This window comes from Akebia trifoliata, chromosome 3, assembly GCF_017979445.1.
Source record: "Akebia trifoliata isolate Shusen 1 chromosome 3, ASM1797944v1, whole genome shotgun sequence".
Taxonomy (NCBI): Eukaryota; Viridiplantae; Streptophyta; class Magnoliopsida; order Ranunculales; family Lardizabalaceae; genus Akebia; species Akebia trifoliata.
Window position 1 is genome coordinate 32,963,179 of NC_141377.1, and position 61,822 is coordinate 33,025,000.

The 61,822-nt window shown below is 34.4% G+C and overlaps 3 protein-coding genes and 1 long non-coding RNA gene across 4 annotated transcripts; 2 read left to right on the forward strand and 2 right to left on the reverse strand.

The window, feature by feature from the left end:
- Window positions 1–7,170: 7,170 nt before the first annotated feature.
- On the forward strand, window positions 7,171–8,349 carry LOC147406450 (Integrase-type DNA-binding superfamily protein). Its single transcript, XM_086434492.1, has one exon. It carries the CDS (start codon window positions 7,343–7,345, stop codon window positions 8,021–8,023), a length of 681 nt encoding a protein of 226 aa, XP_086290618.1. The 5' UTR covers window positions 7,171–7,342; the 3' UTR covers window positions 8,024–8,349.
- Window positions 8,350–17,153: 8,804 nt separating this feature from the next.
- Window positions 17,154–36,041, forward strand: LOC147406451 (YbaK/aminoacyl-tRNA synthetase-associated domain-containing protein). The gene is made up of 12 exons (XM_086434493.1): window positions 17,154–17,280; window positions 17,887–17,946; window positions 18,027–18,080; window positions 18,215–18,275; window positions 18,452–18,528; window positions 27,843–27,892; window positions 29,583–29,665; window positions 32,497–32,567; window positions 32,657–32,813; window positions 34,699–34,850; window positions 34,930–35,028; window positions 35,679–36,041. Exons 1-12 carry the CDS (start codon window positions 17,242–17,244, stop codon window positions 35,757–35,759), a joined length of 984 nt encoding a protein of 327 aa, XP_086290619.1. The 5' UTR covers window positions 17,154–17,241; the 3' UTR covers window positions 35,760–36,041.
- A 9,992-nt stretch (window positions 36,042–46,033) lies between these two features.
- Window positions 46,034–49,109, reverse strand: LOC147406452 (uncharacterized). Its single transcript, XM_086434494.1, has 3 exons — window positions 48,085–49,109; window positions 47,145–47,373; window positions 46,034–46,408 (listed from the first exon to the last, which is right to left on the reverse strand). Exons 1-3 carry the CDS (start codon window positions 48,888–48,890, stop codon window positions 46,250–46,252), a joined length of 1,194 nt encoding a protein of 397 aa, XP_086290620.1. The 5' UTR covers window positions 48,891–49,109; the 3' UTR covers window positions 46,034–46,249.
- Window positions 49,110–56,605: 7,496 nt separating this feature from the next.
- LOC147406453 (uncharacterized) lies at window positions 56,606–58,795 on the reverse strand. Its single transcript, XR_015175792.1, has 2 exons — window positions 58,396–58,795; window positions 56,606–56,891 (listed from the first exon to the last, which is right to left on the reverse strand). It is a non-coding gene; the product is annotated as an uncharacterized LOC147406453 (long non-coding RNA).
- Between the last annotated feature and the right edge of the window lie 3,027 nt (window positions 58,796–61,822).

The following is a 61,822-nucleotide window of genomic DNA, read 5'->3' on the forward strand; positions in this document are numbered from 1 at the left end:
AGAAATAATGGATTTTGGTTAGAAGAATTATGGTGTAAATGGGTGGTTGTTGATATTTTAGAAGGAAATGAAGACATGTGTCAAAAATGTACGGGGGTGTCTGTTAGATAAGTTGATTAAAGAGAGGGGATGTGGTGATGAGGGTTTAGAAAAAGTGATGGGTGTAGGTTATGACACGGGATGTGGGTTGTGGTATGGGTTGTGTAGCTTTTAGGTATAATGATGATGTTGGGTAGAATGAGTTTAGGAGGTAAAGGGTGGTGACGATAAGTGTCCCCCTTGATGATCAAGGATTGCATGAATCTTGATTGGTATTGATTATGGGCATGGATACAGATAAGGGTATGGACTTTAAGTTTGGACTTTTGACTTGATGATGATTTAGGTCTTAGAATTGTCTTGAGTTTATGGTTTGGGTTAGAGTTAGATTGCATGGGATTAAGGTTAGGTTAGGTCAAGGTATTGATTAGGATTAGACTTGTTTTAGGATGAGGTTAAAATAATTTTTAGAGGATTGAACATTGGTAGGCCTTAGGTGGGCTTAGGAAGTTTCAAAATTTGTGATTAGAATGATGAAAAATTAAGAAGGTAGTAGGTTTAGAAAGTTTTATTATGGGTTCATAGGACTTTTAAGGGTCTTAGGACCTTTGATTTGAACAAAAATGTTAAAATTTCGAAGATTTGGACTTTTTAAATCCGTTGATGAATTTTGCTAGAAAATTTGATTTATTAGGTCCTTTCTAAGTTGGGTCCATTCAAATTGGGATATCTACACTTATTTTAGAAAAAAAGAATAAGAAAGAGAGAGCGAGAGATAAAATAGAAGGATTAGTAAGAATTTTATGTAGGATTTTAGAGTGAGGAGTGGCTTGATAGCATGAAAAATTTTGTGGGGGGGGGGGAAAGAGGGGTTTTATATATTTTGAGGGTTAGAAATGTCAAAAGTAGAAGATTAAAGAAAAATGACATGAGATTTACGTTTGAGGTGTTTGTCATTTTGATGTTGGGGAGGGGTAACTTGGTAAAAGATGGTGAATGGGTTGTTTTTGACCCAAAACCCATGGATAAAATCCAAATGGATTAGTTAGGCAACTCATTTTTAAGTTGGGTGTTGGTTAAGATTGAGATGTGCGGGTGTATGGTTAAGAGAATAGTTTTTGTAAGGGGTTAGGTGATTAGATTTTGGGAGGGTGAAAGATATTGTGACATGTTTCCCAAAGTGATAGACATGTGCAGCTTTATGGTAAGAGATGAAAAGGTTAAGGAGAGAGGTGTGAGGATTGCTTGTGTTGAATTTTTTGATAAAATGATAAGGGTAGGTTATGACATATGGTGTGAATTGATTAGCTTTTTAGGGTAATGATGATGTTGAGTATAATGGTTTTGGAAAATGGGTTGTGATGGTAACAAGTATCCACTTTGATGATCATGTGTTATATGGATTTTGATTGTTTACGATCATGGGTATAGATATGGATTTGGACTTGAGTGGGGATTTGATTTGGGGTAGACTTTTGCATGTTTAACTTAGGATTCAATTGTGACCTAGGTTAGAAATTACATTGGAATTGTCTTAGGTCTATGGTTAGGGTTGGTCATTAGTTTGAGTTTGATTTAAGATAGAGTTAAAATTGGGGTTTAGGGTGATTAGGGATTGGTGACTCCTAGGTGGGCTTAGAAATGGACTTGAGATATGTTCGTAGGTTCATGGTTAGAGTTATGAGGGTTTGAGAAGGTGGTGGGTTTTTAAAACAACTTGAGACCTTTAAAAACCTTAGGATCCTTTATTGGAACAAAAAGGTCAAGTTTTTGAAGATTTTGGCCATTAGGCTCATTGACGGGTTTTTGATAAAAATACAATTTTTAGGATCCTTTCTAGTGGGGGGTTCAAATTGGGGTGTTTACGTCATGCATATATTACAAGGCATTGGTGACAGTCCTGAAAATACACTCACACCAAAGATTATTTGAATTAACACTCCTCTATTTTGATGATTTGATTTATATTTGTGTTTCATACTTCATAGCACGCATCCCTCTTAATTATATTGGTCCTTTAATTCCCCCTCCCCCCTCTCTAAGTTTTTTGGGTGAATAGTTGGGATACCCCTACACCTTTGACTTTTGTACCTTTTCAACTTTTTGATAATTATTTGAGGTACTATTTGTTTTCAAACTGACGGCAACTTGGTCCCTTTGAACTTTTCACCCTCTCCCCTCAAAATTTGGATGATTTAGACACCCTTCATACATTTTGATAAATATTTGACATGCCCTTATGTTTTCAAAGTGATGACAAACTCCCTTGATCCCCCCCCCCCCTCCATTTTGTTATATAGTTTAAACATCTCTTTACATTTTTTTTTTAATATTTGAAATACCTTTGTGTTTTACAATCGATGACATGCTCCCTTTGACCATGCTCTTCTTGTACAAACTAGGAAATAAAAGAAATAAAAAAGGAAACTAAATACCTTCAATTTCAAAATATATCTGAAAACACTTAATTTTTATTCTAAAAACCAGTCATCTTCAAGTTCCTCAACTTCTACTGTAAATTAATTTTAATATATTCAACATCATCTTCAATTCATCATTTGAACGCCACCTTAATATCCTATAGAAATTCTTTGAATTTTATATATATATATATATATATATATATATAATAAAATAAAAAATTCATCATCTTCTACTTCAAAAATCTTATGTGTTCATTTGATTTGAAGATCACCGAAGTAGATATATCTTAAGGTTGAAGATTAGGATATACCACAAAGATTGATTAACTTGAAAAAAGTGTAATGAGATTATTTTGCATTAATCTACTATAGACGACCGATGTCAAGAAGGCATGCGGGTGTGTTTGGAAATATCTCACACCTATTTTTAAAATGGAGGACATTGCCCTTTGACTTAGTTCTTCTTTTATAGACTAACGAAAATTAAATGACCTAAATATTTTTCTCTTCAACCTCTAATAGAAAATCTTTGACTTTTCTCTCCAAACTAATCATCTTCGATACAAGAAAATCCATATGACAGGATGGAGCTTAATGGGGAGTTGAAATGTCTCATTAACAATAGGGTGATAATGTGTAGGGCTTAAAACGGGTTAGTTTCAGATCTAATATGAATATATTCTACTAGGGAAAATCATATCTGAACAATTTTATTCTTACCAAACTTATATCCAGATTCAACCCAATCGAATTAATTGATTCAAGTCAGATAATTTTGAATTGTTCAAGGTTATTTTTATAAAAAATCAATAAAGGTGTTATTTGAAGAGATGGATCCGCATTTGACGTGGGTCAAGGGACATCAACCTATACCCGACTCATTTTTTTATTCTGATATACTTTAAGAAATCAAACTCGTTAAATTCGAATTCAGGTAAAATCCGAACCAATCAGTTTTTATTAATATTGATTGGCTGCAATCTTTATGTGTTATTATGTTAATGAAATGTGCTTATTGTTCAGCAAATATAGAAAAAATATCTGACAATGTCACAATCCTTTATATCTTTTCAAAAGAAGATTCTTAGCAATTACAGCTTATGGTTGTCTAATTTATGTTTGATGAATGTGAAAGCAGCATGAGGCTGCTTGTACGGATTGACGACACTGTTCCCATTGCACATGTTTCAAAAGGAAAAAAAAAACTTAGCATTGTTGCTCATTTTATTAATAGAGGTGTTATTGCCGCACCAACTTTTGCTAACTCCACACAAATTCCACAAAGGCATTTTGCATGGTTGGTGTGGCAACAGTATCTCTCTTTAGAGTACACGTGGTGCACATCTAAGCTATGGGAGTTCAAAAACAAACCATCGACAATCATGTGGTAAGTGGTTAGGGAAAAAGTCATAGATTGGATGGCTACTATCATTTTTAATCTAAGAAATGTCATCAATGGAAGATCTCAACCGTCGTTCTCATCACCACCGTCAAGGTTCTATTTTAAAAAATTGGGATCATCAAATCACGTGAAAGATTAGATGGCTATTATCATTTCTTGATCTAAGAGATACTTCCAACGAGACACATCAAATGTTTGAGGTCTCCACCATCTTTATCAGTGGCAAATTTTTGTGGGGGCAATTATAGTGGAGGTTATGAGGGTGTTTGCTCCCACAAAATTTTTCAAAGTCTATAGATTAATGAGTTATTGGGATAGATATTAGCGATGAATAAAAAAAATATGTTGCTTTTGTCCCCACAAATTTTTTTTGACTCTTAGTTGCCCCCACATGGACAAAAACTTGACTCCTCCCTTGATCTTCATTATTAAAGTTTTAAACAGATGGGATGGGTTCATATATATCAACATTCAGTTGATGAACTCGTCAGAGAAAGAGAGAGAGAGTGAGAGAGAATGATTGGCCATTATTAGTATTGATCTAAATGATATAATATAAAAAAAATCGAGACCAATCAAATACTTCGAGTTTCGACCATCATCATCAAGGGCAAAAGCTAATAAGAAGCCTGTGGGGACAATTGCCCCCTACAAAACTTTGAGATAACCTTGTATTTTCAACTAACTTGCTCCTTATTTACCCTCACCCCCTCACCTCTCTCCAATTTTTGACCTCCCTTCATTTTTTTTTTTTTTAATATAATATTGTCTCTTGATTGGGGCTTCTCTTATTGACTAATTGAAAAAGACATAAATATCATTTTCCAACTATAGTTTGCCCCCACTACAATAAAATCTTGCCTCCACCCTAATCATCACAACCAAAATACTAACACTTCCACGAAACAAATGGTTGAAAAAAAACTATATATTTTCAATCACATTTCAGTTCTATAAATTTAAAAAGTCCCAAACATTTTGATTTTGACCAAATGTGTTTTACTTCCTCCACCAATCAAATCATATGAAGTCTAAACAATAATATGGTAATTTTGTTCAAAAGCAATGGTCAAGATCAAATCCTGACATAAAGAGATCTTCTAAGAAGGGATCCATTAGTATTTATTATTATTATAATTATTAGGTGTCAACCACCTTGCATGTGTTGTGTAAACTATCATTAAAAACTAAGAAGAGTGAAATTTGACACTAGAGAGCCTAAAGTCAAGTGATGAGCTAGAATGAAATGGATGGCTTGAAGTAGTCATATTCTTCTAAAAGCAAGAAAAATGCACTTGAAGATCTTGGTGTGCGTAGTTGTACAAATTAAAAAACTGTGCATGAAAACCGAAGTACTAAAAGAATCTCATCGACAGTCACAAAAGCTTCTGTTAAAATAATGGGACCTTTGCTTGAGGTACACATTAGTAATTAATATCTGATTCGATCAATTCGAGTCAAACTGATTCAAGGTGGCTCGGTTTTTAAACTCGTTAGAACTAATTTATCACATTAACTTGGCTAATAACCTAATTAGCTTGTAGAAGTTAGCTCGAGAATACATCAACTTAGATTAAAAAGGAATTCGAGTTGTTTGACTCTATATTACTATATGAATCGTTATAAATTAATGTTTTTTTTATACACTCTTTGACCTGATAGTTCACAGAATCATAAATCTGCAAAAAATCTACAATTCTGTGAAAGAAGTGTCCAAAGAACATCAAATTATCACAATTTTTACTATATGTGTTTATGATGCTAGGTTGAAATACAAATCAATCTAGAGTGAACCAATTTGTGGTTCAATTTGTACTTGTTTCGTAAAAATTCAATGATCCCATACTAATCAATTTGTAAATCCAATCAACGAATTTTTTGGAAAAATTCAATTATACTCTTAATCTTTCTTCTTCGTCCTGTACATATAAAATATAAGTAAATGTAGATTTTTTTCACAATTTAACTCTTAGAATTTTTTAACATTATACTTGAAGAACAAATGAAATAAAATATTTTATTATTTATTTAATTAAGAATTATCTTTTAAATATAATATATTTTTATTTGACTAATCTGAGTTGACTAACGAGGTGGAATCCGAGTCGAGTTGAATTATAAAATAATACTTTTATTCCTGAGTAAAATTAATTTTATTTATAATAAAATAATAAATTTATTCCTAAGTAAATTAATTTTGTTAATCCAGGTGTGTAAGAAAGTCAAGTCATGCAAACGTAAGCGATGGCCGAGACAGTTGAGAGGTCATATTAAAACATGTGTGGAGGCACGAGTCGTGACGCGGTTTTAGAGCGCTAGACAGTGATGAAACAGCTAAGACATGGCTCCTGTACGAGTGCGCGTGTTGGATGCTGTGAGCTCTGTGTATCCCAACAAATCTCTCTCTCTCTCTCTCTCGTGCAAGTCCTGGAAGTTGCCTAGAGAATCCGATGTCTCTATCTCTCTCTCTCTCTTCCAACCCCTCAAAAGTGTTCAAACTTATTTTACTCCACACCTATGACACAAAAGTGACACATTTGCCCCTGAACTTTGTGTTGTTGACCATTTTGTTTTTTCCTCTTTAGATGAAGGGTTCCTTGTTGTCTAAGTTACACACTCTAGACCTAAAACTTTATTTAACTTTTTTTTTCCTTTTGCCAGTCTCTTTGGTATAAAATGATAATGGGTTTCAGACTGCCATTTCATAACTTGAAAGTCACACTGTTAAAATTAAATTAAAAAAAAAAAACTACACTTCTTGACAATCTTAATTATTTAAATCAAAAGTTTTGAGTGCAGAACAAATGGGTGTTTTTTTATTTTTATATTTTAGAGAGAGATTTTATTGTCACACCAATTTTTGCTAATGCCACCACAATTCATATGCAAATCATCAAAGAATTAACACACATCTTGGGGTGGTATAAGTAAAAGTTGGTGCGGCAAAAGAAAATCTCTTCCCCTCCTCACTCAAATATATAGTTTTAGAGTTGTGTGCGGGAGTAACCTCATATCGCACATCCTGATATGAAAGTATGCGATATGAGGTATGACTTTAGCATTAGTCATAATTTTATGGAGTTACCTCTATTAATTTTGGAGTAGGGACATAATATTCATTTTAGAAAAAGTGAGGGGCATTTTATGGTGATCCATTAAAATATCTGTCATCAAATATCATGATCATGTGTTCATTTAGTGAAAGTGGGGTCTAGAGAGAGGAGTTCACTAGAAAGTTGTAGCCCCACACACCACTACATACCCCTCCCCATCTCCCTCCCTTATAAATATCCTTCTTTGTCTCTCTCCCTTCCTCACATTCACCTGTCTATCCCTTCCCCTTCTTCAAAGAAGAAGCACAAGAGATTAAAAAAACAAATAGACATCACCATCACCATAGAAGAAGCACAAGAGAGGAGAAGATCAACCATCACCATCTTCATCAAGCCATTCATCTATTTGAAGACATCCATCGTCAATGGTGAAGACTGAAGAGAAGATCCAATCAGATCCATCAAAACCCATTTCAACATCATCATCATCATCATCATCAACATGTAAAAAGAAGAAATACAAAGGTGTAAGGATGAGAAGTTGGGGGTCATGGGTATCTGAAATAAGAGCACCAAATCAAAAAACAAGAATATGGTTAGGTTCTTATTCAACACCTGAAGCAGCTGCAAGAGCCTATGATGCTGCACTCTTATGTCTCAAAGGTTCGTCAGCAAATCTAAACTTCCCAATCACATCTTCACCTATATACATCCCTGATAATACCCTCATGTCTCCTAAATCAATCCAAAGAGTAGCAGCTGCTGCTGCTGCTAACAATAATTACTATAATGCCACTAGCCCCACCACTCCTACCACCTCATCATCTCCCCTTATTATTCCTCCCATTATTCAAACCCCATCATCATCATCACCATCCATTTCATCTTCATCATCAAATCACAATGATGATCAAGATATATCCTTAAATATATCATCTTGGGCTAACTACACCACTTGTGGAACAGAAGAAGAATCCATTAGTCCTTCTTCTATAGATCCATGGATCGATCTTGGTGTCCTACATTCGCCCAAATACATGTTTGTACCTCCAACAATGGAAGATTTCTATGAAGAAAGTGATATTCGTCTATGGAGCTTCTGCTAGGACAATTTGCAATCATATATGGGTCATTTTGCTTTGGAGAGATTACTAACATTGACCACATTTATTCATATATATTAAATGGACATGAAGCTAGGCTAATTTTTTCTCACTCATGTGGGTTCCTATTATAGTATATGTGTCTACATATATACATATAGATTGTTCTTAGGATCGAATTGTTGAATTCTTGTTCTTTATTGTATTGGAAATAAAAGGGATATCAATTTAAATCCCTCAACATCCTTAAATTATTATTTTTTTCAATATTGTTTTGTGGAGTATGGATTACTACCTTTACATTACATTAGAAACTGTTTAAAATCTAATTGTCTTTGTTTATTATAATATATAGATTGTGTTGATGGTTTGTGAGAAGTAATTAATTTGCAACATAGGATGAGCAGTGCATTGGGTCTTGATTAGAATATATAATTATCCCATAATCATAATAATCAAATTCAGATTCGGCTATTATTCATCGTGGTCAGGTCAGTTAATTAAATTAGGGAAAATTTCAGACAAAAGTTAGACTGAAAATAAAAATAAAAATAAAAATGGGCTGAGTGATAAGCTCAAGCAATGGGCAGTTTTTTGAAATAATTGCCAAGTTTTTCGATTGACCCCTTTTTTTTATATAGTTTTTGAACTGGTTCGCAGCTTGGTTGGATCTCTATGGTTCTTATTTCACCATATTTCCAATATAATTTATTAGAAAATATAGTCTAAATTGGTAATCGATTGATTTGGCAAAAATTGGTGATTTGGGCATCTGATTTTCTTGTATTTTTTGATAAAGTTTTATATAATTATTGAAAAAGAATTGTCCCACCATACAAATCCATTAATATGAATAATCAAAAAGTAGCCCATTGGAAGATTTGAGACAAGATGTTCGCACATGGAATTAAAGAATGATCAGATGGATCTACCTACTCTAAGTAGTTGAAAGAGTAGGGTTTCTTTAATGAGTGCACTTGTTGTCTGAGTCAAATGAAATGGTTTCAACTGCACATATGTGCCAGAGGCCTAGACATGTTTATATGATGGAAAACGAAAAGAATCCCCCTGACCTTACTAAGGGTCTTTGGCCCATCTCTTGGCATCAAAAAACATGATCTTATGCTTCAGGATTGCAGGGGACGAAATTCTACTTATTTTGAAAAACAAATTTAAAAAATATATATATATTATTTTTCACTGTTGAATTTCATTTTTAAGTTTACAAGTTACGTGCAAATTAGGAAGCCATCCATTTCCAAAACTTTGGATCTATTTCAAAAGAAATTATTTTTTTATATGAGTTTTTCGATGAAACTTAGAGGGTTGTTTGGTAATCCATTTGAGTAAAATAATCCCTTATTAAGGCTCAAAAACTTACTATGTTAGTATGGAAGTCAAATGGATGGCATGTGGTTGGAAAAATTCATTAGCTGGACCAAAATTAAATTGTCTTTCGATTATTCTAGTAAGAAAATTGGAAGATTGAAAATATAGCATTTATTATAGAAATAAAATTAAGAAATAAATATATTTATAAAAATAAATAGACAATAAATTAAGTAAAAATCGATTGAGATGATTTGGACATGTTCAATGAAGACATGTTATGTTTATGCCTTATGTTTTGTTGGTAAAATGGATTGTACAATAAGAAGTGATTTTAGTGAGTCCAACTTTGTATTGAACTGGCTGTAGGTTGTAAGAGGGTAAGGGTGACTTTTTTACTCAATTTAGTAACTATATTCCATAGGGGCAACTATGATATTTTGATATGGAATATGAGTTCATTAGGATTTAGATAACCAAATGGGAGTGGGTTTCGTATTTAAATATCTACGGGATTTTAAGTAAGGAATATAATCATTCTTATGTATGGTGATACTCTTTCATCTATGGATGTAAGTATAGTCAAATCATACAAAATAAAATCTTGTGATTCTTAATTGCTTTCTTGTTTAATCTATAAATTCTATACGTCACTAGGTCTAAGAATCTATGCTTAGAAAAATGATTATAAAGGCCCGTAAAAAAGAATGTACGAGTCAAAAAATCTAAAAAATGTGGATCGATGTAGTGAAAGCGGATATGAACACAATTTACAACATAAATATTTAGGATAAGGTTTCGATAGTTTACAAGAAATAAAAAAGTTACAAGAAATCCCTCTTTAACTAGTTATATATATATAATATATATATATATATATATATATATATATATATATAGGGTCCCGTTCGCCACCCTTAGTTTTACCACACACTTTAACAAACGCGTTTTGTCTTACATGGGTTAGAAGTTTCGGAATGAGCTGATTTTTGGTGAGGATGATCTCTATGGTGAGGAGATCATCCTCACCAAAAATCAGCTCATTCCAAAACTTCTAACCCCATCAAAATTGATTTACAAAAAATGGACGGTCCACGATTTTTTTAACGTGTAAACATGGGGCTAAACATTCGGAATGGGCTGATTTTTGGGGAGGATGATCTTCTAATCATAGAGATCATCCTCACCAAAAATCAGCTCATTCCAAAACTTCTAACCCATGTAGGACAAAAAACATTGTTAAAATGTGTGGTAAAACTTAGGGTGCTGAACATTTCCCATATATATATATATATATTTGCAAAACCCAAGCTATCTGTATCCATAGTTTTTTTTTTTTAATTTAAATAATTTAATTTTTTTTTTTTTTTTTTTTGAAAGATATACCAAATCTATTCTATGATTTGACCAAGAAAAAAGAAAAAGAAAATATTTAGGTTGATTTTTGTAAAGGTTTTGGAGTCTCCTCATATGCATGGCATGTGTAGATATGGCCCCAACCCTAGTTGTATCTTTGACAAACATTGAATTTGGTCTCTTTAGGGCACCATATGGGCTATTTTGCTACCATTTTGGATATATTTGGAGAGTGGGGAGACCACTCACCTGCTCTGCTTGTGGGATATGGGGCCCAAACATCTACTATTGTCCCCATTTTAGTAGACTCTACATCATTGCACATTCCTACCACGATACTCCATGGAGTTGACTAACTACCCAACTCCAGGGTTACCTTTTCATGACATGTGGCACACTGTTTGGCACACTTTTTAAGGCACAAAAACCCATGAATGTCTGATACAGACAACACACCAAAATCAGTTCCATTGGTGATTTCAAGTAGTTGGATTTGAATCCTTGACTATGTGGGCTGAAGTGTCATTTGGGCCAACGTGGAGCCAACTCTATATCATATATCTGCTTGTGAACTCTAATCTAAATCATAAACCTGAATAAAAAAAGGATTGAAATGTTGTTTGGGCCAATGTGACAATCTATATGACCCAAATAAGGGCATCGTCGATTCGTATCCATTATTGCTTCAGAGCATTTTTCATCATGGACTTAAGCCCAGATGACACCATCAGCCCTACAGCGTTCATGACCACACAAGGGCCCAAATCACCAAAGTAATTCTGTACATAAAGAGTAAAGTAATGGAGAATCGGAGATAACTCCATAATATAAAACTATATATTACTTACAAGTAGTTTAAAACACAGACATCAAATCTAAGTATCATTTACATTTTCTCCCCTAAGGTTGAGAAACTCTCAGCAAACTTTTATTTTTCAACTCTGTTCGGTTCTCCCTTTATAAGACCATTTATTTTTAAATAACAAGATTACCCTTCATTTGCACCCTATTGAATATAAATTACAAATAATAATAATAATAATATCCGAGCCAATGCCAAACCCAAACCCAAACCTGCTACGTTGAACTTGACCGAAGATCAGGTTTGGCCATAGTTAGCTTCGGTTCGGCCTCTGATTCTGGCAACAACAAAAATACTTGACTCAAATCGGGTTGGGTCTGGACATAGGTATCGGGCAACCCTATTTGTCCGAACCCAAATATAATATAAGTATAATTTAAAAATATTTTTTATATTTTAGTTTCTTTCACACGCCCAATTCATATGTCAATATGCTTGCCTTTGTTTATCGTATATCATCTATCACAACTAATGTGAGATTGTTTTCATCATTAAAGAAATAATTATTTTATTATTAATGTTTTTATTTAAGTGTAATTTCATATTGTCATACAATGATTATATTACAAATTTAAATTGTATTTTTTTGGAAATTGCGATTAATATTAAATAAAGATAATTATTTTACTTAATCATCTTCATCTTCTGCTTTAAATTTATCTATAATTTTATCTATATAAAATTTTGAAACACATTTTTAGGACAAATAATTGTAAAATTTAAGATTTTTTTTACAGAATTTTGATAATATAACGCATTTTTTGCATAACGCCATTTTCTCTCTCCTACCTCTGGTGAAAAAAAAAAGAAAGATTTCTAATATGATCATTTTGTAAAATTCAAAAACATGATCTGATGCAATTGGAGTTGTAGCATGGTTTTTAAACTCAGTATCACGTCTCGTCTCATTCAGCTTCAATACCGAGTTGACTCGAACAATACGTGTCATCTCGTTCGACATTGAGACAATGGTTTTTAACCATTTAAAAAATCTAAAAAAAATCTAGAAATCGATTTGGGGGTGAAAGAATAGAGGGTTGAGGCTTTAACTCGTTTGTCTCGGTTAACTCGGATGAGATTTTGAAAATCTCATCCGATATATCCCGTTTAACTAGTGAGTTAATCATTTTCTGCATTGTCTTGTTTGTATCGCCCGAGATATTGAAAAATATTATTCGAGACGACTCACTTATCTCACGATACGCGGTCGTCTGAAAGTATTTCGTGAGTTGGTCTTATTCAACTTTGATATCGAGTTAACTCAGGCGATACGTCTCAGTCTTGGACGAGTTAAAAAATCATAAGTTGTAGAGGACAAAATTATATGAACTTTAAAAAAAATAGTTATTTTTCGTCGAAATTTTATTTTTAAATTTGGGTGCTCGTTGGCTGTCCATTTTCAACAACTTGGATCAAGCTTGAAATTTTTTTTTTTTTTAATATGAATATTTTCATGAAATCTAGAAGGCTCTGTGTTGTTGGATTGTACATGTGATAATCAATGTGGGCTCAAAGATTTGAAATTTAAAAATAAAAAATGCGGACAGCAAGCAAGAGAGAGAAACTTTCTATATTGTTGATTTCATTCGCACCACATGTCAAACGTTTGTTAGGTTGTGAGCAAACACATCAGTTAGCATCAATGGCGTGCACCAAAATTGCGTCATATTATCAGCATTCTTTTTTACATGCCACTTATCTTCGTATAAACCCTTATCAATGCTAAATTATCTAGTATTAATTAGGAATGAATCAACCTGACTTGGGTTGGGTTCGGGTTAAGCATTTCATGGCCAAGGCTGGGTTAGGCCCAGGCACGGGTTGGTGTTTGTCAAGTTTGGGTTGGATGTTGGTCGATTCTCAACACGGCCCAATCCACCCGAGTTGCAGCCCTACATCCAACATTACTAAATTATTATTTATATTTCGAAGATAAAAAATTCCCCTCAATTACAATAAAAGTATGTTTGATTGTGTGGAAAATCAAATTCCATGGAAAAATGAAAATGATGGAAAAGTTTAATCCATTGTTTAACACTACTTTGAAAAAAATAAGAGGAAAAAGAGGAAGAGGACGAAGAAGAAGATGAGGAGAAAGAAATAGGGGGGAGGATGTGGCAATGGTGGTGATATTGACGGAGGTAAGTGAGGAAGAAGATAAAAAGAAAGAAGAGGGGAAGACGGGGGGGGGGGGGGGTGGTGGCGACAGAGGTGAGGGAGGAGGAAGAAGAAGAAGAAGAGAGAGAGAAGGTGACAACATCAATGACGGTGAGGTTGAGTGTGGTAGTAGTGGTGGGAAATAAGAAGAAGATATTTTGGGAAGAAAAATTTACATAGATTTCACCTTCCCACCCATATGGACAGGAAAGTGAAATCTATGTTTTAGTGGATTTTTTGATTGGGGTGAAAATTGAATTTTCATGGAAAAATTCAATCAAACACATGAAAAATATAATTTTTCACCCTATTTTTCATGTGCAATCAAACATACCCTAAGTGAATTTCACTTATTTGTAAATATAACACAAAAGGGTAAGCATGATGACTAATGGTTTTAGAAATAAAAAATTATGTCATATGTAAATAAAAGTTCTAATTAAAATTTAGTTGGTTCCAAGTTTACAAATAGTCTAGTTTGCTACGTTGGTTATATGGACTGAAGGAGCATCCACCTATATGGACCGACATCCATGTGACACCTTAAAACATGATCGGATGTTACATGGACATAGAGTATAATATCTTAAATATTAGATCATTCACAATATGGGACTATTTGTATTTCAGCTTGGGCTGTGCATATGGATAATATTTTGGACAATCGAATTTAATTGTACAATAGATCATTCATAACATGAAGATCATCATTTATCACAAAAATCTATGAGCCCAAGCCTTTATATATAATAGATTCATGTACATGGGTAATATTTTCGACAATCAAAGTGTACATTTAGATCATTCACAACATTAATTATATATAATAAATAGATTATTGCTCTTATATTGTTGCCTCTTATAAACCTTTTGTGGTCATAACGTTTCCATGGGTGGCTTGAATGCCAAGGAGCATCAGAAACATGGCCAGTTTGTCCTTTTTTATGCCATGATCTCCATAAGAGGCAGTCCTTATTCTGTCAATTGTCTCACATTTTGGGCCAGTGATCCATGAACTCTTTAAGCATCAATTGCACCACACACACACACACACACACACACACACAAATAGGCAAATTGGTGATTCCATGATGTGCCTAGATATGATGTTTTTCATCTTTGGAGTTTTGTGGAACTCCAATGAAGGAGATGGAGGACAAAAAAAATACTCAAAATAAGTGTCCACCTGAGCTTGTCTTAGGGCCAAGTATATGCAATGCCGAGCCGAAGTGCCAAACTTTAGTTAAACATCATCATCGTGTAAAAAATATTATCCTGAAGATTTGGGGTTGGCTAATCAAATCTTATTCCTCCATTTAATTATTATGTCCATCTAATGTGCTTTTGACATTGAATGGTTTACTCAATGGCCCCACATCCCAAATTTAACAGTTCCATGTAGCTATATTAGTGAACTTTGGTATGTTTGGAAGGGGGAGTTGAAAATTGAAATTAAGGCCTTTCTTGGGATAAAATTTGGGGTGCAATTTGGTTCGGTTTGGGGTCAAATTGAAATTGAAACAAAAACTAGAACCAAGCCAAATTTCCCATAGAACTAAACCAAACCAAATGGGTTCCCAATACTTTATAAACCTGCTTGGAAGCAAGATTTATTTTAATAAAAAAATAATAAACATGAAATATTTATTTAATAAGTCGTAAATTTATATCTTAGCTCCTAAGCAATAAGCACAATATTAACAAACAAAAATAATAATCTAATGCTCTTCTCGTTTGTAATAAATTAATTTATATTTATTTATTTATAAGGGTTGAGAATCATATTGATCGATTCTACATTTTCTAAATTAGAACTGAGTAGCAACTTGTTTCAAACCATGGTTTTAAAATTCGTTTTGGCGTCTCGTCTCATTCAAGGACGATGCCGAGTTGTCTTGGATGATTCAACTTGTCTCAGATGAGACAATCCATTAAACTTGATTTATATTGATTGATTTACATATATTTAAATTAAAATAATTATAATTTTGTAATAAAATAAGATAGATTAGGGAATGTTTAGTCACAAAATCATGTTTTATTTATATAATAAATATTTAAATTCCAAAAAAATAATTATTTTAATCAAATTCTACAAAATCCCAGTTGACTCAATTGAGTTTTGCTGACTCATCATGATTTTCAAAATATCGTCTAAGACATCTTGTTTATCTAGTGAGATTATGTGAATATTAAGACACTATATAAATCTGTATCATTGCTGAGCGAGCCCGAGATAACTTGAGCAAGTCATTTCGATCTCAGACGAGATTTAAAACCATGGTCTATGAACGAGATCAAGTAGCCTTGTTCAATTTTTTTATATTTGGATCCATATCTCGATCCAAATCTGAGCTTACTAGTTAAAGTCACATCCAAACCATTTTGCTTTCAATAATACCTGTACGTGGATCTGACTTGATCAAATAAATTGATTTAGGTTGCATAAGTCAAACCATTCAAAGTTATTTCAAGGAAAATTACTAAAGATATGGTTAAAAGGTGACCACTATACCTAACACCTATTGGTTAAAGAAAAATATAACTTATAAAGTAGCATATCATTCGGATCGAGGTGGATGTTGGGATGGATATGTATCTGACTTGAGTCAAGGGATATCTACCCATATCTGGTATACTTTTTAATTCAAGTATACTTGAAGGAACCAAACTCGTTAAATTCGGATCACTCAGATTTCAAATAAAATACGGCGCATTTTAAATCTTACAATTGGGATGATTTATCTATCCGTCTTGTTGGTGGACGATATTAAGAGGAATCAGACGAGTGGTCTCGATCTCAGACGAGATTTAAAAGTAGGATTGCAACTTGAGCAAGATGAAGGGCAAATCCAAGCTCAACTCATTGAGTCTAAACTCACTAACTAGGGCTCAACCTAAGCTTGATATTCTAAAATCAAGTTGAGTTCGAGTTAGGTAATTTTGGGCGGCTTGGATGGGTTGACTTGTTGAATATCCCTAATTTCATTTTAATCAATAAATAAATTTTATATCTTAGAAAAAAATACATCATCAAAAATAAATTTACTAGTAATTAAAATCACTTACAACCTCCAAATCCATCATTGAGAGAATATTTAGACAAATCATACTTAATCAAAGCCCATATTAATAATATCTAATTGTCCACAAGCCATAATAATAAGATGAATAAAAAAGTAAAAAAAAAAAAAAAACATAATTACTATAAAAATATTTGTATATTAGTATAGGGTTGAGATATTCCAACCTAGACTCAACTCATTTTCCACATAACTCAACCCAGGCTCACCCATCAATTGGGTTGAGTTCGGGCCAGCTTGCCCAACTTGCAGCCCTATTTAGAACTTGGTCCAAACCGAATAAAACCAGTCCCAAAACTAATGGTTCGGTTCTTGGTTTGAACCGGACCAAGTGTACCCCCCCACTCACCCTTGTTATAAAGTGTAGAAAGTTCTCCATCTCAAATTCTTGGAAAGAGTTGCAGAGAGAGAGAGAGAGAGAGAGAGAGGCAGTGATGGGGCATTCGAAGGACCAATTACTTAAGCACTTACAGGTTCTTCTCTCCCTTTTAAGACATGTTTATAGATTGTAGTTGATTTTGATCCTATTGTTCTTTCTAACTCTAACCCTTGGTTGATGAGATCTCCTTTAGTTGATCTGACCACCCAAATTGACTTTGAAAAACCTAAAATTTTCATTATTTAAAAAATAAATGATGCATTAATGGATTCTTCAATCCTTTATATATCCACCGAATATGCACAAAATACAATTAATCTGACTTAAAAATAGATGTTATGGGTGATAAAACTAAAAATAAATAGGAATATTTTCGTATTCTTTGGTAATTCGCCCCAAATATCCAAATCATGTTCATACTTCATGCAACCCTACTCATTTTTGGCAATTTTTATATATTTTTTTGGTCATTGTACTGCAATATTAAGAATCAAGTTGGAATTGTTGGATTAATTCATTGAATTGTAGTTGAATCTTCACTGTTCTTTTATTTTTGGTTCAAGGTCTTAAAGTTTTGAAATGATTTAAATGAAATAAATACGAATTAAGTTGAATATTAGAACCATTGGTGATCGCTAAGTGGTCTTAAAGAGATAGCCTTGATGCATTGAAACTGATGTACAAATTGTGTTGTATCTAGGAACTTCAAATTAACTTTGTCCGCTATGATCATCCTGTCGTGCTCACGGTTGAAGCTCAGGTGAGTAGCATATTTTTGTTTATTTATTTATTTTTTTCTTTCAAGGTATATGATGCGAATCAACTTTCACACCCCATCAGGCAAAGTACATTGGGCATCTCGGCGGTGGTTTGAGTAAAAATTTATTCTTGAAGGTGAGATTTTTTATTTTTATTTTTAAGTGCAAATATGATACAATTTACTTCCATTTTATTTTGAGATTAATTCTAAATTTTTTAAATTTTTTATAAAACCATTGATTAATACATCGACCTGCTTGTGATTTTAGGACAAGAAACATAGGTTCTACGTTGTTTCTGCTTTGGCAGGTACCAATGTAGATTTGAAAGGTATATTATCTCCTTCTCATTTGGTTTGTTAGGGTTTATTATTAAGTTATGTGGGTATTTGTTGGTATCATTAGGATTTTTAAATATGAGTTATTTAATCAAATTAGCTCTATATTTTGTTTTGAAATATCTTGGATGTTCACGGTAGTGTTCTTTGTGGCTTTGAAGCTGAGCAGTTTTGTCTCAGCGGCTTGGTTTGGGAAAAGGAGGTTTGAGAATGGCTCCTGAAGAAGCCTTGCAAGAGATACTTCAGGTGGGCATATCCCTTTGCTAGAAGTTCTGATGGTATTCACTGTTACACAATCATCTAATTCTATTTTTTTAGCTTTAGTCCTTAACCCAAGCACAAAATTTTAAAATATGAGGCCTAAGGTTACTTTGCTCTTGCCATATGAAAGCACTCCTTTTCAAAAGGATATTTCCATTTAAATGTTTTGATTTTATATTTGATTAGTTTCATTGTCTTTAATATTTTATGATGCACGAGTCTTGCAAAATTATTAACTTCCTTAAAAGCTTTTTTCGTGAGTAATATAATCATATAAAGACTAACACAATCCATTTCTTCAAAGTTCAAATACCCAATGCTAGAAAGATATTTTAGGCAAATCTTATTTACATCATTTGAAAGCACTCTTATCGTTATGTCCATAATTTGAATGCAAAGGATAAAGAGATCTGTAAATGATTTATCTTCTGCTACCTCAATTTAATTTCTTAGGGGCATTGCATTGAGGGATAGTGCTATCATAAACGTTCAAGACTTGAAGCCGTATTTGGTGTCGGGGTAAAAATCCTCTCCCCCACGTTGAGATGTGTGGTACAAGATAGGGGTGTTTCAGGCCTTCTTCCCCATCCGCCTTAATTTCAGGAGGGTACTTGCAAATTGCACTCTGACACCCTAGTCAAGTTTCCATTTGGTATATTAATTGGATTGGTGTGGTGAGAAAACTTGTGTATGTAAAGTTTTTGATAAATTTGGGGATCAAACTCAAAACCAATTGGCAATGAGTGCAGAGGCCCGTGAGCTTATAAAGAGAGAGACAAGGCAATCAGTGTCTGATGTGGGACTAAACTGAACATGCCCCCACACGTGTGGGCCAGACTTAGGTCAAAGCATGTGGAGATATGAACTGGGTGACGTAGAGGAGAGAAAAGCATGCTCTGATACCATGATAAATTTGGGAGTCCAACTCAAAACCAATTAGCAATAAGTGGAGAGGCCCAAGTGTTTATAAGGAGAAAGACAAGGCAACGAGTGTCCGATGTGGGACTAAACTCTACAGTTTTCACTAGCCCCTTTTTTATAGTTGTTTTGGGATTATGATTTGGTCGACAACTATTTGCATAATTGTCACCCATCACCACCTTTCTTAGTGTCCTTTCACTGATAGTGTTTGAGCATTGATCTCTTTGTGTAATGACCCCACTTTTCGAGGGACCCATTGCAATTTCTTCGTATGTATGTTAAAAGTGTTGGGAATTCTTTCTACCCATCCTCTCTATTTCTTTTAAGGTTCTTGTTACCTTGATTCTAGGTCATGCCTTCATTTTCAGCTAAGAGAGAGGTGATTTGTTCCTTTCATGCGTCCTAAGAGAGGGGTTCCATACTCTTGCCGAACTTTCGAGACCTAAACCTTTTCCAGGAGAGAGTGCCTTTCTTGTCATTTGATCCATCATGGGGATCATTGAGTTGTCACGTGTACTGTGTTTTTACTTCTATAGTTGGTAATTTTTTTCATTTTGAATATTTTTCACTTAGGTTTTAAAAATTATTCAATGCTGTTAAAAGCTTGATGTATGAGTAGTGATCTTGTGAATGAATCTTTTTTTATATACTTACCAATAAATAGTGTACGACTTCAATGCTTCAAACTGAATGATGAATTGGTTATGTGTACAAAGTCATAGTGTGTTTCACCTTAAGTTATTGGGAAAAGAAAAGTTTTCCTTTCCCCTTCCTTTGATGGTTATTTAGTTATTGTTAGAATAAGTTTATATATGTCCTTTTTAGTCTTTTCCTCTCTTATGATTATGTAATACCTTTTAAGCCTGATTAGGGCTAATTAATGAATTTAATATTTTTCTCTTAATTTCAATTTGGTATCAGAGCCTCTCTCTCTCTACCTCCATCGATCTTCCACTTCTGCGACAAACCAGTGACTAATCTTCGTTAAAACAACACACACACTCGTCTACAATTCGTATCACCCCTACGGGGGTTCTCAGCCACTATAAAACCCTATTGCATCATGCGATAGGAAGTTCACACCCATTCAGAGCCTGCGATCAGGCTGTGTTCACAGCAGTAGTGCTGTTTGAGGATTACGATGCCTTTAGTGGCTTTGTTTAAGCCTTGCGACACCCAAAGTGGATGTCTTCAAGTCTTGCGACTCTGAAAACAGCCTCTTTCAACTCTTGCGATCAAAGTCTGCCTCATACGACGTTGGTAAGTGGCTGTTTGAGCCCTGCGATCACAGCAGGTTGATGATTCTGAGCAGGTGACACCAGTAGGTGGCTGCTCTAGTTCGTGCGACACTTGTGGGTGGCCATCTGGGTTTCTAAATCATAGTAGGTGACCTCCCTGTCCTGTACGAAACAACAGATTGCTGTTATAAGGCTGTTTCAGTTCGTGCGACACTTTTGGGTGGCCATCTGGGCTCCTAAATCACAGCAGGTGACTGTTCTTGGCTGATTCGATCATCATCAGGGTCATATGAGGATGGCGGCAGTTGTTTTGAACATCTATGGAGGTCTGTGATTACAGCAAGATGTTATTTGGGACTGTTCTACCAGCAATATTACTGCTAGAGACTCTACACTTGCGAGATTGACTGCTCGGATAACCCACAGCAGTGTTTAATTATTTTTTCACGGGTGTTGCGATCACTTTATCCTAGGGAGTTGTGTCCTCATCGTACGTGAACTCGTTTCCAACCATAGTATTCGGATTATTCGATGGCTTCTGAGACATCCTCGTCCTCGATCACTGGTAATAGTAATGGATTGAGCGGTCCGCTTTCTCACTCAACTGATTTTCCAGGCATTCAGATTACTACAGTGAAATTAGATGGTCCTAATTATCTCCTCTGGGCACGATCAGTTGAAATGTTCATTGGTGGAAAAGGGAAGATCGGTTACCTCACGAAGGCGGACAAACAACCTTCACAGACTGACAACTCCTACTCCCATTGGTTTGCTAATGATTCTATGGTCCGTTCATGGCTGGTTACTTCTATGCAACCACACATTGCAGCTGGTTTTATGTTTTCCTCGACAGCAAAACAGATATGGGATTCCGCAAAGAGCATTTACTCGCAACGTCAGAACAATGTTAGGATTTTCAACTTGGAGCGTGAGATTTCTTGTCTTTCACAAGGAGACTCTTCAGTTACCACCTATATATCACAGTTACGTGCTTGGTGGGAAGAGTTGTCTTTTTATTCCTTATCTTATGCCTAGAAGGACTCTTTTGACGAGACGTTATATTCGTCGATTTTGGATAAGAATCGGGTTTTTCAGTTTTTAGCTGGTCTTCGGGATGAGTTTGAGTATGCGAGAGTTCATTTGTTGGGTATGGATCCGTTTCCGTCTTTACAGACCGCATATTCTTATGTCTTGACTGATGAGAGTCGTCGCGCAACTGTCATACCTCATTCTTCGGGAGATCATTCCGTTATGCTTGCTCGCCTATCGTCTCCACAAAATCCCAGTGGGACTATGTCTACCCGTCAACGACATAAGTGTGATCATTGTGGAAAGTTAGGTCATGTGAAGGCTCGATGTTATGCACTTCATGGTCGTCCTAATCAGCAACGACAACAGTCTCAACGATCTTCAGCTCATGTAATTTCTCAGTCGACTACTGATTCACCACCTCCTTCAGCTAATACATCCTCATCAGATTTGGTATCTTTATCCCAGGCTGAGTTTGACAAGTTCAGGAAATTCTTCAATCAGATGGAGACTTCATCTCAGCCGGTCTCTACATTCACTCACTCAGGTACTTTTGCATCTGTACACAGTATTTCCACCACTTCCTCACCATGGATCATTGATTCTGGTGCCTCCGATAACATGACTGGTACGTCATCCCTATTCAAAACTTATAGTGTTTGTTCTAGTCATCGCAAGGTTCGCCTTGCTGATGGTTCTTTGTCCTTTATAGCTGGTCAAGGTCATTTTCTTATTACATCTTCTTTATCCTTGACTAATGCACTGCATGTTCCTCAACTCACTATTAATCTTATATCTGTTAGTAGTATTACTAAAACCTTGAATTGCAGTGTAATTTTTTATCCCTCTCATTGTATCTTTCAGGATCTGGAGTCGAAGAGGACGATTGGCACTGGACGTGAAGAAAATGAATTATATCTCTTGGACGTACCTAATTTACCTAGCACCCATTCTGTTTCTCAGATTAGTTGTAGTAGTCAATCTAATAAGGCTCTTGTAATGCGTTGGCACTTACGTTTAGGTCATATTTCTTTTGGATATTTGAAACACATGTTCCCTGTTTTATTTAATAATAACAATTTGCTTGATTTTTCTTGTGAAACTTGCCAATTAGGTAAACATGTGCGTTCTTCCTATCCTGTTAGTATGAATACTGTTGCACCTGCTATATTTGACCTAATTCATTCTGATGTGTGGGGTCCTTCCCCAGTCCCATCCACTCTTGGTTTTCGTTACTTTGTCTTATTCATTGATGACCATAGTCGTACCACTTGGGTCTATCTTATGAAATACAAGAGTGAAGTTTGTGGAATCTTTAAGCAATTTCTTGCTATGGTTCATACTCAGTTTGGTCGTACTGTCAAGACTTTTCGTTCTGATCATGGTACTGAGTATACCTATAGCGAGGTCTTAAAACTTTGTCTAGAGTCTGGTATTGAGCATCAAATGTCTAATGTTAAGACCCCTTAGCAGAATGATCGTTCAGAAAGAAAAAATCGTCATATTTTAGAGTTAGCTCGGGCCATTTCTATTGGTATGAACGTGCCACAATCTTATTGGGTCGATGCTGTTCTTACTGCTGTTTACCTTATTAATTGCACCCCCTCCCGCGTTCTTCAGTTTGCCACGCCTCTTTCTCAGTTCGATCAGGATCGTCCCCTGTTTCCCCTTTCTCCACGTGTGTTTGGGTGTGTGTGTTTTGTTCAAATTCTTGACCAAACTCGTACTAAACTTGACCCCAAGGCTATGAAATGTATCTTTTTGGGTTATTCATCTACCCAGAAAGGTTACCGGTGTTACCATCCTCCTTCTCGACGGCGTTTCATTTCTCAGGATGTTTCCTTCTTTGAGCACATCTCATACTACTCTGGGTTAGTTGGCACTCAGTCTGAGTGGTTTCCTCTCGATTCCCCGGATTATACCTTTCCTGTTCCCTTTCCTCTTCCCTTACCTGTACCCTTCTCTCCACCCCCTGTAAGTGTGTCACCTCCTCCTCTGCAGGTTTACTTGGCGTCCACGCGATACTACCATCACTTCTACGCTAGACCAGCTCGCCTCTTTGCCTTCAGATCCGTTACCTTCTGTTCCCTGTGATGATCGTCCTATTATCACTCGTAAGGGTAAGCACACTTGTACTTATCCTATTTCTAATTATGTATCTGATTCTGCACTTTCACCCTCCTATCGGAGTTTTCTTGCCTCTGTCTCTGCTGTTTCTCTTCCTACTACTGTTGCAAATGCTATTGCTCATCCTGAGTGGCGAGCAGCTATGATTGATGAGTTGAATGCTCTTGAAAAGACTCAGACTTGGGAACTTGTTCCTCTCTCGCCTGGAAGGAAAGCTGTGGGATGTCGTTGGGTTTTCACACTTAAGCATAATCCAGACGGTTCTATTGCTAGGTATAAGGCTCGTCTGGTGGTCAAAGGTTATGCTCAGACTTATGGAATTGATTATCAGGAGACATTTGCTCCGGTTGCCAAAATGACCACCATTCGCGTTCTTCTTTCTGTTGTCGTTATCAAAGGTTGGCCTCTCTATCAGTTAGATGTCAAGAATGCGTTTCTCAATGGTGATCTTCAGGAAGAGGTTTATATGGTCCAATCTCCTGGGTTTCTTACATCTGCCTCTCCTACACATGTCTGTAGTCTTCGCCGTTCTCTTTATGGTTTGAAGCAGTCTCCCCGTGCATGGTCTGAGCGTTTTACTAAGGCCATGTATCAGTTTGGCTTCCATCAGAGCTCTGCTGATCACACCCTTTTCTTGCGTCACTCCCACGGAAAAATTGTTGTTCTGATTGTTTATGTTGATGATATTGTTCTTACTGGAGATGATATGGCTGGTATTACTGAGTTCAAAACTTACTTAGGCCGTCAATTTGAGATTAAGGATCTTGGGCATCTTCGCTATTTTCTGGGTATTGAGGTGGCGCTGTCCCAATCTAGTATATTTGTTTCTCAGCGAAAGTATGTCCTTGATTTACTCATTGACTCCGGTCAGATTGGTTCTCGTCCCGTTGATACTCCTATTGAGCAGAATCACAGGTTGGCTGATTCTGAGGGGGAGTGTGTGTCGAATATTGGGCAGTATCAGCGACTTGTGGGAAAATTGATTTATTTGTCTATGACTCGTTCAGATATTGCTTATGCTGTTAGTGTTGTAAGTCAGTTTATGCACTCGCCTCGAACATCTCATCTTACTGCAGTCTATCGTATTCTTAGATATCTGAAGGGATGTTCTGGTCGAGGTATTTTGTTCAGTAATCATGGTCATTTGCGTGTTGAGGCATGGACAGATGCAGACTATGCTGGTTCAGTGACTGATAGACGTTCTACTTCTGGGTACTGTACTAAAGTTGGTGGTAACTTGGTAACTTGGCGCAGTAAGAAGCAGGATGTGGTTTCTCGGTCGAGTGCTGAGTCTGAGTACAGAGCTATGGCACTTGGAGTGTGTGAGTTGTTGTGGCTCAAGATCTTATTAGCTGACTTGTGTCTTCCTGTGCCAGTCCCTTTCTTACTATATTATGATAACAAGTCAGCTATTAACATAGCAACAAATCCATCTCAACATAACAGAACGAAGCATATCGAAGTTGATCGTTATTTTATTAGAGAAAATATTATTTCTGGACAAATTTGTACTCCCTTTGTTCCTACATCTCAACAACTTGCTGATGTTCTTACTAAAGTTGTTAGTAAAATTACCTTTGAAGGTGTTCTGTCCAAGTTGGGTGTTGTTTACATTCACGCACCAACTTGAGGGGGAGTGTTAGAATAAGTTTATATATGTCCTTTTTAGTCTTTTCCTCTCTTATGATTATGTAATACCTTTTAAGCCTGATTAGGGCTAATTAATGAATTTAATCTTTTTCTCTTAATTTCAATTGTTATATATATGTATATAAAATATTTGATAGGTAAAGAGTTAGTGGTTAGCAAGGTAAAGGTGGATTCAAGGGGGTTTGAACTTAGGACGTGGGAACGATACTCCACACATCGTACAATCAAATAAGCATGGAAGTGGAAGAAGGGGTCATTGATAGTTGTACAACTCCTCTTTTTTCTTTCATTGTTGAGAAATAGAGTTCATACAATGTCCAATATCAATAATCTCTTTGAAACGTCAACCAATGCTCATGACATAAAATAATTAAAACTGTTGCATTGTAAAACATATGGTTGATGTTGACCATCAAGGTCCCACTCGCACTTTAGTGGATTTCTTTTTCTTTTCTTATTTGTAAACTTTCTTTAAACGAAAAAAGAAAGAAAAGAGAATTTCTCGAGAAGACGGAAATACAAAAGAAAGAAAAGACTAAGACCACAACCCTTACCAATTTACAAAAATCCCTTCCCCTATTAGAATTTATTCTACTATGTAAATAAGAATTCCTTGAAGGAAACCCCCTTGAACTCAATAAAGAGCTTACACCAGAAAAACATTAGGCCTAAAACTGCTACAATAACATCAAAGATGAAGTTTTCTTTCCTGAAAAACACGCTCGTTTCTCTTCTTTCATAAGCGCTAACAAACAACAAATGGTGTTAAAAAAACTCCACAAAATCTCCTTCCTACCCCCAAAACTTGAGGATATTCAACATTGAAATTGTAGGAATAGATTTAGGGAATAGGCAAGAGATTTGAAATAACGATAGGAAGTGAGACCAAATAACCCTAGAGAAATTGCAATGCACGAGAAGGTGATCAACAAACTCCCCATCGCATTTACATAAGGAACACCTATTGACACTCATGGCATCCCTAACCATGAGATAAACAACAATCAAAATCTATCAAAAGTCGCCTACTTGATGAGAAGACCCACCTCGATATTCTAGACGATCAAATGCTACATCTTCCATTGAGCAGATTGATATTTTACCAAACAAATCAAACAAAGGCTCAATCTCTCAATCGTTGAAGTTTTTTTTCTTTTTGAATCCATGATCCCAAGTTGGGAGCAATTTCTTTGAAAAAATAGCATAAAGGATCAGGAATTGGTCCTTGAGAGGAGATGACCCGCACTAGCAATCCTCCAAAAAACTTAACATATTGCCGCTCTCACTTTGAAAGAGATGATCCATTTATGAAACTGCAGAAACACTTTCGAAAAATCCTTATCCAAATGTTGCACCCATAAGAGGACCTAACAGCTACATTTTCCCAACCCAAACTATCAGCCCCATACTTCTCTTGAATAATGAGCCTCCATAACCCCCACTATCACTTCCACTACAAGGTTATATTTGTGAACTTTGGTCTTCTAATACCAAGACCACCAAGCTTATTTGGTTTGCCTAACCAAATGAAATTTCCTTGGAATCATTTTTGCCATCCCACCAAAACTCCCTTGCTAGCTTATCAAGCCTAGCCTCAATATTCTTGGGAATTTGAAAGATAGAAAAGAAGTAAATTGGAATGCTAGCCAACACACTCTTTATCAGAGTAAACTTCTCACCTTTTAATAAATAGTTTGCTTTCCACACTATTCTTTTAGTGTTCTCTCTGCACCTAACTCTAAAATTTTTTAGCATGAAGTAATTGTTAAATTTTAGGGGATGCTGTGATATTTGGCAGTTGGTTTCTCATGATTTCTGTTAATAAGGTTCTTTTTTCATCATCATTGTAAAGCAGCTTGTCAATTTGTTGCATCGTGATTTCATCTATGGCCTTATTCAGTGAATTGTGTAGGTAGTAATCCTTGTAAGCAGTACCATATCGGCTGTCCAGGTTGGTGTGACTACATTGTTAAATAAGCAAACGGTTTTATGTAATTTGGGTGCTCTTTACTTGTCACAGCACACTGAGGAAGAAGCATACCAAAGAACTTTTATATTTTGGTTGATTGTAGCAGCAGAGATCTTTCTCGACTTGATAATCTGGCCATGCCAGTGGACAATTGTGTAATTGACCCACCAAGAAGCACATTCTGTAGTTCATTTTAATTTAATGATTTATTGCAAACAATGTCGTACACTCTACTGGGTGTTTTGTTATCCAATTTTTAATTTTATTTTATAAGAATAATGTTATCCTATTACGAGGTTAATTGTTTTTATTGTGATATACATTATGTCTTCTGACTTTGTCAAGTTGCATTATTGCTTTTCAAGGTGCCGCTGGGATGTGTTACACCATTTTCTCTGATCAATGAATCTGCACGGTATGTGTTGACTCTTAATTTCAATGGTCAGTGTTCATTACGTAAGTTGCATTTATGTCGTTTGATCTTCAGGTCGTGACATAATAACAATTTCTCTTTCGTAAGGGATTTTTTTCCCGTTATAGTGCATTGGTTTTCTTGTCTTCCTTTCTTTTGATGGTCATTAAATTATATATATATAATTTAATGAAACAATTTCTTATTCATGAAAGATATATAAAACAATTTCTTTTGTAAATCTCTAAATTTTAAAGAATAAAAAGGAACACTCAGAAGTGTTCGAGTGCATAGTGACAAAATTACACTTTTTTTTAGAAGTCATGATCGCGACTCTTTCAATGGGTGATTAATCCAGACTTGTTCATGAAGATGCATTCTATATTTTTCATGGTTAATAATATATGTTTTATTTATTTTTTTCCTGACTGCGCCAAATAAATTTCCCCAAAATTTTCTCATTTTGAATTATATCTGAGCCCTGATTTTGTCAGGATGGTCAAGAGACGAACCTACTAGACAATGAACAAAGACCAAAAGAAACAGATACAAGTATCTGTGTGAAACACTAGATCCCATCTAAAAGCCATATGCTAAAAGAAAAAAACCGCTTCTTCGAAAAACTTGGACCATAAGACAAGTTAAAGCTTTGATAGTGAGTATGACGCCTTGAATCAACATACCCTTTCCTTCAAACATTCTCCTATGTCTCTCTATCAAGCTATCCCATGAAACTATAAAACCGTTCTCTACTGAATTATGCCTCTGGATTTTATGGCTATGCAATGCGAAGTGTCTGCCCAAATAGGGAAAAAAGGGAAACCTTGGATGAGATTTTGGATTTCCAGTTGATTTTCATTTTGGGTATCATGTCTTGAGCTTTGTACTCATTTTTGAATCTTCTTCAGTTGTGTTCCACCTGAACATGATAGTGACCGACCCAGAAAAGTTGTCCTAGATTCGTGCGTTTCTGTCTCAGTCCCGAATTGGTTTCCTTATGCATGCCGACAGGTGCAAAATCAATCTCCAGACTTGTTTGGCATAGGAGTGTCCTAAAACTACTGGTTTATGTTTTTTTCTGCTTCTTCTCTCACAATATTGAGACGGGTCCACCCAAAGAGTTTTAGTACCATCACAGTTAACCATTCAAGAAGTGGCATTTGTATGTCTCTACTCATTATTTTATGTTTTTATCCTAGGTTTTCCCTTGTTATTTTATTTTTAAAATTTTCTTCTGAAATGTTGTCTGTTCAAATTATTGAAAGTAAGTGGCATAACCTCGTTATTGAATGCTTCGTTGATCATGTATTGTAAGTAATCGGGATTTTAGCTTTCTTCGAATGATGCATAAGCTTTTTTTGTTTCATTTTTTCATTCTCATTGTGTATACTTTGTGGGGAATTGTGAACTTTGTTTGCTGTTGCCAAACACATTCCAGTTTCTAAGTACTACACTTAGCATGAAATGCTATTCTTAGTCAACCCTGGTTTTCTCCTTTCCCTCTATAGTGGACCAGTGGATATTAATTTTGGTCTTCCGCTTCCCTTGAAACCTTTATCGATTTAAAGGGTTTGTTTTATTGACCAAAACTTATATTGATTGACAGTCCATAGCAATTGTTTTAACTTAGTGTAATATTTTTATTTAGCTAACACACTCTGTTATATGAAATTTCTATCTATGTTTAATGAAGAAATGTTTCACTATTGCTGGATCACGGATTCAAAGCTCAGGAGTGCTGCTTTTTCCACCCACTCTCAAATGATGTAACCATTTGTAAGTTAGGAGGTTTCTCTAAATTCGGCATCTTGTTTTACCTTAGGATTCTCTGTTGGCATTCTAATAATTTGTGAAAATTCTTTCTGGTTTATATTTTCAACAAGGTATCTTCTAAGCAAATGAGTTTTTCCTAGCCTTGCGATTGGTATTTTTATTGTTGAACATCACTGGCATAAACTGCCATTGCCTTTATAGGAATTGTCTTGATGTGCAATTCAAGTTTACAGATAAAATATAAGTTAGTGAGCTATATTGTTGAACCCAAGGTTTAAAATCTCATTTCAAGGCAATGTTTTGGTCAGGAGAAAAACCAGAACTGTCTCGATTGAAACATTCCAAAACATTCAGTGATTGGCATTAATGTTCCTCCAAAACACTGAATTGACATGAAATTTGAACCATGGATGAACCAAGATTTTGACAAAACAATTATTGAGCTGAAATATTTTTTGTTTTAGTGTTTAAGGACAAGGGAAAATTATGAGATTGGTTTAATCAAAACAAAATTGCCACTAGAAAATATGCATTATTGTTTTATGAAATAATAAATATAAGCATAAAATGACACTCTTAACTTATCATAATTCAGGAACTAACTATGTGGAATAAGATAGGGAAAAAAGCAATAATACTTGGTGCATGTCAACCTAGGCATCTAATACACATACTAAGAGAAAGTTTGCAATCATGTTTTACTAGTAAAAATAATGTAATTTCAGTGCTAAGAGAAAAATAAACAGCTTAAATTAGACCAGAGGAAACTATAGCCACGTGGGTTTATGACCTGCAAGTCTTCTATTTATTTTATTTTTTATATATACAGAAACTGTATTATTTTTCACTTGATTTCATTTTTAATCATCAGTGAAACATGTGCGTAATGGGTTCCCATTACTTGGATTATTTATAACAAATGTACTAAATTCCACGCAACATAAGACCTAGGATGGTTATTATCTAAGGCCGTGTCCATTGGTGCCTTGTCGGGGTTTGCAGTAGAGGAAGGAGGTCTGGTATCCTATCTCTGGCTTGTCAATGGCACTTTGGCCTTCCTAAACAGGTCGTCGAAGCAGTTGAGATTCCCCAAAGGCTTGCTTTGTTGTTTTGAGGCAATCTTAAGGCTGACAACTAATTTGTAGAAGAGCATATTCTTACGGGGTTGCCATAGTTTCCAATGCATATTTCGCTGAACTTTTCTGTCATTTAACTCTCAAAATTGAGCAAAATTTGAAAAAAGGTGATGATGAAAGTGTTCTTTTAACTAATTGTTTTTAATTTGTGGTTTTGACCAGTAAAATTCATCAATCCATATTTATTTTGACGTGTCATAATTCGAAGAAATTCACCAGAAATCTGGTTAATTTTAATACTAGACCCAACATGTGGGATATACTAACACATGGAACCTTATATACCAACCATCTAACACAACTATATATTATTTTTAGGATAATAAATACATTATCATATGAATACTATTCTATCTGGAGCTAAATATTGGGCAATGTCCATAAAACTAGCTTTACAGAGATACATATGTCGAGATGGATTGATGGTGGTTTATTCAGAATTGTGTACACTCGAGGGGCTCTAGGAATGACGCCAATAGGAGATAGTAAAAGAAAGTTGATAGAGATGGTTTGGGCATGTCTGCAGATCAATGAAAAAGCACCATTGAGAATGAGCACTTACAAGGCTTTGAAAAAGAGAGAGGAAGGCTAAAAATGTGGATGAAGCTATAAAGGAAAGATATAAAGATGCATACCGTGAAGGAAGGTATGATTCGATGAGAGGTGAAAACGATTTGTGTCTAACCCCAATATTTATGTGATGATATGGTTTCATATATGTAGAGAAAAAGCATTCTCTAGGAAATGTATATTTCTTTGAAGGCTTTATCCTTTTGAAGTAGTTTAGCTATTCAAAAAAGAAAAAAGAGGAACAAAAGAGTTTAAAAGTCAATGAGAAGTTAAAGCTATAGTAATAGAAACAAAAGCTTTGTTGTATAATTTGTCATTGGTCTAGGTGTAATTTAGGGATGGGTTGTTTGTTTAATGAATTTTTTGTTTTAAAGTTGGGACAATCTGATTGCTGATAGTTGTTTGTAAAAGGCCCGTGTATTGCACAATCCGATTAATTTTGGAAATTTAGAAAAGGACATTGATCCATTTTATACAAAGAAAGAGGGGTTTCTGTTTCTATTATTTCATTTAAAATAACCTTTTACTTTTTAACTAACTGTTGGGGGGAATTAGAGGAAATTGAACCTTTAAAGATATTTCAACCTAAAAATTGCTCCATCAACTTAAGTACATAAGGTCCCACTCCTGTGACATCAGGCATTAAAAAATGCATATGACACGTGCTGTTGGCCTTGTTCAAAGCCTCATTGGATGACTGCATCCTCATGAGCCTCTTTTTTTACCTAATAAGGTACCGGACATTTTAAGGAAGTCTTTGCTAGAGATGAGCCTCAACTGCGGTTTCAGACATTGATATGTACTCTCCGAATGTGATATTGATGTAAATATAATGATATGGACCTCAAAGGGGCTTTAGACTCATTGCTGAATTGGTTGACAAAGTGCAATGCATCTTTGAAGTTGTGAGTTCAAGTCCCAACTGAACCATAAAAAAAAAAAAACAGAAAAAGAAAAAAAAAATCAGTTAGTGGTTCTGTTCGTTTTATTTATAAAATTCTCTCTATTTTAATAATCTCAAGTCTATGCTCTTCGAAATATTATTGTGCATTGGAACAGAAGTGTAGAATTGTTATCTTGCTTAGCTACTGAGACCGCTACTTACAGTGTACATGCATTTGTTTTCAGCTCTCAGTGCAAGTGACCTTGACAAGTTTCTGATTTCAATTGGAAAAGACCCATCATATATAGACTTGGAGGTGATTTAGTACTTTAACTAATATGGTGATTTTCTTAGTTTCTTTCTTTTACGGACACTGTGAATAACAATGATTCTGCTCTTTGGTAGGCTAACCCATCTGTCGGGAAAGATCAACCACCTGATCTTGCAGCTCTTGTTCCATCTAGCTCGACAGTCTTGCCAGATTTACCAGAAAAAGCTGTTTCTGTTAAACTCCCAACTGAAAACCATGTCCCTATGGAGAACAAGACAAAAGTGGCTACAGGTAAAACCATTAAAATGCTGATAATTCAGTTTTTATGCCAACAATCTTCTTGTTTCAAGAAGACCAAAGCAGGGGTATTTCACTCATAGATTTTGCATTCTTGTTCTTTTGATGCTCACCCTTTGACCTTATCAGTTACTGATTTGACTTCTATGAAGTAATTAAAAGAAATACCATCATAATTGTGTTTTAATGCCTGCTTTTCTTTCTATCAACTATCATAGTTGATTAGATAAGCTTAAGCCTTCCACACAAGCAACCTCTGTGGGTTTGTTTGTGTGTGTGTGGGGGGGGGGGGCTGGCTTGGAAGAGGAGAGAGGCTAGATAGAGTGTCCACCTACCAATACAATATCCATATTTATGCACTTCTTTTCCACAGTATTAGAATACCCCATCATGTGCGGCCTTTCCTTCTCATCCCTACAAATATTCATTTGGTGTTCATTCAGATATCTCCCAAGGCTTTGGACTTGACCAATTTTGCGTTACACTTTTTCTATCCTCTTCCATGCCATACATTTCTGTATATAGTGGTTGCATGATCAAATCACGACTCACTCTATGTCCTGGGTCCCTGAGATGTATAAGAATTGCTTGCAATCAACAATATTAGCTCACCATCTGGAGTTGGAACACCAGGGACCAATCCTTGATTGATATCATTCGTATTCTTAAACAATAGACCTAACTCCTTTCTGTAAATAATCACCTGAAAAAAGCAACCGTCTCGTCTTTCTTTTCAGAGAACGAAAGCTCAAGGATATTACTATGTCTAAGATGTGCTCTAGAATCCAATCCCCCAAGTCCTTCAATACCTGCCTTGTCCAAAGTTGTGCTCAATCCAACCCTTGCGCCCAAGTCATTCAATATGCAGTTTTAGAATTCTGAAGAGACATGTTCTACTGTATTTTTTTTTTTGATAAATAATTTAATGGTTCTAGTAGCTCCTGATCTGTTCTATTCTTATCTTGAACTTTTGGATCAGATCTGTTCATCTTTGTAGATATGGGTTGGGTATGGATGTCATTTTTTATCTGAGTTGATTTCAGGCCCAGTTATAGGACTTTATGCATAAAGTTGGATCTGGAATGACAAATATCCCCAAGTTCAACGCATTTCATGTCCTGATAAATCCTTATTACATTCTCATCCACTTGATTGACCCCTTTACTGACCGAATCAACCTCAGTTGGTGCCTTATCTTCCTTATTGTTGACTGGGTGTTTAGATATTTTTCTTTACAATTCAAAAATTACATATCAACTCAATTTCAAAGGGAACCACTCGCAATATAACTATAATCCTATTTGGAAAAAGTATATAAATAAATTGCATGATTCATTAAAATTAGAATTGTGCACTTTTTTGTTTAAACCGAGGTATCCAGGCCTCTTAGGCACATCACCCGACTAATCCTTGGGGCACGTGCAGTCCCCTCCCCCCACACGCACCAGGTAATTTCTGGGATAAATCCTTGAGGGTGGCCCCTAAGAGAGGGATCTGAACTCAAGACCCCTACTTCATGAGGCGTGGTTTTGGTCATCTCACAAACCTCTCATTTTTCGGACAGAGATGAATTGGGACATGCATGGATTTCCTTGGTTCCATTGTCTGATTGGTCTCGATACTCCGAACCCCATGAAATTCTGTGTGAGAGTGTTTTAAGGAAATTTTTATTTACTTAATCCTTTTTAAGAGCTTTTGTTTCTGTTTATTTCATGCTCCTAAATTCAAATATTATAATTTCAGTCTGATTTTATGATTTGCCTCTACTTATTTCAATCTAAAAAAAACATTCATGGTTTGCTACTTTGCCATGTAAATCTCTCTATTAACTTCATTTTCAATAACATCTTCCTTTGGTCCGATTTCTTCTCTCTTATAGATGTTGGAAAAGTTGTAAAGCAGTCCAATCAAGCACAAAGTGTGAAGAAGCCACAAGCTTCCACGCACTCATTGGGTGCTGGTGCTGGTGCTGATGTTAGGAAATTTGTTGATGAAATCGTACATAAAGCATCTGCTTTGGTACTCTCAGAGGTGAGTAGAATATGATTTTAACTTTATATTGTTTGCAATATACACTATAGCATTAATGCTGACAAACTTAATCTAACAGATTACATCAGATGCAATTCAACAACACGGAGACCAGCTTGGAACTGTGGTGTCTGATGGTATCAGAAAACATTTGAGTTTGGATTTGGAGAGCCTAGCAGTGAGTATAAAACACACACACACACACACACACACAGATATATATATATAGGTCCCTATCCGTGGCCAACAGTTTGGCAAACATTTTGGCAAACACTTTTTCAAAACATGGGTTAGAGGTCTTGGAATGGGCTGATTTTTGGTGAGGATGATCTCTACGGTGAGGAGATCATCCTCACCAAAAATCAGCTCATTCCAAAACTTCTAGCCCCATTTTACAAGTTGAAAAATCGTGAACCGTCCATTTTTTGTAAACCATTTTTGATGAGGTTAGAAGTTTTGGAATGGGCTGATTTTTGGTGATGATGATCTCCTCACCATAGAGATCATCCTCACCAAAAATCAGCCCATTCCAAGACCTCTAACCCATGTTTTGAAAAATGTGTTTGCCAAAATGTTTGCCAAACTGTTGGCCATGGAACGCTACTCTATATATATATATATATATTGGAGAGTCTAGCAGTGAGTATATAACACACACACACACACATATATATATATGTCTATATATACTTAATTGGTGTCTTAAAAATGTTGGTTTGGCAACATGATATGCCCCCTCACAAAAGCCATGGTTACGTCCCTTCGTTTGTATTCATGTTCAAGCTATTGGTTTTTGTTTGATGGCTTTGAATGGGTACTTTGTTGCAGATGATGTTCAAGAACACGGCTTTCACTCAAGGATTTCATTCTGGTGCTCAAACGGGATATGTGCGTAAATGTCTGCCATAGTCCGCTTTGATCAGAGACCGGATCCCCCCTTTTTTTGTTTCTCTTCATTCTAAATCTCATTATCTGAAGAAATTGCAATTCGAATATGGGTTTGAGAAGCACTCATTCGAAATATTTGAGCCGTGTTTAAAATGATTATGTAGTTCAGGCAATAGAAGGCAACCCATTCTGAGATTTTCATCCTAGTCAGATTTTTAATTGGACAAATGTTCTATTATGGATGAGATTTATTATTGAGTATTTGTTTGAAAATGGAATAACTTGGTACTTATTTGTGACCAATGCTCATGAAAACCTCAGGTGATCTCTCAATTACTGTCCCATCTTTTGATTGAAATCAAAGAACATTGTGCTTGATCGATCCGGTTTTTTTTGTTTTTTTAAAGTTCAATTGCAGAATTGGGCTAAATACGAGATACTCGTCCTCGCCAGCACCTGATGGGATTGGAGTGGATCTAAAACCAATCAAATCTGGGTTGGATCAAATACCTTAATACCATGTCAAATGAGGATGTGGTTGCTTCAATCCAATCCAATCCTATGATTTTTATTAGATCAAGTCTTTGATCTAAGACTAAGTTATCTGATTTAATCAGATTGGATTGTTATTGCTCAACTTTCATTTTCTTGGATAAATAGAAATTTATTGCAAGTGAAAGTGGTCATTTAAACTATATTATCAATCTTCACCCCTATTTTAATCTAAAACCAAAATTGTAAGGGTATCGTAGGAATTTAAAATTCAATTTCAATGATCTTTTTACATAAATTTTTTCAAAGCCCCCGGTAGATTTATAAAAAGGCCATCAAATGATAATGATAAAGTTCTTGCCTTTTATCACTATGGGTATGTTTGAATGGGCATGAAAAATGGGTGTTTGATTGGATTTCTTTTTCATGGAAAATGGATTTTCACTCTCATGTAAAAAATCCAGCCTTTCATCCAAAAATCCATTAAAGGCTGGATTTGATTTTCCCACTTATATCATTGGGAAAATGAAATCTACTCCCAAAATTCCGCACTGATCAAAGTTTAAATGCTACTCCTCTCTCTTAAAAAAAAAATCTCTTGTATTTTTTTAGAAACCCATGGCTTTCAAAATCTATGGAAATAAATTTCCATGCTATCAAACAGACCCTAGTGGTAAAAAATAAGATTACTTTTATGTGAGTTGTAATGAAAATTTATAAGAAGGCTGCTAATAGAAGTTCTCTGCCTAAATTTTTATTTTCAATGTCATTGAGTAAAAAACTTTTTGAGGCTAAAAATGCTTTTGAACCATAACAATATTGATTGCTTTTCTATGGGTTTTTAATGAAAAATATAATATTTTGGGGGTTGCTAAGGTCAAGTTCTTATATTGATAAAAAGAACATTTTTAAAAGAAAGCTACTACTGCCGCACCAACTTTTACTAATGCCACACCAATTCCAATATAAATCACCAAAAAATTGCACACACTTGTTGTGGCAATAGCAACTCTCTTAAAAATAATAACAAAATCCTTAATTTATTAATTTATTTATTTTCCATTAAAAGAAAAAATAAAAATGATTTCCTAATTGTATTTATGAAAGAATTATCGTAGCAGAGATCTTAATGACCCAAGGGGCAAGTGCTGTTTGTATCAAAAAATTTATGAATGTTGTGTAAATGTGTAAAAGTGATTTACCTTTTTTCGTTGTTTCACATGAATTGATAGTGTAGAAAGAAACTTTTCTATTGATTACCTGGTTTTCAAGGAGAGTACTTTCGCGGATTTTTTTTTGTTAGTCCTCAAATCTTCACATGAATTGATAGTTTTAATGCTGAAGTGACCTCAGGCTGGAACCTCATATCACACTTCTTGACGTGAAAGTGTATGGAAATCATAGATGTTTTTCATCGAGATACAAGTGAAAAAGCATCTATGGTTCCTATCCACTATCACGTCAAGAAGTACGATATGAGACTCCAGCTTGAGGTCACTCCAGCACGACTCTTTTATATATTCTTCAATTATTTTTTCTCTACTTGTCCCATTATTTCCACTCTTATGAAATATCCATCACTCCATATTTATTTTAAAAAAATAAAAAAAAAAAAAAATCTAAACCTAAATATATCAAGAAAATTGAGTTTCATACAACTTCAAGAAAAATGTGATCAACCGTTTGATTATGGTTCTAGTAAGATAGTTTCACTGACTTTCAAGTTGGACTTAGTGGGCCTGTTTATTAAGAAGTTTGAGTTTGGGTTTGGTCTATCGTATGAAAATCCATTAGAAAACCTAACCCGGCCCTTAAATTGGCCTGATGCAATCATATGAGGTTGAGATATATACTTGAAGGCCGGGCCAGAATTGAACGCAAATATATAATATCATCATCCATAGACTTTACTAACTAAGCCAGATAAAAAATATTAGAAACTAACTCAGCAATTTGTGGTAATCTAATGTTGTTTTATAAAAGAAATAGCAATAACTATTTATAAATTTGAAAATACCTTGTTATTTATTTATTCATAATGGGTGTCCGAACTTATGTCTGACTAGGGGGACTAGATGAGTCAGGGCCAGAACCAAGACATATGAGACCCTCCTTTGGGCACATGCATCGCCCGCACACCACACGCACCAGGTAAGTGAGACAACACCTTCGCTGGTGGCCCTAAGGAAATATTGCTCATACTAGGTGACAAACACATAACCTATAGACTCTCACCGTTTATTGGATTCAAAATTTCCATTGAGCCACTCTTAGGGGGTTTTTAAAATGTTATTATTATATATTCTATATATTAATAATATTATTATATATTTTATTTACTCACATAGTATTCTCACAAGTCATCAATAGATACTAAGACTCAAATTAAAAAAAAAAAAAATTGGGTTTAATATTTATTAATCTTTTGATAAGTATACATCGGAGGAAGGTAGGGTTTTGATCCTAACTCTGATATTACCACTCAGACTTTACTATGTCGTCGAGATGTCGCCTTCATTTCATTCACTTATTATTATTTTTTTATATTTTTTATATTTTAAAGTTGTTTAAGAAATATTTGACCATCAAACAAAAGATATTGATATTGTATCAGCATTCCGAGCAACTCCCCAACCTTGATTTCCACCTAAAAAAGAAGAAGGGATCACAATAGACGTTGAATCTTCTATAAGTGTATGGACAACTGTGTGAATCGATGGACTTACCAGCCGTGATCGTTGCAAAGAATTATTTTACGACATCTAGCACATTGCTCGAGAAGATAATCAATATAATTTGTATTAAAAAATTAATTAAATTTATAAATAAAACTATTAGGACATTATAACCACCCAAGTACAAAGGAAAGAGACAAAAAAAAACCCAAGAAAAGATGAATTAATATCAAATGCAAATGAACCTTCACCAATTCCAAAGAGAGACAGAAAACAAGATCTATCTAGTGAAATCAGGATATAAGGAGGGTCTTTAACAAATAAAGCTTTAAAAAAAATAGTTCCCTCCCTTGTGATCCAACAACTTAGGGAATATAATCTAGACAAGATTAAGAACAAACATAAAAGACAGCAATCAATGTTATTTTAATAAATAAATAAAAATGTAAGTTTGAACTTTGTTTGCATAGTTTTAAAACTCATCGAGTCAACTCAAAACTTGACTGTGTCAACTCAAAACCATATAATTCATCCGACTCGTGACACATGAGTTTTCGATTTGATGGACATAGGAGTTGAGTGAAGTTTTAAAAATATGATTGAATGCAAAGGAATACCAATTAGTAAAGTTTTAAAAATATTCGATTCAAGACTCCGATATTATATTTGGTTCTAGTGATAAAAGTGATTTCTCTATGGTTAGAATTAGAAGTCGGCTATATTAGAAACAAGACTAATGATACACCGACTTGCTAAAACTTACACGGTTGACGTGACATGTGCACAAAACCAGAGATCTTTTTCTTTGTGTATTCCAACGAAGAGCATCTATGGTTCTGTCTACTACAACATAAATCGCATCAGTCACCGCGTCAATTTATCACGACTCTAGAAACAATGAAGGACTTATTTCTTGTGATTTTGGAATCTATTTCTTGTGTTTTCGTACTAAAGTAACATGTTTTGTTTATGGTTAAACGATAATTCTTATCACAACCCCAAGGGCAGAATCAGGCTTTTCTTGTAGTGGGGGCAAACTATAGTTGCTTGACAAGATTGAAGAACATAAAGATGAGTAATTTTGAGGAGAAAATTCATGGGTTGCTTGCTTGTTAGAGGTTGTAGAAAAGGGTATTTAGGTTATTTCTTATTAGCCTATGAGTAAATACCTAAGTCAAGGAGCAACGTCATCAGTGCGAGTGGGTGCAACTGCCAAATATTAATTGAGTAGAAGGGTTCTATAAGTAATAAATCCAAAAACTTGGGTGGGGTAGAGGCAATTGTCAAAAATTTGTGGGGGCAAACTTAAAATATATCAAATTCTTAAGAGGAGAATCTAATTTTTTTATTTATTTATTATTTTTATAAATTGCAGGGGACAAATACCTGAACACAACCATAGAAAAATAGAAAGTAAAATGAATTATGATTCTACCATGTGAAATCAATTTTTGAGATTTTAAATTCTAGAAATCTTTTTCAACAATCTAATTCTTGAAGTCCAAATCAAAATCTAATAACCCAAGTCAAACACCCTACAATCACCTCTAAATCCTAGGGTTTAGGTAATTTTACTCCAAAGTAATTCATATTTGTTTATAAACATAAACATAGACTGGTGACACCAACTTCATGAGTTGATTTACAATTGCTTATAATATTTGGTCTAAGATATCAATTGTGTTCTAAGTATCTTCAACAACCACACTTAAAAAGTAAGAAATTGATAGCTTGTACACTGCAAAGAAATATAAAAAATTGATTATAATAATACCCAAAACTAAATATAAAAAGTTGATTAAAATAAAAAATTTGAAAAGAAGAAGAAGAAGAAGAAAAAAGAAAGAAAAGGGAGGTTGGAATCTGACTTAACCTCATTAAATATGAAAATTTATGCTTATTTCTTTTGATCATAATTGATTTTTGACCAAAATAAAGCATGACTAGCAAAGCTTCTTTCTATTTTTCATTTTGACTAATTTTTCATTTAATTTGATGAAATTGTTTTTTTTTTTTTCCTTTTACATCTTTTCCATTCGTAATATTATCAAATCTATTTTTTTTTTTTAAATTGAGAGAGATTATAATATTATGAGTTAGGTTAGCCTAATTAACTTAGAAGAGAACTTGATATCATTATGTAGACCAGATTAAAAAGGAAAAAATTTGACTTCATTATAGCCTTTGAAAATGGATGATCATTGAACTCTCAAATTTAAAATTAAAATTCAATAGTAAAAAATAATCTTTCTTCAAAATAAAAATAAAAAAATTCTTAAAAATTTGAGTTCCTTAAATCTCTATGACATTCAATCGTGTTTTTGGATGCCACAAGGTCATGTGGTCAAGAAACTTTCCTAAAAAAATGTAGTGAGAAAAGTGTTTTTCTAACATTATATATGTCTAAAGTTTTTCTTTTTATAAAGAAATAAAAAATTGAAGACTAACACAATTCAAAGTACTTGAAAAAAAAAATGAGAGCCTTGGAATGAAAAGTTCATAGAAAAATGGTGGGACTCTTTCTAAAAGTTATTAAATAAAGATTAAAAAAATTACAAAAAGCTTAAGATAAATGAGACATATAGGAAAGCCAAGAAAACATTAATTTCCATAAAATTATAGAATATTAAAAGTGAAATAATTATAGACATCAAAATTATAAATTTTCAATAGATTCTCATATCCATCATATATTCTAGAAAAACTATAAGAAACCATAAATAAACCTCACACATGAGTTAAAAAAAAAAGTCAGGACTTCTTTGTTTTGGCCACATAAAATGGAATTTTTTTTTTTTTTTTTCTTTGAGGAGCCTTCATTTTTAAGTTATGTACTTTATTGACTAATGAAAACAAGAATGAGTAAGTTTGAAGCCAACTCTTGGCAACATACACATCATTAGAGGCGCACTCCCATGAAATTTTTTCATTAATTTGAAAGATAATTTGTTAACCTCAGTAACATAAATTATTTGAAGACTCCCATAAAAGTCCATTGTGGCAACCACAACCACCTATGCTATTCAAATCATCTCTTTTAGATTTATTAAAAAATAATAATTTAATTAATGAACCCTCAGGGGTTCGCTCAATGGCAATTTCAGACCAATAAGTGATTAATCCATAGATCATGAGTTCGATACCCAGTATGAGCATTAATTCCTCATGGGTGCACCTTCACTTACCTGGTATGTGTGACGTGCGGACTGTCTACAAGGACACCTGATTATATAAAATAAAAATAAAAAATTAATTAATTAATGATGCATGTGCACTATCAAAGAAGTAATTTAATCAAGAGCTAATATTTTGTTATTAAAATTTATCAAATCTGATAAGTATAAATCACCAATGAAGTTGACTTTTGTGTTATAAAACATCTTTCAAGGGTAAGGACATCAAACTCTATGTTGAGGGGAAACAGCAAATACTTAAACTAGGACTCTTGAGAAAGGAGGCCCTTTTCATTTATTTTTAAAGTAAAGTCCAACTTTTTATTCTTTTGGCGGTATTTCCTTCCAAATCTTATTATCATTATTTCTGTTGATTTGTCTTTTTGAAAATAACATAATCAAATTGGTCCTACAAGATTTGATGGTAGATACTTTTGAAATTTTCTAAGTGGTATTTTACTTGAAAATCCCCAATTAGATAATATTTTACTTAAGCAACTGATTTACTATTTTTGTCTTATACTTGCATTTTAAATTTTGGTATAACGGAATTATATGAGTCGATATCAAAGTGTTTTGGAACCATTATTATTTTTAATTAGAAAAAATAATAATAATTTCTTTTATTTTTAAATAATGTGGGTCTTCAGACTTCCGTATAACTAGAGGGATCGGATAAGCTAAGGGCGGAATCAAGGCATATGGGACTCTCTCTGGACACGTGCAACGCCTACACATTACACGCATCAGGTAAGTGAGGGAACACCCTCGTGAGTGGTCCTGAGGAAACATTACTTATACTGGTTATTGAAAACACAATCTATGAACTCTCACTGTTTATTGGATTCAAAATTTTCATTGAGCCACCCCCTCTGGGTTATAATAATAATAATAATAATAATAATAATAATAATTGTTTTAAAACACATTATCCCTAACATGTAGATACAAATTCAAATCGTTGAAATATATCATCAAGAGAAATATCCTAGAGATATGTACGAATCATGACTGTTTGATTTCTTGTTTACACAGTTGGGATCATGTATTTTTTCACGAGTCATTGAACTCAACCCTATTTGTATAATTGGATCAATCATTTAAGGGGACGGTTCAACAGCCCTAAACTTTGCCAAGTTTGGTGCCAAACATTTTTCAAAATATGGGTTAGAAGCTTTGGAATGAGCTAATTTTTTGTGAGGATGATCTCTATAATGAGGAGATCATCCTCACCAAAAATCAGCCTATTCCAAAACTTCTAACTCCATCAAAAGTGATTTACAAAAATTGGACGGTTCACGATTCTTCAACTTGTAAACTAGGGTTAGAAGTTTCAAAATGAGCTGATTTTTTGTGAGGATGATCTCTTCACTGTAGAGATCATCCTCACAAAAAATCAGCCTATTCCAGAACTTCTAACCCCATCAAAAGTGATTTACAAAAAATGTTTGACACCAAACTTGGCAAACTTTAGGGCTGCCGAACCGCTCCCATCATTTAAATTGTACTTAGTGAATATCAATCCTACCCCAAAATCCAATTCTTAAAACCATAGTGAGAGAGAGATCAATCAAACCCAAAAATATTCCAATTCAAGTACAAGCCATGCTTTGGTAAGCAAATGGGAAACAATCACTTTTTGAATAATATAAAAGAAACCCTAACCTAGTTTTCTATTATAGAAGTTGGTGGGGTCATGTTGCACCCACAAAAATACAAGACCAACAATAATATAAATACATCTAACCATTCTTTAACTGATATTTTTGGTGCCATTCATGGAATCTTCCAAGAAGTTGTGCCAAAAACTAAGTCATGGGTGAGGTCATCTCCATCCATCCACTAAGATTTTTCAAACCAAACCCATCTGCTAAGGCTATTAAGTCAAAAGGCAGGTAAACCAATCAATCTTTATCACATTCACCTCTTCTCCATCTAGGATTTATTATGGCGGGATACAGGTGAGAGTAGTTGGGAGTAGTGAAAGAGCTTAATACATGTAATTTGAAAATTTTTGAAATAATCCTTCAGGTTTTGGTATATATTTTTGATACCCCTATAATTTCAAAACTATGACATACCCCTTTGACCATGGTCTTACACCCGGTTCGTCCCCTTCCTCCAGCCCTTCCAGCGCTTCTGGATGACCCTTCGTACCCGTATTCGGAATTCTACCTCCTCCAGGTCAATTACATCGACCCTCCTTCTCCGAAAGAGAAGACTTCCCCCTTTGTTGAAAGATGAACAAAAAAAAAAAAATTAAAGTACTTTCGTCATCAACATCTTGTCAAAACCCCACCATTTTCCCCCACACAAAAATCTTTCTTCAATCTTTGGGATAAAAGCTTTGATTTTTTCTCCCAAAATAATTCAAATTTTTCAACAAAATCCATCTTCATCTCTAGATTTAGACCAAGTCCTCTAGAATATTTATTATTCTTGCTCCAAAATTCAACACTGCAGGGATATCTATATGACATTTTGGAAGAAAAATATGATGTTGAAGCTGAGGGTACCTTTATCATTTTGGTTAATTAATCTCTTGTAGGTTACACTGGTCAAAGGGTATGTCATCAATTTAGAAAACTAGGAGTACCTAAAATATAAACCAAAACCCAGGGGGCTATTTTAAAATTACCTTTATTATTGTAAACAAATAAGTCCTACATTTAAAAAAAGAAATGAAAGTAAGTAAAAGTAATCAACAAATACTAAGGATATGCAATTGTGGTTGATTTGGAATCCAACCATGCATGCATGAAAAGTCACTATTCTTCACCTCCACCATCACCATGTGCTTCTAAAAGGTGTTATCCCTCCCAGACAAGGTCACAATTAGAGAAAGGACATTAGTTTAATCCAAAACTATTGACATCCATGTTAAACTATAGCGTTATCTGGTTTGTGGTTCAGATCGATCTACATGGTCCGTAATTCACCACATTTATTTCTTTTAAATTTTAATGTACGGGGTTTTCTGTTGGGAAAATATTAAATGAAAAAAAAAATCATTTTTTTAGAACTTATATTACCATGCTAATTTTTTTATTTTCATACGACAACCATATAATTAAATCGATACTTGAGAGATGGGGTTAATTATCCATTCCTTTCATTCCGTCACTATTGAACCACATCTTCTTCAAACCCAAAATCAGTGAGAGGGAGAAAGCAAGAGAGATTGTGAAAGAGAGAACAAGACATAAGAGAGGATAATATTATAAGTGAAAAACTGTACTCTTTAAAGGAAAAGAAACCTTAGAAGATAATCAAAATAGGTTCCAAGGATTCTAACATAGAGGGGAGAAGAAAGGGGGGGAGGGGGTGATAATAGTATTTTCTTCAAAGAAGGAACATTAGAAGTTGAAGAAAAAAGATTCTAAGACGGAAGATGAAGGAAATTCTAACATCTTATGAGTGTGGTCCGATCCGATCAAGAGTTGAGATGACTGCTCAAGAAGTAATATTTTTCGAACTAATGGATTCTAATAGAAATCACGTTTTCCATAAAAATAGAGTGCCCACATTTGAGCACATTTGATTGCACATGATGGTTAATTTTGGTAACTCAAAGCTTCTCATCCTACAAGAAATTCATTTTCCAAAGGTTGTAGGAAAATATTTACCCATATTTCATTGGCAAATTGGTTCAATGATAATTAATTTTTGTAGCAAACCATTAAAACAACTTCGGAAAATTCGAATTTTCCTCTAATGCATTTTCTCATTGGATTTTTCCAGCAAACAAAGAGTCTACCTTGGTCCATGTACCAAGCTGGCTCAACCCTACATGGTTGGCAATAATCACCACATTTTCAAGGAAGACAAAGAAAGTAGGCTAGCTTGGTGAAGGTGCCAACTTGGTAAACTATTGAAGTCTTGAATTGTGTAATTATATTAACTCGTCGTATCCGAGGACCAAAATCGATTTCATGAAACCCAGAAAAGAAAAAAGTTCTTGAAAAATTAACCTTCCATTGATATACATATTGCTTTATGTACATGTTAACTGCATGATTATAGATCTCAAACATCTACCACAGCCAACACTCTCTTTCCCTCTCTCTGACACGTGGGGTGAGCTTGTGCTTGCCCGGGACACTGACCTTCCGAATAAATAATAATTCAGTAAATTTACAATGTAAGTGAGAGTTTCTTAGACATCAGTGCGTCACAATTCACAAAAATTCCCATCCATCCTGTTTTGAACAGCTTTGATTGCAGCAACTCTGGCTGCAGTGGCAGCCTTGTTTGCAGCCATGACTGCCTTGTTAACTTGTTCATCCACCCGAGGAAGATGAATTGCATTCTCCGCTGCTCTTCTAGCTGCCTAAAATAAAATAAAAAGAGGACCAAAGTGATTTTTTAAGTGTTATCTTCCGGGTAATGTTGAGTTGAGCAGAAAATGAGATATCAATATTTGTAATAGATTATGGTGTTTGTTCATGTCTCATGGATCCAAACATAAGCACGAATTTGGGGCACTCAAATGGTTCTTGAATCTCATGTTGATGAGATTGATCAGCTAAATGGAAAAATTTATCAAATTGGGGAGCTAAACACAGCATTCTCTAACAATCAGATCTTCGAAACTGTTTCAAGCATTGGAAGAAGTATATTTGGTGAAAAATAAAAATGGGTCGCAGCCCATTTGGCATCTTTTCTTGTAAATGTAATTAAAATTGTTTCGTCGTTTCCTTGGTGGCATGTACACACACGTGTGTCAAAAAGGGTTATTTGTAATTTAAAATATTAATTAAAGGGTTTTAAGATTACATAGTAAAAAAAAAAGTTGAAAACTAACAGACATGATTATAGGGTCGTGAGAATTCAATTTTCCTGGGTTTTTGACCAAAATAACTCTGATTATATTATGTTTAAATGTAAAAGTGAGGGCATTTATGAGATCCAAATTTTGGTGTCAAACCACACTTATACTCCTCCGCCTTCTCTCATTATGATAGTAAAGATTAGAATCCTAAATTGTAATTTTGTGTCATTAATGAATCGGGTATCAATCCAGCCTAACCTAAGCTAACCCATTAAAAAAATGTTCCATAACGTACCTGTAGTGCACGCAGAACGGCATCTGTCAATTTGGGTAGGGGATTGTTGAGGACTCCGCCGTCCCACTCTCCACATTTTGTTTCACCGCTTCTGAAAGTGTAAATTCCAAAACCCTGCTTTCGGCCTTCATGCCATGACCCCTCGTAACAGTGGCCGTTGGCAAAGTGATAGACCCCAAAACCGTGGATTTTGTCTCCAAAATATTCTCCTGCATATCTATCTCCATTCCTACATAAAATTTCAACCATACTATCAGTAATTCAGTTACTTCTCTCTTCAATGCAAAACAAGACACAAATTCATTGTTCTTTGAATAATGAATCTAATTAATTTAAAAATTGGAAATTTTGGCATCTGTTCGAATAGAAGGAGAATTAATCTCATAACATCATTTGAAGTTTTATTAATCTGAATTCAGCTGGGACAAGATCATAATAAGTCCAGACAAAGTGGAAAGACAAGATTTACCAAAAGCAAATGTACTACAGAACCCCCCAAAAAAAGAACCGATTTCATTTATAACACTAAAATAACACAATTCTACTAATTAATCCATCTAGAGTCCTTGAAAACAAGCCACGTAACGAAAAGAAAGCGAGCAGGATTTCAAAATCGATAAAAGCAGACTGCAACAAAAATCGAATTTCATCCATCCAATTTAGTAAAAAACCATTCAAAAATTAATGCTAAACGGTAATGAGATTTGTCGTTCCATCCATCGGTAGGCCTCCAAGAAAACAATCAAACAATAATACTTCACAAAATGATAGAAGGAAATTGTAAAAATTCTACAATTCAATACAATTATCATTAAGTCTCCAAGAAAACAATCAAACAATTAAAACAATAAGATTTCAATTGCACAATCTAAAATTGTAAAAATTCAAGAAATGGACCAAATCCACAACAATCAAACTCAATAAAACAGTTTTATATTACCTGAAATGATAGTAACCAAATCCGTGCTTAACACCACACTTAAATTCTCCAACATAACAACTCCCATCTGAACAGGTTTGTACTCCAACACCATGACTTTGCCCATTAAACCACTCCCCCGCATAACTATCTCCTGTATAAAACCGATAAACCCCAAACCCATGTCTTAAACCTTGTCGATACAGCCCACGATACCGACTTCCTCTAGCCCAGCTTTCAATCCCATACCCATCATATTTCCCATCAATCCAATCCCCTTCATACCTCCCATTTACAAAATAATTATAAACCCCACTCCCATTACACCTCCCTTTGTGAAATTCTCCCTCATAGAAATCTCCATTACTGTAAAACTCCACACCTTCTCTAATAATTTTACCCACTTTTCGTTCTTTCTTTAAAGAAGAAGAACCAATAAACCACTGAACCGATTCTCCACCACTCCTAGAAAACCCTAATCTCGTATTCCTATTAACGAAACCCATTTTCTTTCTCACTGTAAAAATGGCTGCCGAAACGAAACCCAGACCTAAAATCAAGTTTCCTGAAATGGGTATTTCTTCTCTTCTGAGATAGAACAAGAAGAAGGAAGAAGTAAGGATCACAACGATCAGAAAAGGTAAGAACCGGTTCGAACCGCCGGTTCGAATTCCTGAACTGGATTTATGGGGTTTTTCTTCATCTGAAGCAGGTTCTTCTTCGTTTATGGAAGAGATGCTGTGGATGGAAGATCTAATGGTGGGAGATGAACGAAGAAGTGATGATTGAGTCCTCATTAGCTTTGTCTGGCTTTTTTGAGCTTCCATGGCGACTCTTGGTATTCTTATCTTTCGATTCTGAGTTTGTTCTTTAATGGGTTTTTCTGTAACGTGAGATCCTTCTTATAAAAAAGGTGGTTATGGTGAAGGTCTGAGACATTTCTCAGACGGCGCACGATAAGCAGAGCTAGATGAGCAAGTTAGCAGAAACTAAAATGAGCCAGAAAGAAACTATGGGAGAGGCTCTCAGATGTAATAAAGAGAGAAAAAAAAATTTGAAAACCGTTTTAAGGATTGGAGACATTCCTATTATGTCCCTTTATTTGATTGTAGCCGTTGGATGGGAGTTCTATCGGATGGATTTTGAGAGACGATATCAGCCGTTGATCATTAACAAAAATTTCCAACTTTGACTAGAAGTTATAGTCGTCGGATCTAGATTATGTCTTTGTCTATAGTCTATACCGTGTAGACCGGTTAATTTATACATGCTCCTCCAAGTTTTGATTAATGTAGGAGACATCATTGTGTTTTGAAAATGATGACATGCCCCCTTGACCTAGGTCTTCTTTTAGAGATTAATGTAAATGATCTAATTGCCCTCATCTTCATTCTTTAGTCAAACCCCTGGATTTTCTCTTGGAAAGCTGTAAAATATTTTGAACCTATTCAACCTCAATTTAAATGTCTTATAGAAAATCTTGATTTTTCTATCAAAAATCCAATTTTTCTCTTGAGGTTTTAAGGGTGAAGGAGATAGAATTTTAAGGTTCAAAACTTACAATAGAAATCTGTCATTTTAAGTTGTTAATTTATGTGAAAATTCTTTTTTCTATTAAAGAAAAAAAAAATCAATCTTTCTACTTCTTCTTGAAGGTTGAGTAGGAGAGAAAAATTAATCATAGAATTTAAAGATGAGGGTATTTAGGTCAATTATGCTAATCTCTCATAGAAGACCTAAGTCAATGAACATGTCATCAATTTGAAAACAATGTGGGTGTCTATTGTAGACCAAAACGTGGAGGGAGGTGTCTAAATCACTTTATTTTAAAATTATTTCCATTTGCTTTTATAAAGTAGTAATAATAGTAATCTATTACATTGTAATAGCCCGTGATACACTCATACGTGAGTATGATTGGTTGATGGTCAAACTTTAAATAAGATTGATTTGATGGTTTCGAAGTTTGTTTCGTGAAACACAAACTCATTACGGTTAAAATGGATCAGTGAGAGGTATTGTATTGTTAGATCAACAAAGAACTACCATAATATTCCAGTATAGATGTACCGTAGCATTTCTAATGTAAATATGTATCAAGGTCTGAATTATTGTTGCTATTTACTGGATCCGGATAGGATCTGAATCCCATAATGTTTTCTTTTATTTTTGAAACATGGTATTTCTGTTGGTAGAGGACCAGGACCTGGCCAATCAGGCAATCCACAGGACAGGCCTAACCCAGGTTTCCCAACTGTACTCGACAAGTCTAATCCATGACCACATGCACTGACCCACACAATAATCCCATAATGTTTTTTTAAGATCCTATAGTGTTTGCTGACCCTAAGACCCAATCCAACCCAATACCACTATAACTAGAGGAGATGGTTTGAAAGACTCAAACTAATTTGAAAGACTAATGATAAGTCGACGTGGCAAAATATATGTGGTATGTAACGTGGCAAGTGCACAAAACCATTGATATATTTCCTTATGTGTCCTGAAGTAAAAGATCTATAGTTTTGTGCCCTTACCACACTAGCCACGTACAGACCACGTATGTTTTACCATCTCGATTTATGGTTCAATTTAAAATCTTATTAGAACTTGAGTTTGTCCTTACCTATTAGTACGGTTATCCTTTGGGATTTAGAGAGAAAAGGCAATAAATTTACAAGAGTATTATTGAAAAAGATGGGAAATAGTAAAGATAATAAAGTTATAGGAAGTATTCTTGGTAAGTGGGATAGAAAATGACAGATAATAAAGTTAAGAGGGTATTCTTAAAAAGTAACAGAAGAGGAAAAACAATAAAATTACAAGTGATCTTTGATATTCATAGTGAACTTAAATCCCAACCCCTTATCTGAGGGAGATAAAGGGAATAGTGTCCACCATTGTGTTTTATACTTTTAATAGAGTTTGTAATTAAGCGTATGCATTCTCTTTAGAGTTAGGGGGAGTAGGAAAGGAAAGGCAATAAGTTTGAAGGGAAATATAATAAAGGTGGAGGGTGTATTTTTGGAAAAGGATTTATAAAAGGAAGACAATAAAGTTGAAAATGTATTTTTGAAAAGTATAAAAAGGAAAGATGATAAAATTAAAATCATCCTCGAGATTTATAGAAAAATTAAATCTCAACATCTCTTTATGGGAGGGATAAAATGAGTGGGGTTTGTTGTTATGTTTTATTATTTTTACCATAGTTTGCCTGTGCCTACCGACACAAGTATTCACTTTGGGCGTAAAGGGGTCAGAAGATGGAAAGACAATAAAACTGAAAGGCATTCTTGAAAAAGAAGACAATGGAAATATAATGCAATTAAACGTTGTCTTCAAAAATCGTAATGAGATTAAATGTTAATCCTTCTTTATGTAGGGGATAAAAGGAGTAGACTCCACCATTTGTTTTATTATATAGATTATTTGTATTGTTATTATTATTATTATATGCATGCGGATTTGGACATGAGCTTAAAATGGTGAGGATTTTTCAATTGGGTATTCTCTTTAAAAAAAATGAAGGGGAAATAAAAAAGGCAATATATAAAAGTCAAACATATGAGAAAATAACAAAGGAAAGACAATAAAGTTAAATGAATATTATTAGAAATAAGGATAAAAAAGGTAATAAATTTAAAAGTTGTCATCAAGATGTATGCATGATTGAATCTAAATCCCTATTTGCTAGGGGGGGGGGGGGGGAGATAAACATTGGAAAAATAAACACCTCGCCTGATTATATAGATCTATAATTAATTTAAGAGAAATTCAAGAATTTTTTTAAAGATTTTAAATAGATAACATTTTGTATCATTTAGCTCATTTAAAGTCATATAAGCATATACAAGGAAAAAAGTTTATAGTTCTATGCACATTCCACATCAGTTGAGTGTATTTTTTCTGAGTCAGTCTAATGCGACTCTTTAAAAAATTATGGCTAATGATAATTTTAAGTCAACAATACTCACCATTCTTTCATTATAATAGTAAAGATTTTGAATTTCACACAAATTAGTTTTATTTGAGGCATAATGCGTATAAAAGTTAAATCATGAAAGTAACAAGTGGCTGTCTTTTTTATTAAAAAGATAAATATAGAAATAAAATGGCTATATAGCTTTTTTTCAATAAATATTATAAAAATGGTTTCCATTGGTACTTTTAAGGCCAATTCTTGTCCATTTTGATAAAATATCCTTTAAAACAAATCAAAATATAAGCTTTTGATACATATGAGCTATTAATCGCAAATACATGCCCCATGTGTCAATCAACCAAATAGTGTGACCTTTAGCTACTTAACATGAGCAATGTTCTTTGAGGCCTTGAAACCCTATGATTTTTCGCTCATAGTTATGTTTCGTGCTTAAATCCATCGACTATAAATCACCAATCATATTAAAAGTATGCTTAATTAAGTGATAAAGGAATAAGAGTTCATTTTGTGGTTGAAAGAGCATGACGAATGGTAATATAAGGCATCACTATCAATGGGATAGATATATCTTCGTGCCTTGTATTGTTGGTGGTATTATATTTTTGGTAGAAAGTATTATACGCCAATAGTGATCCAAAGTAGTGAGATTAAGAGATTTTAACTCTATTTTTCATGCAAATAATAAAAGGATTTCATCATTGACTATGGATGTTGGCAATTTTGCCAAACTATACAAATCTTGTGTTTGTTGACAACAAATTTCACGATCCACCTTGAAATGCATGAAATAAGATCATAATTAAAAAAAATTATTGATTTTTATTAAAACGGAGATACAAATCTCAATAAACTCAATTAACATAACGTTCTTTTTTTTTATTAACAATCAAATAATTAAAAAATAAATGATAGTGTGTGCAGCTTTCCTCTCTCTAGGTTGTAGACACCCTAATTTGCACGAATCCATTAGGAATTTCTGAAAATTTCAAGTTAATTTCGATTAAAAATCCAAAACCCTTTAATGGGCCCATGTTGCATAAAAATTACCACTTGACACATTTTCCTCATACATACATGCATCATGTCATATAGTTTTGCATGCCCAAACATTGTCCCTAATCCACTTTAATTCCATACCTACTCCAATAAACCAATCATAATCCATATTCATTTTCCATTAATCGATTCATCACTCATACCTTAACCCAAGTTCATTTCCTAACCCAACCTAAGCCCAAGACAAAGTCCATACTAAACCCATAACCCAAGTCCATTTTTTAACCCAAACCTAACCTTAATACTCAAAGTGCATAACTCAAGTCCATATTCCAAGTCCATTCTAAGTCCAATACCAAACGTATTCTAAGTCTCTTATCTCATACCTCCTCAAAAGATAACACATGTTGATCTCTCATAAGCTCATGATGCCTAATGCTCTAACCTAATTAAAGAGTCAACTTCCCTTTGTAAAAATCCAATAATATCTTTCCCAAAAAATGTGGTCAAATTAAAAATATGTTTTGGTCTTTGATAATAATCCATAAAATTGAGAGAACTTTTAATGATACCCTCAAAAGGTGAGAATCTTCAAATACATACATGGAGTTCTCTCATTAACCCATTAAAAAAATATACATTAACCATTACAAATGAATCAATGTCTACTTTTTACCTATCACTTCACTTTTACATATGTCACTCCCTTACTCACCCTCCCAAAAGTATTTTTGTTATTTTATTAGTTAATTTCAAAAATATACATCCACTCTTACTTTATGAGTTATTTACAAATGAATCAAGGTCTATTTTTCACTTATCACTTCACCTTTACACATGTTACTTCCCTATTAACCATCCTAAAAGTGTTTTTTTGTTCTTTCATCTCTATTTACTACAAAAATCAAAGATCAAAGAATTTTTTTTAGGTTTCTTCACAAATTTCACATTTACCCTTATACAAATGAAAATTTTAAAAATAAATAACTTAAACCTCATGTCCATTCTCTTTATTTTTAGGATTTGACCACTTTATCCCCAAAAGTCTTTCAAAAACTTTATAAATACCCTTATTTTCTATAAATAATACATGCTCTCAAGCCCCCACTTCTCTACCCCAAACTCTATAAAAATCTCTACTCACCTCTCTAACCTTCTCTCAAACCAACATTTAACTCATGAGCTCTCCTCATCTCTTCATTCTCAACCAACAATCTCCACCATCTCCAATCATATATCATCAACCAAAGCATTCAACTCTTAAGGTCACCTCAAGACTCAAGCCTATTCAAAGAACCTCAAGGGACAAGATGAGTTAGACTAGGTTTATTTTGTTTAGTTTGTATATTTTACTTCTAACCTTCCATTTTTATATTTTAACAATCCTTAGGATGTAATGCATACTTTCTCCCATCTTCTGTAGGTTGGACTAATGTTTGATCAAAAGGGTAAGAGTTAAAATCTTATTTTTCCTATTTATATGTCTCATGCATCATATTGCACACAATGCATCCATTCACCTATGTATGACAATGATGAAGAAATGTGTCACTCTCTTGTTAGGGTAAAACATTAAGTTTCTAGCCTTGCATACATATATCAAAGTTATGACTTCAAGGAAACTTTATCATGGAGTCTTTCTAAAAATTCAAACCAACATTCATATCCATAAGAAATAATGTGGCTACATGGTCATCATTTCCATAGGATGCCTCAAATGTCACATTAAAATCAAAATCCTTTTTGAGGAAACATTTCACTCAATGCACATACCACTTCTAGCATGCACTCTCATGTATTTTCTTAAGTTCTACAAAAAGAATAGTAAAGCAAGGTAATCACTTTTGGTGGAGAGGGTGAGGTTTTTGATACTTTCTTCATCCTTTAATCAGATCTTCTTATCTAGATCTTAGGTAAACCTTGCCTTTTCAACAAATGAGAGTCACTACGATGTAAAAATTGATTTTAAAATCATTTCAGGTGCCCATTCACACCTATTTACAAAAAAAAAATGGTGGCGACTCCAAATAACGTAGCATTGAGGTTCCATGATGAACTTCTCATATTTACACAGGTGTAGACACCCCATTTTTGCATTTGCCTGATTAATCAACTCGTCAATCCGATCGCGACGATTTCCAATGATGGATGATTATTCCAATACTCTATTTTATTACTAGATATATTTCAGAAATTTAAATGAGGTATCTCAAACTAACAAAACTGGAGAAACTACGCTATGCTAGAAAAATATAATCCCAAAAATATAAAAATCATCATTTTACAGACAAAAAGAAGCTTTACGATAAAAATCACTAAAAAATTATTAAATTACCAAAATATCCCTAACATCAAAACATCCTTAGAACCCCTTACGTTTAGGAAAATCCATTCGAATACATAAAATAACAAAATAAAATCAAATAAATCATTTCATCAATTTTTACCTAATTCGATAAAATTATGAAAATGCCCCTTATAAGGGTTGACAATCATTTCATGTCAAAAATTTTCATAAGTAATAAAAATCCATGATCCCATTGAATTTCTTATGAAAAATCGATTCCAAAACATCTCGCAACATCGAAAACCAACTTGAAATACAAAAATTCTCTTCGGGGGTAAAATGATAATTTTTAAATTTTTAAATTCGAAATAAATGAATAAAATATTAATTAACGTAAATTTAGACTTTAATAAAATTAATTTAAAAATCTAAACTAAATCAATCTCATAAGACTTAAGTCAAACCCTAATTAAAACCTAATCTAAAGAAACCAAGTTAATCTCATAAGACTTAAGTCAAAATCCTAATTAAAACCCTAATTTAAAAAGAGACTTAGTCAAACCTAATTCTTCCAAAAAACTCTATAAATATAGAGCCTCCATAACTTAATTTTGCAGGTCAAAGAAAATCCTAGAAAAAGTAAGTTAAAAAGCTTTCCCAACCTTCTCAAAATCCTGATTTGAAGTCCTAACCCCTTACCCATCATCCAAACTCCAATTTTTGTTGGAAAACTCCTATAAACTCTCTAGAAAATACCCAGAAATCCATCACAAAACTCAGATCTAAGGAACAGATACTTCATTTTGGAGATCCGAAGCAGATCCGGTGACAGAAGAAAGCGATAAGTACTTATACAAGAAACTGTTCTACCATATCTAAGGGAACAAGTCGTTGTGATCATCGTATTGATATATTTCCATTTCACTTTATTTTTTTTTATTTATTTAGGTCTTTTAGCAATGTAATTGTCTTGAAAATTAGTAAAAATCGACGTTTGCCGAGCGGGGTTGGTACCTAACACCTTCCAACCACGTAATGTGATCCCCAGACTTAGTATCTTTGTAGATTAGTTGTTTTATCCGTTTTGAGTCAATGTTCGATTCCTATATCGTAATAACTAGGTGGTGACTCTCAAACCTCAAAAATCAAAAGTGGATCCGTATATGTGGCGCCCTGCCGGACGCTAACACAAATCCCCATGTCAGATTTCAAGGTACGAGGTGGCACCTCGAAATTTCGGCATGGTCTCCTCTGTTTATGTTAGCATTCCAAGGCGATTCAACCTGCACCTGATAAACGACATACAATCCTGCATATAACAAACAAAATATAATACTAGCGGAAGCCTATATACGTCTAATAATGTCCGATAGATCAGAGTGCGGAAGAAGAAAAATTATATACAGGATTATACAAAATTCCTCACTCTAACATAATTCCTAACACTCAAGACAGAATCCATAAGACTACCTGGAGAAACTGACACCACTAGGGGGTATAGCCCTAATACTTACCAGGTGACGGACTCTGGTTGTCTATCTGACCAACCAGATGATCCTCGCTCTTGTTCTACACTTGTTTCGCCAAGCTTCAGATCTGAAACTAAAAAAAATGGAGAAGGAAAGGGTGAGTAACAATGGTTACCCAGTAAGGAAGCAACAATTTTTGCCAATAACCTCTCCTAACATGAACGAATAAACATACTGAATCATTTTAAAATAAATAAAGTTTTACAGAAGAAACCTACGATTAACTGGTATATATAGCCAGGGATGAGCAACTAAACATTTTAAAACTCACATTACATCGATCAGCAGTACTCACTATAACATTCTCTTTTTATACAAATCTAATTGATCAAATGGAAATAATAAACATGCATTTCATTTTATATATCAAAATAAACAACAGATACATAATACACAATGGTGGAGTATTGGAATTAGAGTGTTGGGATTCACGACTGGATCGCTCCCAATCGGGACATGATGTTACAATTTCTCTCTGGCTTTTAGTTCCTGATTTTGTGGCCGGTCGCTGCCCTTACCACGTTTGGTTGACCATTTATCCGGCTCAGGCTGGCCGTTTGACGTGACCGTAAGCAATGGGTCTCTTTTCGATGTGTCAGAACGTTCGACTACTATAGATTGTTAGTGATCACTGACTAATCATCTTCGTCTATGCCTATCAGGCGTACATGTGATTCCCAAAGATACAAACCATTCGTATACGACCACCTTTACATTACAAGTTCACTGGTAAAGATAGAGAGGAATAAACCCGGATTCCAGTTGTGACTCCACTCTCATACGCGTCCCATACCACGTATGAGTTTGGTGGTCCCTACCGTACATCCCAGGATAGTACACCACTCCGGATGATATGATGCACTATCCCTTCAGGCATTCACAAACTCTTTAACAGCTCACAACATAGCTACTTATATATATTATTTTCATTTGAAAACAAAAGAGAAATTAACAATACAAGGTTGAGAATAGATATCCAGTTTCCTACCATGCAAGTGTGGCCACCCGGCCTAAAATAAACAACATAACAGAGCGCATCGCGCTAACAGAAAGTAAATAAACATGCAACCAGTAACATTATCCCTGGATATCCGTTCACCAACCTGCATACAACACAACAACGTAAAATGCAGACATCACCCCTCGGGTGTGACTCTGACATTTTACCGTTTCATACCCTTTTTCCCTTTTTTCGATTTTTACAGTTTTCAATCTCTTCATAAAATATCCATTTTCTTATATTCATCAACTCAATATGAGTTCATTGAATATTAAATCACATTTTTCAACTATAGAATTTATTTCTATCAATAATAAAAAAAAAATACAAATTTCATATCAAAACGGGGTCCGAGCAGTGCACAAGACCCAATTTATGGCAATAACCCGTTAAAACACCCTACCCACGTATAATTTATTAAAAATACAATTAAACATATCAAACATGCAATTTCTGGCGTGAATTTTTGAAATAACAAAATAATTCTATATTTTAAAAATACATCCAAATTTTTCGATAAAATCCTAAATGCAATTTTCACAATCTAGATTACTAATAGAAATTGAGAGTTCCTTACAATCTCTAGGCGAAAGGATCAAAGCGTGTGCGCGAAAATCGAGGCGATCAGTGCGGAAATCGAGACGGACCGAACTTCGAAGCGGCTGATTTTTGAAATCGACCTGGTGGTTTTGAAGATCTCGATGTGCTCGTCTTTTCTCCCTTCTACGGCGAAAGGCGATTTGACCCCGAAACGGACGAAATCCGAGGTCAAAGTTTCGAAATTTCCGTATCCAAATACGGCTGATTTTTGACGATATTGGATGAAATAGAAAGTGAAACGAAGAAAGGTTGGGTGGGTTTTGTAGAGAACGTAGCTGCAGACCTTTTTCTCTTCTGCGGCGATCGTCAAAAATGGACCGTTTGCGAGAGATCTGAAGTGGAAAAATCGGAGGAAAAACAAATTTCTTTTTTTTTTTTTTTTTTTTCCGCATTGTTTGGACGAGTGGGGAAGATGAGAGAAATTTTTTTTTTTTTTAAATGTTATTTAAATAAAATGTGGGACGAATTCGGTATTTTGTCAATTGTTTTGATCGATGATAATTTGATCATCCGGATTCCAAAACTGACAAATGAATACTCTATTTCATCTAATTTTTCGTTCCGGATCTAATGGTATAGTCAATTTCTATAAATTATGTCTCCATCAAAAGTTTACATTTTTAACCTGAGGTGACCCATAAACTTGATGTCGTTTTCGTTTTTGACGATAATTCGAATTTCTAGTCTCCAAATTTGACAAATAAATAGTCCATGTTGAATAATTTTTCGTTATGAACCCAATGGTATGATCGAATTTTACAAATTATTGCTCTAATAAAAAGTCACTATTTTAGCCTGGTCCGACCCGGTAATCGAGGATTTTGTAACTTTTATATTCGAACTCGCATTTGAGCATGCTTACAGGCTAAACTATGTTTTTCGATCATTTTGAATCTAATGGTGATGTCAGATTCCATTAAAAATGATCAGAAACATCGTAAAATTTTACCCCTAAATCCAACTTTCAAGATTTTCTTAAAATTTCACTATTTATTTTTTCCTCGAGATACGAATTAAAAATTCGGGGTGTTACAGTATACCTCGCGGATCGAGGGCGCTTTCAACAGGCTCTGCGTTTGATCGGTTGAGAAGACGCTTCTTGATTTGTAGATGGTAGCTTTATTGTGTTTGATATCTTTAATAGATTTGTGTTGGTTTTTTTTTTTTTCGGGCTTCGCACTTGATTGGTTAACAATAATTTCTTAACTTTTGGAGAAGGGTTTTTAGGTTTGATATTCTCTGGAGGCCTATTGTATTTTTTTTCTTTATAGGCTTTGCGTTTGATCATATGAGAAATATTTATTAGCTTTCGAAGGAGGATTTTTAAGCTTGATTTTCTCTTGAATTGGAGTCCAATTCTCTCGTGAAGAAATTTATTCTTTTTCTAGAGGAGGACTTGAGAGTTTTTTCTTATTTAAAGGGAGAGATTTTGTCTTCTAAGAGAGAATGATCCCTAGATCTCACAAATGAAAGAGACTTTGATTTTTATAGTTTTAGAGTATGAGACTATTTTGAATTATGCCCCTTTCCTAGATGAATTCTACACAATTGGTTTAAATACTATTTGGTTATTAGTGTGATATATTTCAATGAGTTTTAAACTTAACCACATGCTAACTAGTTTGTTAGATGTATGGGACCAATTCTTAATGTGGATCACTTAGATTTATTGGATCATGGGTTTTATCTGCGAAAACTCAAATTCAAATCGTAAGAAGTTCATTCCCAATCAGTGGTTCCCAATTTAGGTGTATAGGCCCAACTTTGATTTTAAGGGTTTTTCGATAATTTAGAAAGTTGTAAGGTCTCTTTGAACTTTTGATGCCTACACCTTTCTTATTTGTTTCATCGCGTACAATATTGAATCTAGGGATTCACATGCGCATAAAGAAATTTGTGATCAACACCTCAAGTATCCTTCCACACAACTTTACTCTATTAAAAACAATATATTAGCAATAACGCCACGAGGTTCTAAAATCTTTGACAGGTGGTACCACAAACTTTGGTAGGAAACCATTTATTCACTTGCTTACCTATCTAAAAGATGAAAATATATTTCTTGCATATTCATATTTTGGGAATCTCTATTTGCACCTATCATTTGATGTACGTGCACCGATTTTACTAGTGCACGTCATAAAATTATAACTTTTTTATTAAGTACAACCACCATTCATATGTCTTTCCTGACTTCACCATACTCTCATTGTTGTGGTCTCTTATGTAAGTAAATGAACCATCATCAAGTTCTCTTCCACTCTCTTTATTGCAAACAATAAACCAAGTTAATGATTGATCTTCTTTGTTTTCTCTTATATATATACACACACACACACACACGTACTTTTTATTATAATGGTAAATCCTGAAAAAATGATAAATTGATAAAATTTAGGGTTTGGTTTGATATAAAAGCAATGCACACCAATTGATTGTTAGAGATTGATAAAAACTCATAAAAATGAAGCATTCCTAAAAACCCAATCCATCTAATGATAATATTAGTTTTAAAATTTTGATTTTTGGTTTATTCCATGTTAACAGTCCATGTCGATGGCCCCCTATCGACATGACAATTTCTATTCCGACATTGGCTTGTCGACACAGACGAAAAAAAAAAAAAAAAAGAGTTTTATCTTCATTCCATCATTTGCTTGTCCTTTGTTTATTTGTCTCTTTAGTTCCTTGAATTTTTTTTGAGTTCATTGTGTTTATCTTTCCCTTGTAATACTGTCATTGAGTTCAATGATGAATCTATAAAAGAAAAACACACAAAAACAAAGAGAGTTCTTAGTTAAAACCCACCTCCATTGATATAATTTTTACAAATATGTTTTTTGGAAACTTTTGGGAGGTGGAATCGATTTAAAAAAGAGAGGAGGGGGGGGAGGAGAAGAAGGTGAATTGTTCACTTTGTCTTTTACATGAGATGTGAACTATGGTTAGGGTTTGTTTTATTCTATTTTTAAGTGCAAATCAAGCGCCCCTATATTTTTTTCATTTTCATTGCCATCTCTTTCTTGAGTAACCCACCAACCACTTATGACCTCAAGCTATTAAAATGGCTACTAAAATGCACTCATTACCTTACAACATTCTTTATTGTGATGAGATACACAGAGTGATTATATATCTCATGCACCTTTATACAATGCATCTCTATTAAGGTTGGCAATGGATTGGTTCAGTACTGTATTAGTATATTTCGACCCAAAAACTTTACCCTATGATCCAATTCTAATCCAATTCGATCCAATCAAATCAGATCAACAAATCTTTGAACCAAATTCGATTTGACTAAGCTTCCATTAGACACAAAACTAATCCGATCCAATCCAACACCAATTAGGATTTGTCAATCGAGTTGATTGAAGAATCTGAGTTTGAATTAAAATGTCTCC

What these genes read in the sequence shown, in the direction of transcription:
- LOC147406450 (XM_086434492.1), top strand. Translation starts at nt 7,343, where the DNA reads ATGGTGAAGACTGAAGAGAAGATCCAATCAGATCCATCAAAACCCATT.
- LOC147406451 (XM_086434493.1), top strand. Translation starts at nt 17,242, where the DNA reads ATGGGGCATTCGAAGGACCAATTACTTAAGCACTTACAG. An exon ending in AATTACTTAAGCACTTACAG is followed by an intron (nt 17,281 to 17,886) that starts GTTCTTCTCTCC and finishes TGTTGTATCTAG; the next exon opens with GAACTTCAAATTAACTTTGT. An exon ending in TACCAATGTAGATTTGAAAG is followed by an intron (nt 18,276 to 18,451) that starts GTATATTATCTC and finishes GAAGCTGAGCAG; the next exon opens with TTTTGTCTCAGCGGCTTGGT.
- LOC147406452 (XM_086434494.1), bottom strand. Translation starts at nt 48,890, where the DNA reads ATGGAAGCTCAAAAAAGCCAGACAAAGCTAATGAGGACTCAATCATCA. An exon ending in TTTGGTTACTATCATTTCAG is followed by an intron (nt 47,374 to 48,084) that starts GTAATATAAAAC and finishes AATTTTATGTAG; the next exon opens with GAATGGAGATAGATATGCAG. An exon ending in CCGTTCTGCGTGCACTACAG is followed by an intron (nt 46,409 to 47,144) that starts GTACGTTATGGA and finishes ATTTTATTTTAG; the next exon opens with GCAGCTAGAAGAGCAGCGGA.